Raw genomic sequence first — 72,089 nt, 5'->3', positions numbered from 1 at the left:
GTGACCATGAGAGCAGTTCAAACTTAACCTACGTATGGTAGGAACACAGTCGAAATAAGTCAATATTTATTCATATCGCGAGCTCGAACATCATTTAATATCCCAAAAGAACACATTTTGTCCAAGGTGTTTCAAAGTCAAACGTAGTAATGATCCAGTATATTTATGAAATTCCATCATCGCTAAGATCCTGCACGCATTATAATCGAGTTAGAGATCGTACAAACACTGAAATTGAAAATGTAAGTAGCTATTACATGTTTCGATTAATCCCATGGTGGATATAAAGACACGAGTTTAGTTCAAGTTTAGAAAATATAGTGTACTAAATCCCATTAAAGTCATCAAAATGCAAAAGGTAGACAAAGTTATGTTTTTAAAATGGCTACAAAAACTAATTTTACTCTGTAAACACAGTGTTCCACTCTGATAATCTGCCAGGTTAATGGTTTTGCACTATTTAACGGCCCTCATGTGATAGCGAGTTGCATTTTTATACCAACAAACTTTGAAGTATATCTTTTTTAAATATACACGTACCTGCCCTAGAATACCTTTTTGAAATACACATTGTCTTGTACAGATTCTGAAGAGTTGAAAAAATAATAACTTGTGTATTCATATTGGACTTAAGTTTAAAAAAACATCCGCACTTAGAATGCAAGAGAAATGTGAGAAATTCAAAATAAAGAATGTATCCATTCCTGTTGAGTGATCGTCAACAATACTTTTGTTTTTATATTACAACTATTATACCTATTAGCATTATAACAAAGATGGATGCCGAGTTAAATATTTACAAGTGAAAAGCCTTTTACCTGTGTATACGTGTTGTTCAGTAGTAACAACAGATAACAGATGAACGAACTTTCATATGCTGACTCATGGGTGTTATGAAGTGTACAACGACATTATTTAACTCACAAGAAGAACGGAAATATTATTTGACAACTCTGCATGACTTACTATTAAACTACGTGTCTCAATTTCATATATGATTTATTATAATTAAAATCTATTTTCCAAGTTAATAAAGTATTTCACTATACCAACTAGCTTTATTAAGTACCATACACGGCCATCCTCGATACTCAAGGGGTTTCGATCACTTACGATCTCTACACCCTTGGACTATCTTGTTATAAAACTGAAGGCAGCTCAGACGAAAAACTCTGACGCAATCACAGGCCAGCAAAATTTCTTTTGAGACAGAGAGCGAAGCCCAACTTCAAAACAACAGAGTAAACCAGATTGTACCATCCTACGGTTATTTTTATGTACATAAAAGGACTTGTTTTCCTGTTTTGTTGTCTCCATATGTACTATAAGATAATTCAGAGGTGTAGTATTCGTAAGTGATCGGAACCCCTGGAGTATCGAGGATGATACACGACTAACCGTAATCACTGTCTCACAAAAGTATGCTTAAGGGTTTTTTTTCGGCTACTTTTCTTTTCCATTTGAAAATGCATCAGAAGGAATTCGAACTGAAGGCAAAAGCAAAAATTTACCTTGCGCGAAGTAGAATGTAGTACTGCATTAGTAAAAGACTTGATGCATTATTGAGTACTAGATTCATTTGCGTTAATCCATTACCATTCATCTGACATGACAATTCAGCAAGAATCGAATTCATGCATAGGTGGACATGTATCGCCCTTTCCAAGAAAGGATACTTAATATATTAGAAATAACGTGGCCTTGAATATACCTACAACTTTATGACCGTAAATCACACAAATAAAGTTTCGGCTGTTGATAGGCTGAAAGGTTGGAATTGCTTTTAGATATGCTGTATTCTGTGACATTAACAATCCTCTGCTCTATTTTAGTCAAAGACACACGATTGAGTAAATATAATTTTTCACTAAACATGAGAAGCAAGCATTATACTTCAGATGTTTAGACAGCAAAAAGTCTCCTTTGATATATGAATTAGTGATATATAATGTAGATACCATGTTATACACTAGATATTAATATATTAGGGTCGAGTTGAGTGATGGTCGATTCACTGGGTGGCTTTGATCTAGCTGTATAGAAGTCCTCGACTGGAGTTAAAGGAATTTTCTTATCGTGATACAACAATCCTAAGTCCGAGATAAAACGGAATTTAAAATCACATAGCTTTAATCACACTGTACGGAGGGAAAATATCATAATAACTTCATAAGAAGTCTGATACCGCATTATATCCTTACATTCAGGCATTCCTATATTTACGTCCATTTATGATTATTTTCGCCGGTGAATACACATGAGTAACATAAAACGTATCCATGAATGCAAACATTAAATATGTATAATGCATGAAATGTGTTTTACTATCGAGTGTAAACATGGCCCAGGGATATCACAACAACAACACTCAAGTGGTGACCAATCTGCAAATAATACATAACTGCTTGTATTTCCTATTACACGGGGTACTCTAAGTACACTGATACCTTCAACCAGTCAAATAATCAGCATCAGAAAATGCTAACAGTAACGTTGCGTTTACCTTGTCATGATTAGAAATTTACCAGATAGGGAGTGTTGTCTGGTGTCTTTGGCGGCAGGTATCAATGATATAACACTATACAATGTCTATATCGGGAGATACAACGCGAGTATACCACAGCCTTTCAAAAACAAAAACAAATGCTGACCTTCCCACACCACAATATATTGCATACACTGAAGGCTGTCCTTACATTGTCGTGGCTGTTTATTGGACGTAAAAAACCAACAAAACAACAAGGGGCAGTACCTTCATGTTAAGCGATAATTGTGTTTTAAAATATACTTACAATTGTATACAAACTATCCAGGTACATGAGTGAACAAAATACTGTCTCCTTCTGTTTTTTCATGAGGATTATATCTTTGAGATATCGCGGGGCAATGCTATGATTATGTGGATCTGATCCGTAAGGTAATGAGAAATGGCTGAGTCATATTCAATGTACACTGTATACCTTTAAAACCAGATAGCGAAAATGTAATAACATTAAAAAATATGTTTGTTAAAACCTTTGACCCTCGTTAAAAGCTGGCAATACGTAGTTGTCTCCCTTGAACCACTTCTATACAAATAGTAAAACAAAATGTTACGATACTGTATTTTTGATGAGCATTCGGAAACTTTGGAAGGACATGGCATCAATATGTTATAAATATTTTAGTACCAATGATACCATCTCCAAGATATTATGGTTTTCAAGAGTTTCATTGCAAATGTTGTTTATCTAGACTGATAACTCGCTTTCTTTGATATCTTTTGATCATGCATTTTGCAATGAATAATCATAAGCATGATCCTTGTCGAAATGAATATTTAGCGTGCTTACCTCGTGAGATATGTTTCTGTGTCGTGTGGTAATTATAAAACGCCCACAAGTTTCATCTTTCTGTGTTATGTGTCATAGAATTTTTCATCAACTTTATGATTTTCTATCTCTCGAATAATAACCTTTTAATTCCAGTATTTTTAACGATTATCGCTTGAAGACCAACAGTTCCAATTGATTTTCACACACATTACTTTGTCTACGGTAGCTTAGTGGTGAAGGCATTCGCTCCTATTTCTGGATCAAATGTTAGGGCACAGTGCACGTGGGTACTTTAAATATGCTAGAGGATTGATGGTTTTTTTTTATTTGTTATCTTTGAGATTGAAAACTAACATTCAGTCTGGTTTTAATTGTAACTACTGCTGTGAAATCATGAAACACAAAGAAAATGTTATTCAGAAACTGTATTGGTCAGTCGGATCTCCATGGTCTGGGTGACAATGCAATGCTGGTTCCATTGTTTTATGAACAAGTAACATTGTTCTTCACAATACTTCCAGCTCCGTTGATTGATAGTAACAATCATGTCGTGCTATTAGAAAAACACATATAGATCTGAAGTAAACGCTGTCGGGAGAAAGCGTATGATAGTCTGGTAATGCTGGGCCCCAGGGAAATACATATCGCGACCTAGAAATTGTCATCAAGACAATGAAATTGTAATCGCTGTATGTCGCCTATTTTCTGTCACAACTGAATCTGTGTTAATCAAAGAAACGTAAAAGGAATTTCGGATCAAATACAATCTATCCAATATTCGGTTGATGGTGACAGTTTTCCATGGTCCACGGTAAACTTTCACCGTCAACCGTATATTTCCGAGATATAAAGTGTCAGAGTTATTTAGTTATTATTGCTTTTTGGTTTTACGAAGATGAGAATAAATACCTATTGTAGCATTTTTGATTGTAACGACTCCTTGTCTATAGGTGAATATGCATTTGTCTATATCCAACACAAGAAACCTGACCTCTCACTTATATAATATTGTATAAGAACAATTTGGAGTGAGTCATTTCCACAGGGATATTTCTTCTAGTCATGAATGAGAGCAAAATCTAAATTAATTTTTAAAGAACAACGACAGTTTTCTTTGATTAAAGTCTGTGGCGTTCAGTCAAGATTCTTATCTTTGAAATTGGTAAGATGTAAAAAAAAAACACCATTAGTTCCTGTTGTCGCAGGATTAGTACTTACTAATAGAACATTTAGCTTTGATGGAAAATACTAAAACATGTATTTAGTGGGATTGCTATCAAGTATTATGTTGAAATATGTATGCAGCCTTATTAGTAGCATATTTATTCGTAATTGCAATCCATACTTAAATCACCTCGTCAAAAACATATAAACAGTAGGACTTTAAAACGTGAACAATGCACGAATTTCATATTATCACCTTCATCAACAACTCAAGTCGTAAAGACCAGGGCCATAAATGTGTAAAGTGATATTAGTGTATAGTCGGTTATTTTCAAGCTAACATTTTCACGGTTTCGCGGGACACTAGTATGTTCGCAAAACTTGAATACGCGGGAAATTGAGAAATGAATTTAATCTTCTCGTTCTAGTCCAAATCGCTCAAAAAAAGCGAGACTAATCGGCTATTCTATATCCAATTGTAATGTAACCACACAGCTACCGGAACACGGTAAGATACATTAATCCGTAAAGATTATTTACTACGGAAACATTTTCCAATAGTATTCAGTTATTACGGTGCCTGCATTCCATTGCCCGTGAACATCAATATCAAATGATATTGCTCAGTTATAACTTTCTGGTAGAAGAGTTTTAATAATGGCCCTGCAGGTAGGGCGTTAGAATGGTACCTGTTGCCCTTATTGCATGAAGATAAAAAGCGACTAAATTTAGGATCTTATATTTTCTCTTCTTTCTAACTGACTTTATCGTTCTAAATACTTCCCTTGGCACCTCCTCACGTTTGGCCTTGAGTTGAGCGTTCGCCCCTGTGAGGATGGCTCTGGGTTCTGTCCCCTGGGCGAGACACACCAAAGTCCATAAACGTGGTAGTTTCTGCTCCTGCTTAGCGCTCACCATACAGGGAGTGGGACGACTGGTTTGCACTTTGTCAGTAAAATGTAACCGGGTGAGGTGTGTTGCTTGGTGTCTTCGGCGGCATGTTTCAGTGATATAGCACTATAAAAAGGGCTAAAGTTCTACTATACATGAAGACACAACACGAACATACCGCAGTCTCCCAAAACACGTACCTCGCACTTCACACACGCTACACACTGCATATATGCTTACATGACCATGGGTGGTAATAGGATGTTAAAATAATCAAACAAACATACAAACAAGTAATGGTCTGATATATAATTCGCTTATGATACACTCTAGTTGCCATCATGCAGGACGCATAAGATGATTTTTAGTTCAATTAAAAGTTTAAAATTTCAGAAAATATCCAAAATAAATCCCAATAATAGCTACAATACCACCTCTCTGGAGAAATGTACTACCGTATCACTCTTGAAGCTATTTTAGGTATTTCAAAGATCTCTGATTCAATTAAATAAAAGCTAATATTCAAACCACTCACATTAACCTGTAAAAAACCATGATCTATCGGTGGTAGGTAATCGAAATGATAATAGTTCATTTAAGGTTTAGATATTTGAAAGATGCATTTGCTGTTCCCATCACACACTGGCTTTACAGGTTCGTATAATTTTCTTAATTATATAGTCTACTTCCAATTTCAAGTGCAAAATTTAGAAGCATTATATATCATCTATCGCATATGAATGTAATTAGTATATTAAAAGTACAATGAATCGCGAAATAATTGCATTCTGCTATATTTCTGAGGAAAATATATTTCCACAGCGTTCAATAAAAACTCTTTTAGAATCGCAAATTGTAGATTTCATATATAATTATTTCCTAACGTACTCTGCTGAGAGCTTATTGTTAAAGTTGATATCAGTAAATAAAATCCATACGAGTTTTTGGTAGTATATTTAGTCGCTTATTATGAAATTGCACATATTCACAATCATCTGCAAAATACGATGGTCCACAACAGCCAGCATGACAGTTGCTATCATAATAGTACGATGTGACAATCATTATAGTAGAAGGTTTTTGCCAAAATAAAATAGCATCTTACTTTTCTGGCAACTGATTTACTCCAATAAAGGATTTGTTAACTTTCTCCTCGTCTTGGCAACAAAAAGCGTAAAATAATAAACCGGATATCAGACAAAACAATTGGTAAAATTAAGCCAGATATAGAAATGAAAATACATTCTGTTACGACATTCGAAGACGTCATTTATACCAGATGATGTAGAATCTGATGTGATCAACTTTTTGCACATATTAAAGAGTCGCTATAGAGCAATTATGTTTCCAACACGTTCTCGCTTAGTTTTTCTATCGGAGTCAAACATCATATTATATTTATATCTACACTATACTTTCAATGAGTAATAACGCAATTGAATAGAAATCGTTCACAGTTTGAAATAGAAATTCTTTGGATTCTGTGGCGCATTGTATAGCAAATACCCTTACGTTCGATGCACCATAGACATACGTTCTCACTTATTCATATATGGAAAACAATATACATCTGCTCATGCCGAATGACATGTCAAAAGAATTTTATAACTGTCTGCCATACAACGAAATGTGGATAATTAAATAAAGCCACTTATGCAATACACAACATGTACACATAATAGAAAAGAGTCCGTGTAATTAGATAAATGCTTTCATTATTTAAATTTACCTCACTTGTATTGATGTTTCTATATAAACTGTACAGTTTTGTTATTTACGCCTGTGCCGGATGTTCAACTGCTGTAGTTCCAATCGATCAGTTTCTGATGAGATAGCAATGCTGGCAGTTCGAGTCAATATGTAAATACTTCATGTTTATTGTGTAATTGAAGCGTCCTACTGCGACACTGAATAGACATCCAAATTATCCTTAATTTGAAACAAGACCCTGACTTAAATGGAGGAATACGAAAGGTAGAATAGTTTTACTTTCTTTATTTTTTTAATGTATCACGCTTGCTGTTAGGGTTTTCGCAAACCTTAGAGCGACGACAATGATCTGAAAGCCTACCGGAATCATCCATTATATGTGTGACTAGCTAAATTACTGTCATGCAGAGCCAAGATTTATCAAAGTTTTCATTAATTATACCCCACTCTAAATGACAGACGCATCTTAGTGCAGGCGACAAGCTTTCTCATGAAGCAGATTTAGTCTAAGACGTTGATCTATTAAAATCAGACAAAGCCGGAAGTATTGAGGTGTTGACTTCCGTTTGTGGCAGTCGCTGTTTCATTGGCGACATTTTGTCTGGAAAACCTAGCTTCTGGTCGTGTGAATCAGTTCAATTAAACGCATTGCCGATATATTGTCTAATCCTAGATTGCATTCCAATCCTTTCATGTGGAGATTACAGGCGATGTCTCTTTGTAATACAGAGATAGATGTTGGACCGCTTGACAGCCTGTCTTTGTTTTAAATCAGTTCATTTATATTAGGGAAAAATTAGATATGAAGTAATCTAAAAACAAAACTTGCAATCATATATCAAAAATAACATATGTTCATATATAGGTAACTGAATGAAACCCAGCCAACTATGTCAAACATGTCAGAGCGAAAGTGCAACATATTCTTTCCTTATTGCAATTATTATGAAATAGATATAATTCTACCAAGTTCTGACATTTAGTCTTTATACATGTATATTAGTTCTTGTTCTAATAATGCATGCATTGTATTTCTGTTTAGTTGCCTTAATATTGATTTCATTTCCATAGGTTTTATCAACAGCTAAGAACACTGCATGGCTATCTTCCCGTTAGAAATCCGTATACAACTGATGATTGTGCCTGCGCTTTGCACATCACACATGTGTTATATTGGTGTTGTGTCTTCTGGTGATAGTTGGATCCTTGCCTACTATTACCGCTGCTACCCAACTGGCTGGATCATGCTGCCAGGGGCAGCGTATGAAGTCTTTTGTTTTGTCGGAATTAAATGACGAAATTTTTAGGCATTACAAATATAGCATATCAATGGTAGATCTATGTAAAAAGGTAAATGAGAAATATAATAAGTAGCTCTGTCCCTTGACATATCTTTCGGTAAGGGTAAGATCTTATACATCTCAAAACAGCCTTCACGCATAGAATAAATGTATGCGATGTTGACGACTCGTAAATTCTATTATCACATCATCATTTCCGTATATTCATATATGCAAAGGAACGGGTTAAGAGAAAAATTACCATTCATCCGTTAACCTTGAGAAAAGATGTTTTTTTTATACGTCTGGGGTAAGATTCGTACGGTTAACGTTAAACATTAGACGAGCCTCGTGTTTGTCAACAAGAAACCCTCGGATTACGATTTTCTTGTCTTACCCTCAACAGGATGAAGGATATATTAGTCTCAATGTAAAAAGAGCAAATGAATATGGATACATTTACTAGACCAAATATATATTTACCTCCATTTATGATGTTAACAATGAAATTTATCAATATTCTGGGTCCAGTTATTTAAGCAATGATAAGCCTAAACACAGGTGTAGATAAGTGCAAATCGGTGGTTCAATACCGAAAATGCCATTTTACAAAATTCAGCACTGTACTTGAATGTCCGAAAAGTGCTTAAAATAAAACTACCTCTAAAATAAGATAATGTTTTATTTTAATTTGAAAATTGGATTAAGCTGTGGTTAGCCTATAAACCTTTAGTCTACCAGTATAACTCCCAAAATGACTTTAGCGGGACAAAATTCCGAAAGAGTTCATTTATGGTTTTTCATAATCTATAGGTATGGTAGTATCTCAGAAAAAAAATCCCCAACTCTAGGTGTTGGGGAAAAAAATGCCTGGGGGTTTGAATTAGGGTGGTCAGATTGGTAAAACGATTCATTTTAGTTTACTCCTACTAGCGATTTATATCAAATAATTACAACATTATGTTCAAGACCTCAATATTTAGTTTGAAAACACACCACAGTATCTGAACAATATTTGCTAAGTCCCCCCTGAATTCACACAGCCCCCTCCAGCCTCCCCCTCACCCGGGAACCAGCACCCCCCCCCCTCCCCCCGCTCTTCGATTTTTTTAAAACAAATTTTTGCATGTGCGTGTCATAATTTAAAATATAATTAATAAAATCTACATTGATTAACAGAAACATTGTAATTGCTTAAAATTATGCCCAACTAACTGCACGTGCAGATTTTTCATCGAAATGACCGAAATCTAGGGACTGGGAAGCGATAGGTTTCGGCCTCAATTCAAACCTTACTTTCCAGTGTAATACTAAATATGGAGTATGTTTCTATGTGTGTATATCACAACATTGGTTTTGTTTGTGGTAAAAAGCATTGTTTATAATGAAGAATTGTATTCAATAGCAGGTATAATACTTGGTCGAAATGATCAGAATTAGCAAAATCTGGTCGGGTGAATGTACATTACTCGTGAGTTCTTCGATTTCTCCTACAAAGGGCGGAGCAAACGCACATAAAGTTATAAAGCGATATTTTCTAGCAAAATTTCACTAATTGTTTTGTCTCATTACTTTATTGTCATTCTTGTTTGTTATTGTACAATTGTAATCTCCAGTCAAACGTTTTAGATATTCATAGTATGGAAGGGGGTAATCCGGAAAGTTTGACATGTATTATTTGCCGAGAATCATTGAACAATGATAGGGCAAAATTGTACAGCAAAGGTATCGATAGCTTGATACAGGCATCCCAGATCTGTGGTGACGATACACTATTAGACGATTTGCAGCATGCCGTACCTTGAACCACACATGTCCACCCTGAATGCCGCAAAAAAATACACTGACAAGAGAAAACTTTGTGATTTAAAGAAACAGAGTGCCTCTTGTAGCAGTGCAAAGCGTTTACGTTCGGGCGATGATTTATTCATGTGGAGACAGAATTGCTTCCTATTTTGACATGTTGCTTTTGATGATCGTCATCCAAATTGTACAGAAATGTTTGAGGTTCGAACACTCAAATTTAGAGATAGAATTCTGGCATTATGCGAGGAGAAGGAGCACCCATGGAACGCATCGTCGGAGACCCACGGGTGATCGCACTACACTACGCTACACTTATCAACCCGTGGGCGTACTCGATCCCATAGCTTCGTTTCAATGACGTCATTCTATAAATAGAAACCGATCAACATAACTTTTTCAAAATGAGAACTCTTCAGGCTTGGAGGGAAAATATTCATGGATATCAATGGCTGCGCCCATGAAGACATGCCGCTTCTATGGCAACTTTGTGAAATGTCATTATCTTCCGACGAGTCCTTCCCAATGTAAGTGGCCCGAAAGCCTCGAGATTCTAAAAAGTCGCTCTGTTCTTTCATTATTGAAACAAGTGGTGAAATAACCAACACTGCACAATTTGAATCTCCGTCATTCTTTTCTGTCCATAATTGTTGAAAGGCCTGATAGCACAGACTCTTACCCCCACCTGTCTTCACCGACAGATAAACATCTTTTCCTTCCAATAAAGGCTCAAAACTTTTCTTTTGAAATTCTTTTAGTACCGGAATGGCAAATCGTTCCAATACACTCGAAAACTGAAAGGGCGACGCCATCTTTATTTCTAGACTACCTATTCGGTTTTGTTAAGTCTAATGTGATTGGTCAAATTATGCGATGGGTGTGCGTGACGGAACCAATGAAAATGCCTCATTAATTATTCAGGAGTTCGAGATGAAGGTCGCGATTGCTCCCAGGGGATATTAACGTTAGTGTATATATCGCCTGGGTTACCGAGGATGCCATGGAACGATGCCGTTCGAAACCGGATCCATGGATGCCACGATCTCGTGGCTGTGGAAGCCCAATACCATAGTCGTTGTCTAGTCTCCTTTTCACGTGATTCCCAAGAGTCTTGTTCTGGACCAGCCAGTGCTGGGAGGCCGAAGGACAGCAAGAAGTATGAGCATTTTTTGAGTCTGTGTCATTGGCTAGAGACTGAAGGTGATATAGATTTGTACACAATCGACGATCTTCTAACAACCATGCGTCAATTAGCAGGAGAAAACGATATTTACTCTGCCAAGTCCCTGAGACGAGAATTGGTAAACCATTATGGTGAACACGTTTTCTTCGCACACGTTGGGGGAACACGTCAGGATGTTGTTTGTTTTAGAGACATGGCAGGCTTCATCATAAGTGAGAGATGGTACGACGAACGACTTAAGAATAAAGAACAAGAGTACCAACGTATTGTAACCACTGCTGCAAAGTTGATCCGAGAAGAGATACGGGCACATGACTTTACCGAAGATGAATATCCAAACGCAGAGGATATCCACAGCATTGAGAAAGCACGGTCGTTTTGGACGCCATTTCTCTTGACATTCATAGATACTTTGATGAGCAATGCCCTAAAGCGTGTTGGGATAGGGCATGTCATCGCTCAGGGTGTCAGACCGAAACCAGTAATGTCACCCATTCTTTTTGGACTAGGAGTGGAAATGGATCATGTTTTTGGATCTGAATGGCTCATTGATCAATTGAGCCCACTAGGATTTTCATCGTCCTTCATGGAAATTTCTTTGTTCAAGCATTCTATCATACAGGATAAAACAGCTTCAAGTCTAGAATCTCAATCTGATTTCGTTCATTATGTTGCTGACAATGCAGATGTGAACATTGCCACTATAGATGGGTCAGGTACCTTTCGTGGCATGGGGGTTATTCGGTGGGAAAAGCGCGTATCCAGCCTGCCCCAGAGTCATGTAAAACGGGCAACTAGAATGAATGTTGATGATTTGGTGCATGACAGGGGTATCAGGATTATCCATTATATTCAGTCTACACTGCCAGGATTAGCGTCGCATCGATTCAGTCTAATGCTTACTTCTCTTCGACCATATGTTATTCCCGGGTCTTCATACTACTCCAATGTCTTATGGAAGTCAGCTCTGATGGTACAGAAAAATCTGCAACCAACACCTGATTGGACAAACTGGTCCGGTTTCATGCAAATGGCATTCAGGAATGGCGATGAAGTGAAGGTTGATGTGGTCACAATCTTGCCGCTCATCGATCTAAATCCAAGTGACTACAGCTGTTTGTTTTCAGTGATTGATTTTGTCGATAGCGAGGTGAAACGCATGGGTCTGCAAGAGACAACACTAACCTTCGACCAACCTCTCTTTATAAAAGCCGTTGACATTGTACTGTCGAAAAGAATAAAGTCAGTGGTAATCAGACTTGGTGGCTTCCACACTCTTATGAGTGCAGTCGGGAGCGCATTTCAGTTGATGAAAGGTTCTGGTATCGAAGAAGCATTGGCACAGGTGTACGGCCCAAACGCAATCGTTCATATAATGAGCGGCAAGGCAATAACGCGCGTGGTACGTGCAATTCATTTACTTGATGCTACGCTAACATCTAAACTCTTAGAACGTGTTTTCCCAGTTGAAAATCAAAGTCGCGAGCACGGAACAACAGAAGACCGAATGTCTCCTGAAGAAATTACAGACCTTCAAAGGTTGCTAGAGAACATCACCTCTTCTGAATGTGATGAAAATATCTTAGGATCTGTTGCCGATTCACAGAGTCTTCAAAAGCTTGACATTCTGCTACAAGATGTCATGGCTTCACTATCATCTAAATCCCAAACTGCTAAACTATGGGTGCAGTTCCTGTTCCATATTCATGTCATCAACGATTTTATCTTGGCAGAGCGTACAAAATCATGGGAGGGGCATCTGAATGCCAGTACAAATCTTCTGAACCTGTTTGCGGCCACTGGACATTTACATTACGCCAAAAGTCTCCGGCTCTACGTTCAGATGATGCGTGCTCTCCCTGACGAACATCCGTTGCTATATCAGTTTTTCACCGATAAAGGACGTCATGCTGTACAGCGGAGCCAGCATCCACTAAATGGACTTTGGTCAGATCTAACGATCGCATGAACTTGATCCGCAACCCATTGTCGTAGTGGATGGCGGCTGGCTGCTACACCGGGTACGATGGAGAAAGAGCCTTACTTACGAGGAGATCGTAAACGAATATTCATCATATCTCGAGACAATTTGGTCTTACCACCGTTGTTTTCGATGGGTACGAAGAGTGTAACACCAAAGACCACGAGCACTCGAGACGGACCGTATCCAAACATCAGCTACAGTCTCTCCAAGGCCTGACATGAAATCCCATGATAAGCAAGACGCCTTTCTTAACAATGCTAAAAATAAGACTGAGTTCATTAAAATGCTTGGACAGCTTTTACAGCAGCGTAATCATTCTATACATATCAGTAAAGGTGATGCCGATACAATGATCGTAAACAAGGCAATCTCCTTTGCAAGCAACTCACAAAGTGTGACTGTCGTTGCCGAGGACACAGACATCTTTGTTATGCTGCTTCATCATTGGGGTGATGGTATGGCTCAGGTATATCTGCGGAGAGAAGGACGGAAAGAAAAACAAGAAGCAGCGAAGTTGTATAACATACAGAAAGCTTGTGAGCACATCACACCAGCACAGAAAAAATACATACTGTTTATCCATGCTTGGTCAGGCTGTGACACTACATCTGCGTACTATGGTCAAGGGAAAGTACAGTTTTTTAAGACCCTTTCAAAATCTTTGGAGGTACAAAACCTTGCTCAGATCATTAGCTCACGAACAAGTACAGGGAGTGAAATCGGAGACGCAGGTGTGCGACTGTTCTGCTTTGTGTTTGATGGCGATGTCAACCAGGACTTGAGCTATCTTCGCTACATACGTCTACAAAGAATGCCACAAAAGTTACCACCAACATGCCGCGCTGCACATTTCCTTGCGCTTCGTGTACACCTCGTGCAGATTTCTGCATGGTCTGAGCTGGCAGACGTGCTAAATCCACTGGAGTTTGGCTGGCAAAAAGTCAAAACAGGTCTGCAACCCATCCAAACTGACCTTCCGCCAGCTCCACCTGAGATTCTGCAGTATGTTCGCTGCAAGTGCAAAAGTGCAACGAACAGATGCAGAACTAATCTGTGTTCTTGCAAGAAAAATGGACAACGGTGTGTCGAGGCATGTGGTGGATGTCGTGGCGAGGATTGCGAGAATCGAGAGCCTGTCGACATTGGCGATGATCGCGAGGACGATTCGTTCTGAAGTAGGAAGGTATTTAGAACATGCAACTTAACTGAATATTATAGACGTTTGCTAATTTGTGTTTGTCATAAATAAGCGTATATTGCTGAAAAAATAGATAGTTTGCGGAATTTTATTCATAATTGTTATATTTAGCGACTCGCTCACAGTAGTTCAGAATTTTGTATTTGATTTTTATTTTTGACTAACGATGATTGAATTTCTAAAACAAAATCACCTAAAAACCAGATTATTGTCTTTGAATATTGTTCTAGTATACCTTGCGCACATGTAAACAAAATTTCATCACATTTGAAGCACAGATGGCCACACGGTACTAACATATACTCCCCTACCCCCCTTTTTCTATGAAGAAATTGGTGTCAGAATTTAAAAAGCGCGGGAATTTTTTCCCCACCACCTGGGAATGGGGATTTTTTTTTCTGGGGCTCTTTAGGGTATACTGAATAAGAAAAAATCGGTCCCATCTCTTTCGGAATTTTGTCCCACTAAAACCCTACCGCTGGTAGGCTTCTTCTGAACTCCTGGGCCCTGATGTTATCAAAAACAAAATTAATAGGAAAAGATAAGAAATAAGTGATGTCCGCCATTTGAAGTCCTTTGCATGGTGTGGTTCGGTTATTTAATGTTAAGGTCATTTGAGGGACTGTCTCTGGTATGAGATATAACTCTGCCAATACGCACTGCCGTCAGTAAGCAAACATCAGCTATCAACCAACCACACAACTACTTAGTATCAGACAGAGTGCAAACATCATCTATCAATTAACCACACAACTACTTAGTATTAGACAGTAAGTAAGCAGACATCAGCAATCAACCAACCACACAACTACTTAGTATTAGACAGTAAGTAAGCAGACATCAGCTATCAACCAACCACACAACTACATAGTATCAGACAGAGAGCAAACATCACCTATCAACCAACCACACAACTACTTAGTATCAGACAGAGAGCAAACATCAGCTATCAACCAACCACACAACTACTTAGTATCAGACAGTAAGAAAACATCACCTACATGTATCAACCAACCACACAACTACTTAGTATCAGAAAGTAAGCAAACATCACCTATCAACCAACCACACAACTACTTAGTATTAGACAGAGAGCAAACATCACCTATCAACCAACCACACAACTACTTAGTATCAGACAGTAAGCAAACATCGCCTATCAACTAACCACACAACTACTTAGTATCAGACAGTAAGCAAACATCACCTATCCACCAACCACACAACTACTAAGTATCAGACAGTAAGCAAACATCAGCTATCAACCAACCACATAACTACTTAGTATCAGGAAGTAAGCAAGCATCAGCTATCCATCAGTCACACAACTACTTAGTATCAGACAGTACGAAAACATCAGCTATCAACCAACCACACAACCACTTAGTATAAGACAGTAAGCAAACATCACCTATCAACCAATCACACAACTACTTAGTATCAGACAGTAAGCAAACATCACCTATCAACCAACCACATAACTACTTAGTATCAGACAGTAAGCAAGCATCAGCTATCCATCAATCACACAACTACTTAGTATCAGACAGTACGAAAACATCAGCTATCAACCAACCACACAACCACTTAGTATAAGACAGTAAGCAAACATCAGCTATCAACCAGCCACATAACTACTTAGTATCAGGAAGTAAGCAAGCATCAGCTATCCATCAATCACACAACTACTTAGTATCAGACAGTACGAAAACATCAGCTATCAACCAACTACACAACCACTTAGTATAAGACAGTAAGCAAACATCACCTATCAACCAATCACACAACTACTTAGTATCAGACAGTAAGCAAACATCACCTATCAACCAACCACATAACTACTTAGTATCAGACAGTAAGCAAACATCAGCTATCAACCAACCACACAACTACTTAGTATCAGACAGTAAGCAGATATCACCTATCAACCAATCACACAACTACTTAGTATCAGACAGTAAGCAAACATCACCTATCCACCAACCACACAAATACTTAGTAACAGACAGTAAGCAAACATCAGCTATCCATCAATCACACAACTACTTAGTATCAGACAGTACGAAAACATCAGCTATCAACCAACCACACAACCACTTAGTATAAAACAGTACGAAAATATCAGCTATCAACCAACCACACAACCACTTAGTATAAGACAGTAAGCAAACATCACCTATCCACCAACCACACAACTACTTAGTATCAGACAGTAAGCAGATATCACCCATCCACCAACCACACAACTACTTAGTATCAGACAGTAAGCAGATATCACCTATCCACCAACCACACAACTACTTAGTATCAGACAGTAAGCAGACATCACCTATCCACCAACCACACAACTACTTAGTATCAGACAGTAAGCAGATATCACCTATCAAACAACCACACAACTACTTAGTATCAGACAGTAAGAAAACATCAGCTATCCATCAATCACACAACTACTTAGTATCAGACAGTACGAAAACATCAGCTATCAACCAACCACACAACCACTTAGTATAAGACAGTAAGCAAACATCACCTATCCACCATCCACACAACTACTTAGTATCAGACAGTAAGCAGATATCACCTATCAACCAATCACACAACTACTTAGTATCAGACAGTACGTAAACATCAGCTATCAACCAACCACACAACCACTTAGTATAAGACAGTAAGCAAACATCATCTATCCACCAACTACACAACTACTTAGTATCAGACAGTAAGCAAACATCACCTATTCACCAACCACACAACTACTTAGTATCAGACAGTAAGCAGATATCACCTATCAACCAATCACACAACTACTTAGTATCAGAAGATCATAGTTTAACATAAGCCCAATTTCTTCATACATTTACATAGTGCTTCCTAGAGTTTTACAGATAGGTCTTTATTGGAATTTTGTTTTATGGTGCGATGCAACGCTCTCTGCCTATATGTACTATACTGAACAGAATACAGTTAACTCCTTATACTTTTAAGATATATACCTTACCGGCAACTGGTGATGATAGACCCGGGACCCGCCTTTAGTATCAAAGCGTCATATTAAAGTGTCAGTTCAATTTTCAAGCCCGCAGTAGAAGGTGATAAAACATACAGATTAAAAGAATGCATCTTCTAGAGCAACAAACCCCGATTTACATGCCTCTACTTAGACATCATGGAGCTTACTCTGGCCAATTTATTCCGTAGTCGGATCGATAGAGAGAAACTTTGAACTAATCTTCCTGGTTTTTATGGGACGAAACGATTTTTACGAGACAAAGTTTTCCTTAGATGATCTTAAAACTGGGACTTCAGCCAATTAGAGTCCAAATAGAGAATAAGGATTTCTATGTCCACACGTTTAATAGTTATTTGTATGGAAAAAAGTTTGAAAAATACCCTTGGGGTTTCATTTTATACAAGACGCGGGATAGATTCATAAATATATACGGTTCATGTAATTAAAGACCTTTCGTATCTCTCTAAATGTGTCTAAGGGTGTCACCAGTGGCAACGTCGCAATGTCTCATGGGATTGGTATTTATTGTGTACAGTAAAACTACATCTCAACACCACATTCTCTTTTATATACCAGCCAAGTAGGATTTATTATATTTATTCCTCCCCTCACAAAATATATAAAATGAAATCACCTATATGGAAATGGTTCATATACTAAGTACATTTTCCGTCTTTGCATATTACAGAGTTAGCTCCCTTGTGGTAGGTATCCATTGTTACGTCATTATTTTGTGAGCGCAATTCACGTCGTTTCGTCCGAAAAGTATGACGTTACGCTCGCAAACTCATGACGTCACAATCAATACCTACCCGCAAGGGCAGATAACTCTGTAATATGCAAATACGGAATACGGAAATCCCTAAATCAATAGATGACATCTGTGAGGTCTTGTTATTCTCCATGTCATTGAAAAATCATGTCGAAATATTAAAAAGCATTTAGGATTTTAAAATGTAACATAAAGATCCTAAATGGAATGTTTGTGTTAGCTGGTAGTAAGTGAAATTTTCTCTTATGCTCTCCGGAATTAATGCCAATGCGCAAAATCTCACAAACCTATTGATTATGGTAACGCTAGAAACCTACTAACACAGAAAGATAGGAAAAGTAGCTTTAGGCAAAACGCACAAATTATCTCTGATAAAAGTCCTTTCTGTACAACATGTAATCAGTAGGGGAGGCTAGAACACATTCTATCTTCAGATAATTAGCGACAGAGAAGAATATTCCCTCAAATCTAATGAGTGAAAAGTTTAGTTAAGCAAAAACTTAATAATAGAAAGGAAGTACTCAATAAATAATTAAAACAATTTGTCTGCTAAAACAAGCACTGTTTTTGTGTTCTCTTGGTATATTGGTTCATTCGTACCTTTTCATATAACAGGTTGACTTGTACGTGTGGGCAATGGGACTGTTAAATAGCAAGGTTACTTATACGCGATGGCAAATGGACTGTTAAATTAAGAAGTTTACCTCTACGTGAGGGCAAATGGACTGTTAAATTAAGAAGTTTACCTCTACGTGAGGGCAATGGGACTGTTAAAAAACAAGTTTACTTGTACGTGAGGGCAATGGGACTGTTAAAAAACAAGTTTACTTGTACGTGAGGGCAATGGGACTGTTAAAAAACAAGTTTACTTGTACGTGAGGGCAATGGGACTGTTAAAAAACAAGTTTACTTGTACGTGAGGGCAATGGGACTGTTAAATAACAAGTTTGCTTGTACGTGAGGGCAATTGGACTGTTAAATAACAAGTTTACCTGTACGTGAGGGCAATGGGACTGTTAAATAACAAGTTTACCTGTACGTGAGGGCAATTGGACTGTTAAATAACAAGTTTGCTTGTACGTGAGGGTAATGGGACTATTAAATAACAAGTTTACTTGCATGTGAGGGCAATGGGACTGTTAAATAACAAGTTTATCTGTACGTGAGGGCAATGGGACTGTTAAAAAACAAGTTTACTTGTACGTGAGGGCAATTGAACTGCTAAATAACAAGTTTACCTGTACGTGAGGGCAATGGGACTGTTAAATAACAAGTTTACCTGTACGTGAGGGCAATGGGACTGTTAAATAACAAGTTTACCTGTACGTGAGGGCAATTGGACTGTTAAATAACAAGTTTGCTTGTACGTGAGGGCAATGGGACTTTTATATAACAAGTTTACTTGCACGTGAGGGCAATGGGACTGTTAAATAAAAGGTTTATTTGTACGCGATGGCAATTGGACTGTTAAATAACAAGTTTGCTTGTACGTGAGGGCAATTGTTCTGTTAAATAACAAGTTTACTTGCATGTGAGGGCAATAGGGACTGTTAAATAACAAGTTTATTTGTACGCGAGGGCAATGGGACTGTTAAATAACAAGTTTACTTGTACGCGAGAGCAATGGGACTGTAACGTTTTACTTGAACACGTTTTAAGATGACTTAAGATACAAAGCACCCGAAGCCCAGGCTATCTTCAGTAAAACATACATAAAATAACTAGGTTGTTCACTAACAGAATTGTCAGCGTTGTTACGTCGATAAAGGAGCACTATCATACATTTGTTGAATGTTAAAATGCCTGAAAGAATTATAATGACAACACAGTTGATTGGTCAACATTCTTTAATATTTTTTTAGCTGTATTTCATAAAATTCACAAGCATATCACATTATGACAACACCTTTATTCCGCTGTTAAAATCATGACATACAAGTTGCATAGAAAGTATCACATTTTAAAGGATAAATACGTAAAAGATTAAAAATGATGACCTTTTTTAATAAGACATATCAAAATCGTTTTATCGCTGTTTCAAAAGCATATTTACATGCCTTCAGCTGACACTCAGTGTGGATCATATATTGAATGCAAGGTTAAGGTCGAGAGTGAAAGCACCAATGGTGGAAGGTGGATCCCTGGAAGGTGAAGAAAAATTATCAAAGAATACGTTCAATGTTCCACTTCTACCATTATCTTTTGAACACAGATGATATGCAGTTCTTCTATTCAACTAGAAACGAATACTCTTACCATCTACGTATTAGTTGATCTATATTCTTGTTCTTAAAACATTCTCATAATGATGTAGTATATAGCCGGATATTTACGTGGGTTAAAATTTCTTCACATTAAATGTAATTATCATACGACTTCCGTGTTTTACAGATATTCTATAAAGACAATACACAATCAACCTTTGTTTTATACATTGTGACGTGTTGTGGATCAATGTTTTGCGACTATTGCAATGAAATTGCGAAAATATCATTTCTGCGAAAACAATATACGGTATGTGCAGTATTGACATTACATGTGTGTTGTGACGCTATGCCAAGTTGATAACCCATATTAATTGCTTTTTAGTATATGTATTCTGACACCATACCGAGTTGAAAGGTCACTGACTAAATCGTCGATAAGTTCTAAAATGCAATATAAGATTGTCTTATCCTCGATAAGTTCTCAAATGCAATATAAGATTGTCTTATCTAATCAAAACTAGGTTAAGTCAACATTTTTAAATATATGTTTGCCCTAACATTGAATTGAAAATCGAGATAATTGCTCATTTAACGCCTTCCAAGCCGTTTTTAGTTGACGGTGCGATTGAATCCGACACGTTTCTGACAAGAGTGGCGCCAAGTGTTGTGTGGATTAGTGGAAAAAAACCAATCGATGTCAGCGAAGTTATCAGAAGTGTCTCGGAGATAAAATCTTCAGTTATATCATAAGACAAAATTATACGCCACTTCCATCTCCAGGCTTAGTAATTGGTATTAAAGTTTCAGCATTTTCTCGAAATTGGGTTATAAGCATTTTTCTGGCAATTGTCATGGGTATTGATATTGGCAGGGACGTTTTGGTAGAAGTCATATAACACGTTTCGCCTTCCATTATGTAGAGATATTGTTGGTGAAAGGACGTCATTGAAATTCCCAAGATTTCAAGTTTTTGTAAGTTAGCGTCTTTCAAATAAAGAATGGAGTGCACCGTACTCTGCTATATTCATCGAGGAAATCCCAATGCAATTTCCAATCAACAAATACTTGTTGAAATTCGTAGTTGTAGTTTTTTGCGACTTACTGTTTGTGAGTTATTCTTCACGATGGCATATTTTCGCAAAGTATCCTTGTAGAATTTACAAGCGTCATTCGCGAGATAGAATGCGAATATGTACGACCATATATATATATACACATATATTTGTTTATAAATGTCAGGAGGAAATTAAAGTCTACGAACAGGGAAAATTCGCGAATTGAACCAAATTAAAACGCCAACGAATATAAACAACGATGCAGTACTTTGTCCTAGCGACGATATTGACCACCAGGTTTGGGTGCTAGTCCACTCTATAAATTTTGTGTGTGACATTATGTTTTGTTTTGCTCTGTGAGATCCAGGCTGAGACAATAGCTTGAGTCACCACTAACGCCGAGGTGACAACTCTCTCCCACAGACGGCGGTGTTGATGGTATTGTTAATGAATTAGCGGACATGATCAGCGTTCGGTGTACTTCCGCTGTCTGGGAACATGACACTCCTATTTTCCGCTGTCTGGGAACATGACACTCCTAGTTGGCCAGACCGCACACTGATTAATAAATATTTAACTATCACTTCTTTAGTCAGCCAATTTTATCCAAAATTGTAGGATATATCAAAATACAACAAGTGTTATATTGACTACAATCATGCTATCTTTCTCTATGAAGTTCAGTATAAATATTTTGAGCGTAGCATCAAAACATTTTTTTAAATTGCTTACAATATACATGTATACAGCTGGCCATAACTTAGGAACCACATTTTTACTTGGAATAAAATTACTGAAATTATTTTTTTCATATAAAAAACAAGCATTTAACTATGTAAAAGCCGATATGTATTCTTAAGTTTTATGGATTACCGACAAATTCATGATTACCCAGTAACACACGTACTCTGGATAGGGTAACCCCCTATCTATACATAACATAAGTTTGGGCTGGCTCCGTACAAATGCATTTGCGCGTGTTTGTAACACCTATTGCTGAAAGATGGCAAGCAACAGGCGTGGTACAAGGTGGTAAGTCGTACACGTTCACGAAACATTAGATCTTTGCGAAGAATCTATTGGAGTGACAAAAGCCGGTTTTTACAAGGGTTCGTGTTTGGAGACCAAGAAATACGGCTTACGATCAGAATGACATTCTGGGCAAGACAGCATACGGTGGTGACGGTTAACGGCTTTTCTCTGAACTTTAAACTACGCTTACATGTTCTCGATGGCAATTTGAATTCGCAAAGGTACCCTAATCATATCCTGCAGCCCTTCGTTGTTCCTGATTTCGATGCCCATGCGTTAGCATATTGTTTCATTCTGATAAACGACAATGTTAGACCGCATAGGGCTCGTCTAGTACAGGTTTTACTCCAGACAGAGCTTACAGAGTCTATCCCATGGCATGCAATTTCACCAGACATGAAACCCATTGATCATGTGTGGGTCTTTCTCGGACAAAAAGTCAATTTACGAGTTCCAAAATGCCGAACTATTGCAGAATTACGAACAGCGTTGATTCAGGAATGGCAGAGATTCCCTCAAAATCAACTTCGACATCTGTTTCATGGTATGAGACGAAGGGTCCAGGAATTGTACCTGAAGCGCGGGGGCTCTAAATTGTTGATGATTTTTTGCATTGGGTCTAGTTAAGGAATACAACATGACATGGAATATAGAATCTTGTGGAAAAAAACACCAATGAAATGAAACTTTTTTCAGTGTTTTGAAAATACCTTTTCAGGGCATGTTTTTAAATCCATGTAACACATTTTGGTTTTGTACATGTATGCACTTCCTTTTGATAAAGTAAGATATCTCCATAGATATAAAAACATTATTATTGCTTATCCATGTGAATTTCCGTCCGTTTTTGTGTTTTTAAATAACTAATAAAATCAGGTCCTTCAAAATGTAGGGGTGCTCCCTAACTTATGGCCAAGTATATAGTATGCCTATAACTGTGGATCTTACTGTATAAAACTCTATCTTTGTTTCTAGTAAAAGTCTACTTTGGATTTTGTTTCTGGGATAATAAAGTACATCATATGTACATCATCTTTATACTCTTTTCTTTTATTTTCAATTTCTAAGGTTTAGTTTTACGCTATATTTTTACTTAGTCGGCTATTATATGTGTTACCAGGTATGTTGCCGAAGCAGTAGATGTTCTCAAATACTGGTAACTCGTGGTACTACTGTCAAAATGTTATGTTCAAGGGGATGATAATCCATCCAGGGATACGTCGAACTCGACGTCGCTAACAACGATATATGGGCACATTTCGCTAGCGATTTCACATGTGCAACTGGAATATCCATAGCTATGAATCTCCAGAGAGATAATGACCTTTTAGCACTGAACATTTACAGATAAGGCATTTTACGTTACCTACTTTTATTTTTAAATTAATAATTTGAACAGCATATTTGGTATACAGATATACCATTTACGACATTTCCTGTATAATTAAATATCAGACAGCAGTTCTATTTTAGATCTTTGACGGTCACCTGTTGGCAAGTAAAGATATACCATTTGCTAAATGTCATATGCATTAAGGCTGTCTAGGAATGGCGTCAAGAATATCATCATTAATACCCCTAAAGAGCAATGAAATAATAGTGTCCTCATCTTCGATATTACATTCGCACGACTGGTAGGGAATAAAAAACATTTTTAAACTGTAAGGTAAATTGAAATACGACAGCAGACCATGCCGTGGCAGAAGGCGTGGGCACTTAGAAAAAAAACCCAAAGGACGTCGATGATACCATAGATTGAAATTTTCGATTGCAATGCCATTTTGGTTATTTTTTGTATCTGCAATATTGCCTTTTTGAACATGTTCTGGATTTCAAAGATCCAATTGTATCATATTTCGTGTTTGCATATCACAGAGGTAATCCCCTTGTGAGAAGTATCGATTTTGTGAGCGAAGCTTGTGCCATTTGCACTGAAAATATGAAGTTGTGCTCACAAAAACATGACGTCACTTTCAATAAAAAGGTAATCCTCTCACCACGAGGTTGTAACAATAGCATGCTTCATTTGTCAGTCATGATGTTTGGATGAGCAATATGAGAGTAAATTGGAATTATGGAATTATGGGTATGACAAAAAACGTGTCCATATAATGTATTTGCCTTAGAAACTGTCTAAAATGTCATCTTAAGTTGAAGGTTTAATAGGTGGAATAACTTGGAAAGAAGATTGAACAGACCATTCAGTATTGATGAATACTGGGTAAGAGAACTTTCGCCCTTGTAAGTTTAGTTAAATGTTAAATAAATACCCCAATCTACAGGCATGGTATCTTTATAGAATTTATGGACATCAGCCCCTTTACCCAGCCTAAAACATACCATCAGACATTTGACACATAATCTTGACACACATAGCTTTGCCATAGGTCCATTACAGCTATTACTAGGGCGCAAGACTTTCAAACCAGCGTCTCCTCAGTAAGTAAACGGCTAGCAAAAATACTGACTATAATTATTTCTGTTAAATCAGACTTAAATTTAGAATCAGAATATATCTGTTGCACTTAACTGGTATAATAGCAATGGCATACTTATTTAACGTCTGTGTTGGATTGGGTTGGGATTTATTGTAACTGAAGTAGATAAGGATGTTTCGATCCGACCTAGTGACCAACTGCCCAACCTATAATCACAATAACGTCTACACGAAGGTCACGTGATTATCGTGTTGCATGATGGGACACAGAGCGAAGGTTAATGTGTAAATGGGCAGAAAACATATTTCCCTGACTATTGTTTCCTAGACAGTATTTCATTATGTCGGAGTGTTCTCTACCCATTAACCAGTAAATATCCGCTTCCCATAACGGCACCAGACGTTCTTTCTATGTCTGTAACGAGCGGTGATAATGATCGGTCTATGTCTAACACGAAACACTGTCTTTCTGTGTTAACTTCCTAATATCGCCACATTGAGGTGACAAGAGGGATGATTTTGTTGAAATCGGTGTAGTATTTGATCTAGCCCTCATCAACATATTTTTTGAACTGTCATAAGTGGATAACTTTCGAAGTTATGAACAAGTTTTTAAGGCGATTGCGTTGTGCAATGTATGGAGGTCTGGGCCATATTAATTCCTTACTATAAAGAATAACTCAAAGGGCAGATCTGCTTTGAACGCGCTAACATTTTGCTATCAACTTTAAGGTATTTTTCAATACCGTATTTCTTTATCTTTAACAAATCGTTATATGCTGTCCCATCATTAAGATAACAACAGGCGACTTAATGTGGGATTCCGATTTTCTCCTCTTTTTGGTAAGAACTCCTCCTTGAAAACAGACACCGCTTCACGTTTGGCCCCGAGTCGAGTGATCGCTCCTTGTGAAAATTACCCATAGGAAGGCACTAAAGAAGTTAAGGAAAAAATCTGAAGTTAAGAAGCCTCCCTTAAAATTTGTAATGCCTTGCTATGGAGAATTTTAAGTTAGGGAATTCCTTAAAGTTAAGAAATGTTCATGAAACTGGACCCTGCCCCTGCTTACCAATCATTATGAAGGGAGTGTGACGACTAATTTGACGTTATGACGCGGTCGCATAAGTGTACTGTTTGGTGTATTTGACAATATTCTTAAAGGCCCACTACCTTTCCGAAACGGCTTTTAATTTTTAAAATAGGAATGTAAAACAAGATCGATAATTTTGTAGAGTCGCAAAAATTATTAACTTACCGTTAATACTACATATTCATCACCTTCTGAACGATTTGTTTAAAATAAATAAAATGTTTATTTTCATAACGCGGGTCGTATTATGAGTCCCGCCGTCGTCCTAAATACCGCACGGTAGATGACTATCACTGCGCCAGACGGCAAAACAGCGAATTTACTCTCCACTGTTTTCATATATTACGCAGGAAATCTTGCATATGTTTGGTGTCGTAACCTTATTTTAGGTCATCGGTATGCATTTTCTGATGTTATTAATGTTTTTTAAGAAACCTTTATATTTTGCTCCGGAAAGGTAATGGGCCTTTAAGCATATATAGCACTATCAAATTGGTTTAAAGTTTCCACTATTCTAAGGGTACAAAACACCAACATTATTATACAGACTTCTAAAACACAAACACTTCAAACACTTCAAACACACAGAATAAGACGTACAGGGGAGGCCGTATTTCAATGACCTTAGAGGTTTATGGGTCGTAATGTCTGTTTAGCAAGCTTTAGCCTGTTTAGTCAAAGTGAAACTGATAATTTCTGGCAGTTAAATTAAAATAATTTATATGTAACGATGAAAGCATTAAAAGATATTTAGAATTAAAAGTGTAGATAGGGAAGTCATTGAAGTAATGAATGACAATTATTTCAATGAAATGTGTCGGGCGTTTTAAATAAAATGCTATTCTCACTTAGTTCACATTTCTAGATGGCCCGCAAGTGACAAACAACTACATTAGGTGTTTTTCTTAACGTTAAACAACACATAAGTTGTCATAATTTCTGATAATGAACCACAGGAGAAACCAATACGTGGGAGATGTGCTGACTGGAGCTTTTAGAAAATATTGCTGAAGACGCCATTATCTGGCGTATTATGTTATCAATCGCTTAATGTGATGACTGAATTTAAAGGGTTCCATCTGGAGCCATTCCGTACAAATATCAAAAACATCCATGCATCAAATTGTCATTAACAGTTATTTTTGTCAGAGATTTTATCCATAATGAGCTAAAAACCTTACTGTGTCATTGATTTATTTGCCTGCAATCCTGTTGCAAAGCACGGTCAAACAACTTATGCCATTGACCGGCCAATTTAGAAGTTAACATAAAACTAATTGCAGTATAATTTGTTTTAAGTGTTTTATAAAGGGGCTTGTATGTATTGGTAAAGTGGGAAATAAACATTTCAAATCAGCACTGCACAACGTTATCTGTCGATATTATTGTAACAGTTGCTATTGTTGTATTTAACATTGGGAGAGAGAGGTTCATCCTCGATACTTATTAAGAATGACTTAACAACAGCTGAACGAGAACAAGAAAGAAAAAATAAAAGAAGAAACGAAAAAGGAAGGATTCTTAGAAAACAGAGAGATATGTGCTTCGAGTCATTGGACCACGCTAGGTTAGAAAAATATTTATGCGTCTTCCAAGGCACAAAGGAATACTTCATTAGGCCTATAGACGTGTTATTCTTAAAAGAAACTATCAGTCAATGATCTAATGTCTGCGTCCATTAATGTCTTCATCATCAACCAACGATCATCGTAGATCCAGTGCTGGTGTACCTACAAATGTATGTCTGATCTGCAACAATTCAATATGCTTAAACCTTTTTAATTGTCACTTCAGACGTCTAAAATAGCGACAATTTGTATTTTTATTTCTAAAAAGAATTTATCTCATATTCAAAACACAGCTTTTTATAAAAAGATTAGAGTACATCTCAAAAGAAACAGACACTTCTTGGGCTAGTGTGTAAAATCGAAATTGGTATATAATTATCAACGTACAAATCTCCACGAGGCTCGACATTTCTTAAATATGGGCCTAGTTTCATCAACAGTCCTTACATGTAACTAACACAAATCCCTTAACTTATAGTTCCCAAAACATTACAGAAATGAAGTAAAGTTCACTAAGATATGATATTGTTTTTTGACAATCGTAATGCTTTCCTTTGGATGATTCCTTAGTTTTGGAACATTTATGAAACTGGGCCTTGGTTCCAGACACGAGCTGTATTCAATCATATGTAAACATGGACAAGTATAAAATGATTTTTTTTTTTTTGTGAAATAAAAATCTTTCCTGTATTTTATGTAGCAAGCACATTTATCGACACTAACTAATATCACAATCGTGTTTTAAAATTCAATTGATATTAAATGCTGTATAGAAAATTTCTTGGCAACTCCTTTGAGCCATAAAAAGTTTTGATGTTTTGCAATATAATATAATCACGTTTGATATTCATGAAGTTATGTTTGATTGAAAACAGATTTGAAATTTCAAATACGAGGACAATCTGGCTGGTCTGTAGCGGCTAACTCCGAACGAGGTTCCAATAATTGGGTATTTTATTCTGCTAATGGCGTCTAGATGACGCCTATTTTAACTATACCTTGCCAGCATAACAAATCATAATTAAGTTTGGTATTTCTGCTCAGTACCCAAACGTTATATAAACCAGAACTTCATAACCAATATATAACTACCTATAACGGCATCAACTATTAAAACAATGAGTTAAGCATATAATTATCAAAATAACACTTACTATTTACAAGGGGCTTCAGTTGTGTTTTCGAGAAAGTCGAAATATCTGTACCGTCATCGCTATGAAACTCGGAATTTCTCCATTCTAAGTTTTATTCAGTGACACATTTAGATCAAGCCTTATATGCCAAACCATTTCGTGTACACTTTAAGTGTCGCAGTGGCCGAGTGGTTGAAATAATAGACCTGCAGAGAGTACCTGTGGAGGTTACATAGAGAACGACGTCCAACTTCAAAGCAAAACAGTCAACCACAGTGTATCGTTATACAATTCCTATAATGTACATCAAAGGATCAAAAGATTAAACCACCTGTATCGTTTTGTTGCCTTCAGGTTTGCTATAAGATAGTCTAAGGGTAGATATAACATCAGTGATAGTAACCACTGGAGTATCGATGATGCAATGCACTGGAATACTGTCTACGCAGCAGTCATGGTTATACATTATTTGACATTCTTTATAAAAATAAAAGAGATAAGATATTGAATAAGTACAATGTCTGTTCACTCTCGCTATCCCTGATCATATCATAACCACAACCGTATTGCCCTAGACAGAAATCGTATATTCAAAATACTGTAAAAGATACCGCTACAAAACCGCTGTTGTTCCCTTTTAAAAATCCTTTACTAATATTGGAGAGTCATTTTCCGACTGGAATGAAGTGCGGACACGATCCACATCCTCAAAGACATACAAATGTAGTTACCTCCAAGACAATTTTTTTTTTTAATTTTTATTTCGACAAATTCATTGTTATAGCTAAATGAATGATAGCAGTACGCACGGACCTGCATGAATACGATACAGTTAGTCATCGGGAACCTACGAATAGTCAATCTATACTGAAATTTAATTTCAGTTCGCTTAATTAGTTGACAGTTCCTGCCTCTAACAAATGAGAAAAAAACCCAACTAATTATTTCATTAACAAGTTTATCATTTAATCTGTTACATCCTTGATTCGTAAACGTGTAAAATTCATTGTCAACTCTTCTAAAGACTAATTAACCCGGAAAATGGTCCTGAATAGCATTCTTTGCATTCCATTACTGATACTTCACAGCGAAACTTGCATCCTCGATATTCCAGGGGTTCCGATCACTTACGATCTCTACACCCCTGGACTATCTCATAGTAACTGAGGGCGACAGAATAGAACAGGTAATTTAGTCATTTGATGTACATCAAAAGAGCCTTATAACAGTACACTGTGGTTGACTGTGTGGCTTTGATGTTAGGGGTAGCTCTCCCTGTAGTCTTCAACGGAAATCTTTGCTAGACTGTGATTGATAAACCCAATAAAGGAAAGGGAGCCAATGCGTGTAATCGATTCCTTTTATTTCAAATCTCGGTATTCGGAAAATACAGATACATTTGTATCTCGCGGAACTTATTTGAATAAGAAATTATTTCTTTCACACCGAGTTCTGAACCGTTTGTGGCATTATGATATAGGGCATTGGGCTAATAATAAGAGAAATAAAGATAAACTCAATCAGTTTTCTTAAAAAGCCTCTTACAAATTTATCTACCCTCAGACACCCAGTTTCTAAAATCCGAAATATACCACATAGATCTGAAAATTACTTAAGTCCTAAAAAGTTTGTATACGTGTACGTGTATGGATCCACCAGAGTGCCCTTTGACCATTTTAAGACGTTTTAGAGGTCTAGATAAAAAAATGGTTGAAATCATACTCGACTTAACACAGTGATCTGAGAATTAGTTACTGTACAGTTTATATAATTATGGACCCATCAGAGTGCTCTAAGACCATTTATAAATAGAGAGCTTTGAAAAATGCCCGGTCCAGCCATGTGTTTCAGCAGGTTTGAGACACCTCCTAAATTTGATTTGATTAATGAATTAATAAATGTCTAGACATGATACATTTTTGAATTCATTTAAGGAAATTTAAAACACTTTCTAGTTTATCCGATTCGGTTTTCCGTGTTTTGAAATAGTCTATAGTGTTTTTAGGGTTGTCGCACGACGTCGTTTCCAGATTTTTTTTTAATTTCATTTTTTTTTCAAGTTTAAAAAGAGATAGTAATTAACAGGAAAGAATATAACTTATGAGAAATGTCACAGTTACTTTTATGAACAATCATTTTTATTCAGGAATGTTATCGTTAGTTTTGCTTCTTAATTAATAAATTCTGTACTGTACGTACATGTACTGTACTTTTTTCATTACTGTACTGTACCGTAAAAGTGTACACATTAGATTTCTACTAGTATATGCATGTAGTTGGAATAATATTTTAAATAGTATTAACTAGAAGATGCGTAATTGAAATAAAAGTGATAAACTGTGCTTTTTGAAACAAGGATGTCCCGAAAAAAATAAGACAAGCCCTTGGCAGTCCGTCCACCGATGAAGTCGGTCTAAGGGAGGTAATCCAGAAATAAATAAATGAGAGCTCTCTAATTTTAGAGGTATAAAATAAGATGTTCTAGGATAAAATGGCTCCATGTGAATTTGTTGTTATTCATGTTATTTGAAAAGGACATTGTGGTCATATTGCATCGATTGTCGACATCATATCTGCGTAGCAGAGGATACAGGTTCATATTTTGTGTTTTATTTATAATGAAATGTAATGGACACTGTCATATTTTGATGACCAAGAATCTCCTGCCTGGCGACCGGATCTCCAAAATTTTCATTATGCCATTTTATGGTTGATGCTTGTTATTCCATCGATACTTAAACTACTGTGAAACTTTAAATCAAAAGAGAAATTAATATTACTCCAAGTAATTATGAAAAAAACCGGCTGGACTGTAATTTAAAAAGTTGCCTGTAATTTCAATTCAACTCGTCCCATTTTAAATCCATCGCGCGTCTTTTTTTTTTTTTAAGAATTTTATCACTTCCAAAAACAATGACTACAGTTTAAGTTGTTAATCCTGGTATTAATATTATAAATTTTATGACAAAGCCTCAGACGAACGCAGCTACATGTTAATGTAAAAAGAGCGGGTTGGTGTGGCTTGTACATAGTATTAAATACGGTTTCTCTCACTCAGTTGACAGAGCTACTCCAACAATGTAAGAGGTATAGCACGACGAGACACTTTTGGAACATTACGTCGTGTCTAACCTCTAACTTCCGATAGGCCATTTACCCGATGCTGAGGGTAACATTTTCAAAGTTTGGATTGTGACAATATAAAACGTTTAAATCATATTTAAATCGCCATCAATGTCAAATACCTACCTCTTTTTCATAAATCAACAATTTTTAGCTCACCTGGTCCAAAGGATCGAGGTGAGCTTATGGGATACCGCAGCGTCCGGCGTCCGGCGTCCGTCGTCCGGCGTCCGTCAACAATCGACTTCTTCTCCATAACCGCTGGTCGGATTTCAACGAAATTTGACTGGTAGCATCCTTATGGGCTACTAACTTAAAATTGTACAAATGATGGGGCTGACCCCCCGGGGGCCTGAGGGGCGGGGCCAAAAGGGGTCAATTTGGCTATTTCCATATAAACAACTTCTTCTCTGAAACTAAGCATGGGATAGCACCCATAATGCAATGGTAGCATCCTTATAGGGTGGGGATTCAAAATTGTACAAATGATGGGGCTGACCCCCCGGGGGCCTGAGGGGCGGGGTCAAATGGGGTCAATTTGGCTATTTCCATATAAACGACTTCTTCTCTGAAACTAAGCATGAGATAGCACTCATAATGCAATTGTAGTATCGTTATAGGGTGGGGATTCAAAATTGTACAAATAATGGGGCTGACCCCCAGGGGGCCTGAGGGGCGGGGTCAAAAGGGGTCAATTTGGCTATTTCCATATAAACAACTTCTTCTCTGAAACTAAGCATGGGATAGCACCCATAATGCAATGGTAGCATCCTTATAGGGTGAGGATTCAAAATTGTACAAATGATGGGGCTGACCCCCCGGGGGCCTGAGGGGCGGGGTCAAAAGGGGTCAATTTGGCTATTTCCATATAAACGACTTCTTCTCTGCAACTAAGCATGGTATAGCACCCATAATGCAATGGTAGCATCCTTGTAGGCTGGGGATTCCAAATTGAGCAAATGATAGGGCCGACCCCCCGGGACCTGAGGGGCGGGGTCAAAAGTGGTCAATTTCCATATAAATGACTTTTTCTCTGCAACTTAACACATGGGATTGCGCTCATAATGCAATGGTTACATCGTTATAGGGTTTGGATTCAAAATTTTGCAAATGATGGGGCTGACCCCCGGGGGCCTGAAGGGTGGGGTTAAAAGGGGTCAATTTAGCTATTTCTATATAAACGACTTCTTCTCTGCAACTAAGAATGGAAGAGCACTTATAATGCAATGGTAGCATCCTTATAGGGTTGGGATTTGAAATTGTAAAAATGATAGGGCTTACCCCCTGGCCTTAAACAGCAATATATGCGAGGTCAAAAAGGTCAATTAGGCTACTATTTTCATATAAATTACTTTGTCTCTGAACCTATGTATTGAATAGCATATTTGTATGGTATCAATAGCATCATTGTATGGTTGTGATTCAAAATTAAACTTTGGGAGTCAATTTTGCTTATTTTTCTAATTGTCAGAGTCTTGTGATAATTACTAACAAAAAACCAGGTGAGCGATACAGGCCCTCTGGGCCTCTTGTTTTTGACAAAATCAGCCGTAAAATCCATCTAAAACAAATATTTACATCTCCTAACGTAAACTTTCATGACCCAGACAAAACTTCATGATGAAAGCGATCCGCCCGGTAAATAGAAAAAACGAATTGCAAAGTCCCCAAAACGCTTGATCTGCCTTTACTTTTACTTGCATTCTGCCCGCTTGAATTCACGTTCCGTTTTTTGTAGTAACCAGCCGCCATATTTAAAACTAGGTCAAAATGTTACGGAAGGGATTCATCATATCTAATCCGCTAAAATACTAATTTTATGAGGCCACAAATTATGGGTTTCCTGGATAAATCGGATAATTAATACCTAAACTGTAAGTACACATCAATGTTATCACTGTTAGAGCAAGAAATATTGATATTATTGCACTTTTCCTTCCGCCTTCATCTGACGTCGGAAGCTGCATCAAAGAAATAGGCCTTCGGAAATGAGAGTCGACAGTCAGCAAAATAACGTCCGATAAAAAAACGGCTGACCAGTCGACTCTCATGTTATGGGAGTATTGACAGAGCATGCTTCTTTGGTACTCCCATAACATGAGAGTCGACTGGTCAGCCTTTTTTTTTTTTTGCTGACTGTCGACTCTCATTTCCGAAGGGTTATTTCATAGAGACGCGAGACTTTTCCTGCGGAACACGATTTCAAAGCCCTAGGGGTACTGGCATGGAATGTATTGAAATCTTTATGTTCATACATGTGTTATGGTTAGTAGAGCTTTGCTCTACGTGGCCTTTGGCTCCACAAATAGCTGCGCTGTTATTACTGCAAGAACAATAAAATTGTGCATATCTTATTATCATACTACTGTTTCCAATATACAAACAGATTTAGAGATTGTTGGGGACGGGGTGTGTGTGTTCAAATGGAAATCACATTATCAGCACACTTTTCTTTTGTTGAACCAAAAATATGTTCTTAATTCTCTTTTCAGGATCCATAGAAATGGATACTAACCTCCTAGGTAATTCTGTACAATATCATGGAGCAGATCTGGTACGATATCTCCATGTGGAGGACCAACGAATACCACAGACTGTGGTGGATTACCTGTCTCGATATAGGCCTCGACCCCAGGAAATCCAGTAAGTTAATTAATTAACTCATTTACACCTAAAACTTTGTATAAGAAGAGTTCAAATGTGTCTTGAAACTGTCTTCAGGTGTGGATGAAATAATGAAGCATTCATAAATATTGTATTCTTGGAAATATGCATAGTGTATGAAGCAGGGATAACAAATTAACATGATTGATTTCTTAGTCTTTTATAAGAGTACATGCTTGTTAATATTATTAAAGTAATTTGTGTGTATGTGCCTACAGTATTTTATTCACTTCAACACATTGGCATGTATTAAAGAAATATTGTTTGTGGCATCAGTATGAAAACCTGAGAAAAAAAGACAAGAAAAAAGTGAGTGCAGTTAACCTTTCAGCTTGTGGATACTTTCGGTATCTTTACATGTACAGGATCAAAATAAACTAGCTTGGATCTCCATGTGACTTAATAATCTTGTCTTATTATATTAAGATCAACCTTTGACCTTAAGACATGTGTCTATCGTAGATCTGGACTGCACAGACTGCATCCTCCCTAAAGAAAACCAGTATAAATTTATAATTGTAATTGAACCTTCTTTTAAGATAACATGAAAATGAATTGTTGCAGAGATGACGACTTTCAGCAGAAACTACGACGGTTCATTGCTCGAAAGTCTGATATGCTGTTTACCCCAAATGATCCGAAAGAAGATGAAGCTCGGACAGATAACAGCAAGATAGATGAGGATGGTAATTAGTTATTTTATATGCAACATCAACAACAAAATGTAGACTTTCAATATAAATGATTTCTCTACTGAATTTTGGAGCCAGCTTACGTACATGCAAGATGTTTCTGGTTGGTCAACAGTGCCTTAATGATTGCATGATTAGCCAACAATTAATCGTCATCCGGTTATTTTTTCCGTAATATTTCGGTTGCGAATAGTCTTGTGTGTAAATTTGGTGTTCGGGGCTTTGGTAAAACTTTCAATAGACAACATGGCATAATCATAATGGTGTAATCATACACAGCTTTATCTAAAGATTTCATTTTATATAAAAAAAATGACAATCTAAGATACAGAGTATATATCACAATTGTATCTATTTTCTCCATTGGATTGTACAGGTTATTTTTACAAAATTTCCAATTGTAATGAGCAGAGCAGAAACAAAAATCAAACCTGGTTTTGTGTTAAACTAAATCCTTTAATCCTGCTTTATCCAATCAACCAGTTCTTATGCCTCATAATACAGTGCACATCCGGGATGGGTTCATTGTTAAAAAATTAACAGAAAAGAAAAAGACATGAAGAGAAAACACAGTTGAAAGTATTTGTTAAAATGATGAGATATATGTATACATCTTATTTATCACTGTCGTATTATTTGTGATGAAAATGAGATTGCGAGTCTCATCTTTTCCGTTTTCTGCACGTCTTTTTAATGATGGCATGTTCACAAAGAGTTTGCAGATTCAACTGATTGCAGGTATGTTAAATTTTGAACATTTATGAATTCGAACTTGTGTGCTATTATTAATGAATATAATTTTTAGCTAAATTTCTACCAAAACAATGGACAAAAATGAAATAGATCTTTGAAGAAATATCAGAAAACAAATTTTATGAAAAATATTTATTGCAAGTTTATTATCTGTAATATAGTATAAAAAAGCAACACAAGTAGTGAAGATATGACTTATTTACTGTATAATATTGATTGATATCACATTTTCCTTTTCTGTTTGCAGTGATTTCACTAATTCTTTCTATATCATTGACTCCATTTATCATATCCATTGAAGAATGAAGAGAGTTTGAAGAAAAAGCAATTGTAATTGAAATAGCAAATTGTGCTGAAAAGGACGAAGAACATGCCAAACTGCGGGACTTTTGTAATGCAGATTTGAATAAAAGAGGTTTCAGTTTTAGGATAATTGGAAAAATAAAGCATGGAAAGAAATAAATGAATAAAAATGCTTTTCATGGATACAGTTCTGCCACTTGAGCTATTACCTGCTAAAATTATAGGAGTTGGTACATTGAAGCTGGACATACGAGAAAGAGAAGATGTCACAGAATATCAGGAATAATCTGAAGACTGGCATCTGCTTTGACAAAGATAATTTATCAGAGTGTGGAGATCATCCAATCCTGATGACTTGGATGTAGATGTTTGAAGACGATATCCTTGCATTATTTTAGAAAACAAAATTTCTTCAGCGATATTTGAAGTTAGAAAATGTCACCAGAAAAATAATTCTAATACAAACTGAAGGTAAGTGAATTTTTCATCTAATTAATTTAACATTTATTTAAGCTGAAATAATTAATTGCTATGTACACTGTATGATGTTTGATATGACTAGTAATTCAAAATGTATTGTAGTGCAACATATTTTATGGTGCATAGTTAACCTTGTTCATCCTCTAGAATTAATCATAAAAATAACATAGAATATAGAAAGTTAACATTTAGTCAATAAATGAAAACATAATGTATTCTTAAAATATAGATAATCAACATAAAATTGATATTAGTAAAATATATTATATATATCTAAAAAGAGTTCACTATTGTCCATATGTGCTTTGTGATAATGTACAAACTCTGTTTCTTTTTCAGTTTTGATGAAAGACAAGAAACATGAACAATAGCGTTTATGCTTTTCAATGGCCGCAAAAAAAAGCTTGACTGGCGATATCCATGTTGTTATCAAAAGTCAATTGCTTCAGTATTGGTAATGAAATCTTATCCATACAGCATGCACCAATTTAAAAGAAGGTGCCTTTTCAGAGGCAACAATTCAAGTGCCTACAAATCATGGTTTGACAAATGTAGAATTGGACAAAGGTGTACTCTGTACAAGAATCATTGATTGATGTTGAGGAAATTTTGGGTATAGAGATGTTGGATCTTTATCACAATTCATGAATTACAAGCGGAGGTGTCAGAAGAGTATGGATTAAATTTTCTTATAGAACAACTAGAGACTTTCATTCACTGAAGAATCACCTCAGCATGCAATTTATTCATTAGCATCACAAGCAAATAAAGTCAAGCGTCTTTAGTATCAAGCTTAAGGAAGATGTGATGTTGCTTCAACTTCATTATTCTCATCCATTGTTGTGCGACATTTTCAAATAAACAAATGTCATTCTTATCCAAGTTGAGCCACAAGTTGCGACTTGATGCAGTTTGTAGATTGTATCTTCAAATTATGATTTTAGGTATGTGTGGTGATAGCATTTGTTTTTATTTTCATCTTGATTTTACAGCTGTGGTTTTCACTCAACACTAATAAATGACAAAAATGATCACTTTCTAAATGCTGAAAATTGCATGACTTGAATATTAATGGAACATTTCACTTATTTGAAGAAATTATGTTTTGTAATAGATGTTGCAGGATTCTGAATGTGTATTAATTCAAAATTTGATGTACATACCAGATAACCTTTTTGAGACAATATAATTGAAATTGTGAAAACATTTTTAAAAAAAATAATCAAAAAACGAAAATAGTTACATAGAGAGAGTTTTGTACTGTAAAACATCTGCCTTACTTCAGGGTTCCTAACTTCATTGTGTTTATCTCAATGTAATCGATCAAGTGATCATCGTCTTCAAATCAAACTAGAGAAATCTGAATTTGGGAAGCTAATTTCATTGACCGTCCACAACAATAAAGCAATATTTTTAGGAACAGATATATGATTTATATAATTTGCATAAGATCAGTTTTGATTGATTGCATCACAGTTAAAGTCACTTTTTGAAATTCCTTTTTCTGCTCTAATTTATCAAAATCTTCTTCCATTTCAAAACTCTCTTCCAAAATAATTACCAGCTGTGTATATGGAAATTTCTCAAATCATAGAAAGATTTGATGTATTCCCAGTTTTTGTGATGAGATATTGTAAGGGTAATAAACTTGTCCAATATAAGAGATAATAATTTATAAGCGAATAAATGTGTTGAATCTTTTCTGTTTTAGATAAATTTGCAAAGATGCCACCTATTGAATCTTTCATGGGTATTTCCCCCATCTACTGCCGGGAACATTTCTTCAATGTAAGTACAAAGCATTTGTCTACCTTCATATTCCAAACATGACTGTGTTTGACATTTTCCACTAGCCTTCCATCTTAGGGTTTGGACCTATACAGCTTCATGTGGAATAGTCGGACAAGACTGGACTAAACTTGATAGGAGTTCTGAATCATACTTATATGTACAGTCAAACCTGTGTAATAAGACACTCCAAGGACAGGCAAAAATGTGTCTTATTAGACAGATGTCTTAAAACACAGGTTAGTAAATACCACTTGGCTGTGTTTGGCATTTTCCCACTAGCCTTCTGTCTTTAGGTTTGGACCTCGAGCTGCATGTGGAGCAGTTGGACAAGACTGGGACTTGGTAGATTTCTGGATCTTAGTTACATGTACATTTACTATCTATTGTTACAAAGTCTTACCACAGCCCTGCATCATTGTTCATAGACGTATATTCTGAAAACCAACTAAAATGTGACATAATGTAACTGAACTTATCTTGATTTTCCTTTCTCGAAATTTTTAAGTTCAAGAATAATTATTTCTGTCAGAGATCCTTTTCACCCTATCAATCTATTTTTGGAAGTGTTAAATGCTGTTTCCTGTTTTGACAGAGTCTAGAGAAGCGGGACTTGGTGGTCGGCATTGTATCCTCTGTGATGGAGAGTGGAGTCGTAGTTACACTGTTATGTATGGACGGTGGGAAGGTCAGAGACATTGATGAACTCAAAATGACGGTAAGGAAACAAGAACATTCTCATTTATTTGACCTTCTTTACTTTCATTTATGTTGTATATGAAAGTTACACAAAAATATGAAGTATTATGCTGTATCATTATTTCTCTGGAAAACACATTCAAATATCAATGCTCCAATACGGGGAACAACAGTACCATTGCTTTTCTGTAGATAATTGTATTTTTTCAGAACATGGCTACCAATACTACACAATGTTACCATGAAAGTAATGGTTTAGGTAGGAAGTTACTATGTACTATATGTTTATGGTGCAGTACAATGTAAACCAAATACTGACCAATGTTGTTTCTTCTCTAGGCTTTCTGTCCAGTAAAGGAATTACCAAGACTGTTTGCTAACCAGAGCCCTATAGAAGGGTTTCAGGTCAAAGATAAGGTCAGAGGTAAGAAAATAAGGTCACCACAAGGTCAGAAGTTAGGCATTCTTCAAAATCAAAGGTTCTGGATTTCAAGTTCAAGTTTTCTATGGCTAGCTTATCACCTTTAGACTTTAAAATCTGAAAAGTCAGATTAGAGGTCATCAAAAGTTAAAAGGTCAGGAGAAATTGGAAATTAAGAATTGAGAGAGTTAGAGGTTCAATGTCATAGGTTTAGTTGTAAAATGTTACATTTGGATTATTTTATTCTCTTTTATTAATTGATTTTATGGTGTACTTTTACCCAAACCATAGGTGTCTGAAACTCAGATGACCTGATTTGTTCACTTCAAATGTAAGTGTGATGTTGTTCACAACCTAAATATATTTACACCTGACAGTGTATACGTTTTATTCCTGAACTCACTGCTACTTCATTAACTTTCAAAGGCGTGGTCCTGAACGTGAACCAGGAAACCGAGAAGATAATTGTGTCCATGGTCGAGCGGTCACTTCCAGAGGAAATGTCCCACATTAAATTGGTCGGTATAATGGATGACTGCATAATAATCGGTCTTCTATACTTTATTCTTTTCCACTGATGCAAGAACATGTTAATAGTGGTATTATTGTAGATAGCTATATGGCATTGTGCATACTGATAAAGATAAAGTGATATTGACATACATCTAAAGTGGAACTTTGTTAAATTGGAGTCCTTGGGGAAATCTTTCAAATTATACAGATTTCAATATAACCAAGGTAAAAAGACAGATACATTTACTATATTTGAACAGGAATAATAGTTCATTTTATGCAGTATTTCAATTTATCTGATTTCAAATCAAGTGGGTTCCACTGAAGGTTGAACATTGTAATTGTATGAAGTACATAGATTTTAAAACAAGGGATACCTTCAGTTAGTTGGAATTTTCATAATCAATTTATGCACCTTTGTATTAGATGAAAATAACATTTTCAGTATTCTATCAATACATTTCAGGGTTTAATTAATGAAGACGACTTTCCAGTACATTACAGGTAAGTGCTGAAATTTAGTCGCTATTAAAATAAGTTGGATTACCTTATTGGAGTCTGAATGTTGGTTTGAAACAATTTTTGCCTGTTTTAGCAAAAAACCTATTGTTTTGATGTTATGACTGATATACCACAGAAACACCAGTAAGATCATTTTCCTGGAGTGTGAAACATAGAATATGTATAAGTTAACAGAATCTGACTCCCTGTTGGATGTCAGATCCCCCATATCATGGGGTTAGAAAAATGACTTCTAACCAAATTGTGATATGGACTTACCGGTGGAAAAGCCAAACCAACCAACATATGAAATGAAAATGACATGTATCCTAAAGCTATTGATATACATGGTACAATATTTTTGTTGGACATGAGAAATTTTTTTTGTCTATACTATTATTTTAATTTGATTTAGACGGAAGTTACACATTCGAGGATTAGCTTTTGATGAACTGCTTCACTCCATCCTGGGCTTCAACAATTCCGGAAATGTGTCAAGTTTGTTAGGACAGTTACATCTCTCTGAGACTACTTCTATCATGCGCGGACTTCACAGGTAGGCTTCGATCGTATGTCTTTATATTCCATCAAACTAAAACAGTATCAATATTAGAGAAATTAGTTCTATCAATGGCAGATCATTAATCAGAATATGATTTCTTATTTTAAAAGGAAAGTGGTTCCAGAAAAAGAATATGCTGAGAGTCTGAGAAAGTACCAGTCTCAGAAATGGGCACATCAAAGGTAAGTTATAATTTGAAGAACATTTTTCTTTGATTAATTAAATGTCTTAGAAACTTTTGATTTTTGTCTATACATATTATATACTTGTGTATATAAGACATGACATTTCGTGCTGGGATGTGTTGTTTTGGTTGACTAAGATTATCATGTCATGTATATTGATTATGGTGTCATAATTAGTATGTTCTTGTAGCGACACGGTAGTATTAGTACATGTCTTGCGATTGTTTTGACGTGGTCGTATTACATGACAGAATATTTGTTTCATGAAGCCTCATAACCTCATGAAATTGATTTGCAGTGTCGCGAACGGTGTAGCCATGTTCAAGGCAGGCAAGCAAGTGGAAGCAATGCAGTACCTGAACAAAGCCTTACAGATCGACAATAAAAATGTGGAGGCTCTGGTTGCCCGAGGGGCGCTGTAAGTTGAACAAAAGAATTCAACTGGATGTTGTAATTTTTTTTTCAGAAAATGAATCTTTATACAAATGATCAAATGGTTGAGGTAAGTACGTCAACAATTTAATTAAAGAAAGTGTTTTAATCTTCTAATATTTTTTTTATTAAATATAAATGTATGTTATAATTCTTACTAAGAGATTTATGTTTTAAGGGCAAAATATTAAAAGGAAGTAGATGAAGGATTTCAGTAACTGTCTCATTATGATGTTGAATTTACTTTCTTGGAATTTATATGTTATAGCAATGTTGGATATAAAAAAATAACACTTATTTTTCCCTTCTAGGATGTGTTATAATCAAATTCCAAAAAGTACCATTTTACTTGTCTAGTTTCTAATTCCTTTACCACAAAACCCAATTTTTAAACTCTCAAAAACTATGCAGTATAAATGAACATTCATTTGGAGTGTAAGTTACTTTCCTAAAAATACCTTCTTTTCAAGTCTTGGTGATCTCATAAAGATATATTTTATATGATAGTTTTCTTTTCTTATTATCTTATGCTAAATTGACTTTGTGAGGTTTGTAGATTAAATCTTCATAGAAATACTACACAATAAAACTTACATGTGACAAACAAATCTTACAACCAGAGCAAATTATAATTCTATGTATTTTCCTACAGAGATATAAATGCTAGTAATTGAGAGACAATTTTGGCTAACGTGATTTAATGTGAATAATTTATCATTAGGTTTTCATTTCTTACACGTCGTCAACTTACCCCCAGATATGTAATGGAAAGATACCCAGAAATATTAACTGGTATTCTAATCTGAAGCTTTTGAATAATCTCGAGATCTGATTTTCATTTCTACAAGGTATGCCAACAACGAAAGTTACAATCTTGCCATTGAGGACTTTGAGCAAGCTTTGGAAGTCAACAGCAGTCATCAGAATGCAAGAAAATACCTTTATGAAACACTTCTAGCATTGGCCAAGGTGTAAGTATGCTACATATACTATTTAGTATTCTCTGTGATTATTTGCCCTTAAAAATTAATTGTTAACAGTTAAAGAGTAGTATTATTTGGGAATTACTTCCCCTCCCTTGTTCATCAACTTCATTATAGTATATTTACCACCTGCTCTATAGGGAAATTAGAGACCAATGCTTTCAGGGGCCTGTACGTTTTTAATTGGGAAAACACTACATTTCATCTTAAAGCAAGTAAATTGGGAAATTTGGCACCAAAGTACCTAAAAATCACTGAGGACAGGAACATTTCTTTGAATCATTTGTTTATAAGAATTATTTTTTTAGAAAATTCGTTCTTTCAGTCTGACACTTAACGCTTGTTGATATTGATGCTGTCTCAAAATAAACAGAATCCTTCATTTGAGCATTAAATTACATGCTCGTCTTTTGTAAAAATAATGACAGAATTCTGTCTTCATTATTTTGTTTAAAGTTTAGAGGACCGGAGTGATTTTGAGGGAGCAGAGAAACAGTACAGAAAAGCCATGTTATTACAACCTGAGTCTGTGGAGGTCCGGGAACTGATTCGTTTTATGATGGTCAGAAAGGTACACTGAGTTACCCTAAGATACGAAAGAGGTTTCTTCGAGTATGCTGCTTATGCATTGATAAATTTGATCAAATATCAACTTTGTTGTGTACCATAGTGAATCAGTAAACATTTTCGCCGTCTCCAATAATCTTGTTTTCTGGAACTAACACATTTTATTAGTTGGTCCCATTAAGAAAATTCCTTTCTTGGTAATACAACTTTTTATCTTATCCATATTAGAAAAAAATATGGAGAATGGGATTTTCGAAGTTTCCTGCTCCGACAGCTGTAGAGAGTTTTACGAAAGACTTTAACCTCATTCTTGAACCAACAATATTTAAGTCTGTTTTTGTGTATTTTGTTCGTCCCAACTAAACTTGAAACTATCTATGTAAGTACATGACATTTGTGTATGTGACTAGAATGGTTGAATGTCATTGAATAGAAGTTTAATAAAGGCTCAACAAATTTCAGTTATTCAACAAACAAACATTTTAGTCAATTAGTAGTAAGTGTGAATTCAAAGTACATGTTTTTGTTGATTTAAGGATCGGAAGGAGCGTGAGAGAGCACTGAGGGGTCGATCTCCGTCACCGGTCATACCCCCTGATAGGAGTCTGGATAAATTCTCAGACAGGCACCAGAACAAGGAGACATCAAGGACTCTGAAGAAGTTAATTCAGGAGGACAGATCAAGGCATGGGTATGTAATTAATACTGACATGTAACCAGCATACTCCAGTGTTCATTTCATCTGTCTGTACTTCTATGTAGCCTATTTACTCAATCGTCATGTCTTACATCACGACTGACATCTTGTTTACCCAGTACAGTTGAACCTGTCTATAAAGAACATCCAAAGGACAAAGAAAAAATGTCTGTATAGAAAAGTGGTCGGTATACACAGGTTTGAATTGCATTAAAATATTGGCGATTTGAGAACCCAAGAAAGTAGTCTTATTGAGGAAATGGTCTCTTAATGGAGGTAGTTCCTACTCGGATTTTCCTGTAGTTAGACAAATATGAATGGTAATAAGTCTTAAAGATGTCATAATTGAAAGATAGCAATTAATATGATTGAAAAGAGATATAATTGTTTAAACATGGAAATGGTTGTGACAAACAGTTTTCTGTATTGTAGAGAGTACAGTAAAAGGAGAAGAAGTGAGGACTACTATGAAGACAGAAGCCAGTCTCGTCGGCGTCGTTCACAAGAGTCGAGCAGTAGCAGCAGCAGCAGTGGAAGCAGCAGTAGTAGTGGGAGTTCAAGTGACAGTAGTTCATCGTCTGACAGTGAGGATTCATCAGCCCAAAAGGGTCAAAAGTCACAGCGAAGAGAAAAAGACCGCCGTCACTCAGAACAAATGGAAAAAGAAGCAGGAAAATACATGAATCCAGTCTCATCAAAAGAGGACTACCAAGCAGGGGTTGATCGCAGGTCAGCAGACAAATTCAAAATTGAATCGCCTAGTCAAGCATTTAATGTTGACCATACATCCTCCTTTCTATTTGGTGCTGATGGCAATTGGCGAACCACTCCTCCACCTGAGGAGAGAAGTAAATCGGACGTTAAAGGGGATCATCAAGAGGAAAGACAAGGGAAAGATTCGAGTGCAAAGGCAAAACATCCATCCAAACATAAAGTGAAAGAAAAAGGACATTCCAAAAATAGGTACAAAGAATCAAGCAAGAAAAAGTCGGGAGAGTATGAAGAAAGTAGGAGTAAAAAGGAGCATAGAAAATCTCATAGTAGAGAGCGATCGTCATCGAGGTCACAGCATAAACAAAAAAGTAAGGATTATTACGAGGATATCAGTGATAGAGACAGCAAATTTGATAGTTCATTTGAAGCTAAGAATGATCAGTTTAGTGACCGAGATAGCAGGCTAGATAGTTCATTTGAAAGGAAACCTGGTCAATACAGTGAGAGTGGGAGTGCACGTGATCGACGAGAGAAAAAAAACCAAGATTATAAAAAGGGGTACGAGAAAGAACAGGGTAAAAAAGGGTATGAGAAAGAACAGGACATCGTTGATGACAGAGATGATGTTGATAGAAAAGATCATAGGAAATATGGTTCAAAGGAGAAGAGCAGAAAATATACTAGTGAAGACGATTTTTTAACAGATTCAAAATCTCAAGATGTTGGCAGATCTAGTGAAAAGGAATTACCATCAAAGAAGCGAGGACGATCAAAGTCAAGTTCTCCACATTCCATGAATGACGAGTCTTTGTCTCCTGGGGAACACAAAAGAAGATACCTACAGATGAAATACGAAAGATGGAAACAAGCTACTCAGACGGAACTAAATAGAAAGCGTAAGCAGGCACAATACAATAAGACACATTATGTTAAAAATCCACGCGGTGGAAAGTTCGGAAAAACCTTTGACCGAAGGAATGATCAGGGTGAAGGGTGGAATCGGTCAAAAGGTCAAACAGATGGCCCAGGATCTTCAAAGGATGAAGAGTCTTTACTGGTCGTACCGAATGAAGAAATGACTAAGTCTAGATGGGATAGTCCAGGGGAGGGAGACAGAAATGTCGAGAGGAGGAGGAAGTCTCGATTTGACACTGTGCCCCAAAAGGAAAGCATGGATGAAAAGGGATTTGAAAAGAAAGTCTTGGTTGAAGGAAATAGAAATGATGGAAATGAACCAAGTAAAAGTATGGATGCCAAGAAAGATTTAGAGAAACCAAAGATGACGGAAAAAGAGCGGGCTCAAGCAAATCGTGATTTGGAAGGATTACGGATTCACATCAAGAATGACCATTTCAATGACACCAAATTGTCTGATGAAAATCCCAAAGGTCACTCTAGCAGAGAAAGTCGGGAGGGATCTATTGCTAGTAGTCGAGGAACACATTCAAGTTCTCGACAACGTAAAGCATCACCTGACAAAGAAAAGGCTGAACACAGACTGAAACAAAAAGACTCTCGCAGTGACTCAAAATACAGGAAAGACTCTAAGCAAAAGGATGACCCAAAACGATCTAAGCGTTATAGCTCCGAATCCTCATCTGAATCTGAGAGTTCCTATGACAGTTATAATGAAGACGATCTACCTGATGTTAGTTCTGGTCGTTACAGGAAGATGAAGGAAACTCTATCAAAGAAGAAGGGATTTCGTGATTCAAGAGGAGGACAATATTCGGGAAATGATAAATACAAAAACCTACCGGATGATCATCAGAAAAACAAGTTTTTTGGTGGAAACTCTGGACGTGGAGGATCAGACAGAGGCAGAGGTGGATATAGAGGTAGACATTTCCGACAGCGTGGTCAGGGAGGAAACAGAAGCAGAGGGAAATTTAGGGGTTCGTTCAAAGAAAGAGGCAACTATGACCACAAGAAAGGTTACAAAAATTATCACAAGAATAAAAGATCAAGGAGCCGCAGCTTTTCAGACTCCAGATCATCTCGCAGTCGGTCATCGTCCTTCTCTTCGTCATCTTCCCGTAGTTCAAGTAGGAAGAAACAATCTAGGTATTCACCATCTAGGAAAGGCCATAGCTATAGGAAGTCTTGGTCGAACCGATCACCACACACTTATGTTGATCCATATGACAAAGGCACTCCTAAGTTTACACGTGCCAGGTTCCCTAAAGTCAAACAGCCACTCCTTGGTGAGATGACAACGTCTCAGCAAGAGACTAAAGATCCAAGGGGACCTCCCCAACCACCACCTCTAACTCTCGCAGAGGAATATAAAAAGAAACAAGTGCTGAATCAACTCGAAAGCTTCTTAAGTCAGCTAAAAGAGAAGAAAAAGGAGCAAGCAACTGCTCATGAAGCAACTACACCAGAAAAAGTGTGAGATTGTTATCAGACTGGTCACAGAGAACTGATTTATTGTGGCAGAATAATTGCCATAGTTTATATGTTAATCATATGCTGGAAATGTAAGACTGAATCTAGAAACTGGTCACAGATGAAACTTGCTGGTAATGACATCAATTTTTTTTTTTTTTTTTTTTTTTTTTTTTGCAAAGTTCTCTTCTTCATTTCTTCTTCGGTTGTTATTTAATTTAAACAATTAATTCATATAAGAGTTTGGTGAAGCTTTGCATGCTTTCTGCATGGTACATGTTTTATGAGATATTTTGGAAATTTCAAAGCTGGTTTGGTTTTAGTTTGTAAATGACTTTAATGAAATTCTGTTGTAGCAAAAGGCATTGTGTACTAGTAGCAAAGTGTTAAGATTGATTAATACAAGTAAGGAAAACTTGTTTGCCGTGACGAAATGTAATTAGTACCATAAATTATTATTGGTAAAGTTTCTTTCTGCTGGTACAGTAAGTATAGATAAGCATTTTTTTCACATCATAAAGTTATCGTTGATTCTTTCTGTGAACTTGTATCAACATCTTAACACGACAGAAATAAGAATGCTTCCAATTGAACCTTTTCATTTAGCGATTTACAGATGACATTGGAATATTAAGATACATGTACATGTTCAAAATGTTACTTATCTGATTTTCGGAGATTTTACAAAGAAAAGTGGTTTCATGCACCAATACATGGTAATTAACTTAATCGGGGACTGGAACATTCTGCATGTCATAATCGCATACCTGATGTAACTAAGCTCAACCCACCTTTATTAGCTGTCACCGGAAGGCATTTCATTTGTAAAGGGCTCGTTTATCTCGGATCATATTGCTGTTTTTGTCATTATTTGATATGCAAGAAATGTCGATTTGCAAGAGTTCAAAATGTGCATTTTGTTTAAGTTTGTTTGTATGGTTGTGATACCAATGCATTTTAGGAATAATACATGAGGCACATCAAATAATGTTATCACTACATGGCGTTTTTGCATGATAATGATTCAACATGTTATTCCTGTGAGGAGCCTTGCATCTGTTAATATATTGTATATGTTATGTCATCAACACCAGTGTTTAACTTCCAGAACAACCGATATCCTTTTTTCAAATATACGCCATGTAATACATCATCTCTTATCAAAGATAATGCTGTCTCAGTTTGGGTTGCATTAAGAGGGACAAGTATTTTTTGTGATGGTACATCATTTTTTAAAGTCAGGATTTTGGTTTTAACATTATTGTTGGGCGTCTTATTTTTTAACCTACGAAGTAAAAAGTCCCGGTTTTGTACTTTTACTATTTAACGACTTTGGATTCAATAATTGCTTGTGATTTGCTGCCATTTAATAAGTGTAATGCAGAGGCGATGTGTAAGATATGCATACATTAGCTAACTAACAGTGTGTTTTCCTCATTGTAGAAACCTTGCAATTAAAATACTGTGAAACATTACAGTAGTTAAACTAACTTATACTGTTGGGCGATGCTGTGGTGATTCTGGCTATACCTTACAGGTAAAGGGTTTGCTTAAAGGGAATTGAAAAAAAAAATATGGCTGTAAACCAATTTATTTTCACGACGGTTCAACTTAGCTATTTACAGGTACAATGCTTTATTGTACTTGTGGTTGAAAAGTTTTCCCGGCAGTTTATATTCACGAATTTTAATATCGCGCGAAAATAAGTTTGTGTACAGCATACAAATAATTTGTGCACCCTAGGTCACTTTGATGAGGTTGCTAAAACCGCAGTGATTGTTCATAACCATCTGCCCCACCGGTGATTTTGTGCAGTTCACTAGGTTTATATAGATCTTTTTTCTTTTTTTAAGGTTTTAAAATTGATTTTTTCCCCCAGCAAATTAGAGGGATGCCAGGGTTGGGACCCTGGGTTCATCCCTCTTACAACATATAGCCTCTCACAGGAGGTCTCTTTCACTCCTTTTACTCGATCGCTTTCATTCATCACATTTGATTTGCTTCATTCATTCTCCAAACTCATTCATACAAGTACAAATATAGATACTAGTATATAACTTTAAATTAAGTTTCTCTTGTATTCATACATGTAATCATTTATATTATTGATGTTATGTCACCTATTTGTTGATTATGACATCATATTTTTTTAAATTCTTGTGGCATAAAGTTGAGCACAAATATATATCTACAAATTTAAAATAAATGAGAGGGTTTCTCTGTTATTCATACATGTAATCATTTATATATATGCTATATCACATATTCCTTGATTTTGATATCACAATTTTTTAAAATTTTAGTGACATAGAACTGAGCACTGAAAAAGAATCAGACAAGTCTGTAACATTTGTAGATAGGATCAAAATGATAAAGTATAACTACCTACATGTATGTGTACAAGAGACGCTAGGTACAGTATCAATCATCAATTGGGAACCTCAAAAATACATATATGTATGGCACACTTACATTATGAACTACATGACTTTAGACATTACGGAAAAAAAAACCACTACATATATATCCGTAGCATTCGACATATGTGCAACTAAAACAATTGTTCCATTTCTCATTTTCCTATACCAACAAACATATATTACATGTATTTATACATATACTTGTTCGCACTGTTGTGCCCTAATACAGACTCAACACATACATGTATACATTTTTCACAATAGCTGTAACACATTATTTATCTTCAGCAGCAAGATGACCAATAAAAATCCTTAACGATCTGCCCCACCGGTGATTTTGTGCTGTTCACTAGGTTTATATAGATTTAGCAAATATGAATACACACCGAAAACTGTACCATTTATTTCTATATCCCATCTCTGACGAAATACCAATAGCAATTTTAATCGTGTTCAAAGTTCGATTATCCAGCAGTAAAACTTAACGTATTGCAGATTACTGTATAGGTAGTAGCGACTGCATCAGCATTATCTAACACGGTATCTGTTCATGGGGCAGTTACAAAATAATATCTGAGATCAGTCCTTAAATGGCAAATGTTGTTGCTATGGTAGAGATCTATCTATCCAGAAATATGAATTAATTTGTTCCCTCGTAGTTAAATCCATGCTTACATTTGGATGTGCTGTTAAATTCATATATGTGTGAATAGTTACATGTGTTTTTGTAACTGTAAATATTGTATTTCACGAGTGAAATTCGAATTATCATGATTAAAAATAACAAACAAGATTTGTTGTCTCGTCTTTAATTTGTCTTATCATATCATATCACCTCTGTCTGGATAGAGTGATCATGATATAACAAGTATTTTCCACTTCGGTGATGAATAATACCTAATCACGGGGGAATCTAGTATTCCTGCTATAATAGAAAGATATCTGTTGTAAATTTAATATCTCGGATTTGGATTTCAGTATTACAACGGCTTTTCCGCCCCAATAGTGAAACTGTTCAGCGTCGTCTCCCGCATAGAAGATTGTTACTCGTTGTGAACGTACAAGAGATGATGTAAGATGTGTCAGTCGCTATTAAATTCAGATTGTGGTTAGCGTTGTGTTGAAGTACAATTGACAAATCCTAAAAAGGCATCATGTGACGTGTTATGTCACTTAGCCTACCTTAGGCGTGTATATATATATATATATATATATAATGTGAGTGTAAAGCAGGTATTGCATATTACATTAAAGTCAATGAGAGGAAAATAGAAAAGGCGGGCATTTCCTCACATATTGTTTCGTTAAATCTCGATCAAAAGCTCCAAACAGTTTGTACACATTCTAACACAGCGAACGCCAACATGCAATATATTCAGTATGTATGAAACCAATTTAATTCAATCTAATACACATTATTTTCCTAATTTCATCCTAATTTCATAATTATTTTCTTCATTATAATAAAAAAGCAGCATTTCTAACATATCTGTAATCATTTACAATAAAAGTCAGCTTATTTAGAATGATATGAACTACAATATATTAAGTGTTTTTTCAAACCTTGCTGTTTTGTGAATAAATCTATTTAACACCCACGATCACAAAGCCCTATATCCGCTGGAGAACAAGTGTTATTCTTTAAATGGTGATAAGTATGATTGTCCATTGTGTGAGGTGTATTAGCAAGAGAGGATCAGATCTCACGCGGTTATTCCAGATTTGCTGCAAGCTCTTTGTTTACTTAATCAGTTGGAAAATGTAATCTATGCCTAGCTCCTCTTCTATACCCGCTTAACAATGGGGATACCACTGACGGATTTACTACCGAGTATATCTCAAAACACTCCGAACAATATAGCGACATAGTTTACAGGTGTATTACAGTAAGACCAAAGCTCCCATTTTTCATTGAATCGTCAAAAAGGGCAATAAATAGTAAAAATACCGGTAAAATAAGTTGTCAGTTTGCTGGTGTATATTTGGACACGTTTCTTAGGTTTCGTAATTCTTTATTACTAGCACAGAAAGCCATACATATACACTATCACGAAAATTAGAAATTCATTTCCTTAATTGCATATAATTTAGTAGTGTATTAATATTTTTGGAAATGGAAAGAAAAAACGTTCCCATTTTAAAATAGCGAACGTGCAGTAATAATCCAAAATTAAAAGAATAAAAAACTAAGAAGGATCCGAGGCATATTAGATGTAATCAAACCTGTGGTTTCAGAAGAGTAGGCCGTTTCAGCTTATGAGCGACTATCGTACATATCAAGGTAAAATGAATAATGTTATAACTAATTTTATACAGAACATAATATGTCAGACTATGGGATCAGCTTTTGTGACAGTTCCTCTGTATTCACTTTGATAGACTACATATAGATTTATTAATAATCTCATTAAACAGAGAGTCTGATCGTTCTACCGGTTATTGATAAGCGACATGTTTTATAGACAAATATTGAACAAACATGTGTAATGCGGATGGAATATGTTCTGAAGTGTCTATCATTCGTATCAATCCTATGATGTCCCTATACAGACATTTGATAATATTCTTAATCAATCGCTATAACTTGCAAATGTGATTTTACTATGTGCATCCTGTGTCTCGCTGTTTTTGTGTGTCTTTGCTCCTTTGATCATTTCTCTATGAATCCCGAAAGCAAATAGTAAAAGAAAAATATCCAAGTGTCGGACTTTGCAATCAAATATTTAGTTACACAAACATTACAAACACGCCTTAGTAAAATATTTCCGTCCATATTTGGCTTATACGACACTAATAAACTATGGACAACGTTATTTATACTGTAAGATGGTGGACGAAGTGCAAGGGTGACTGTTAATTCCCTATCTACAGGATACACAACTCCAACATTCTAACTAATAATTCTATAACGTTGATCACGGAATGGGTCATTGTATAAGGTCAGTCATCTGTTTATACCAATGTCAGCGTGAACAGATCAGCCGTCCTATAGTGTAAATCCGGGTTGATTAGTGGGCACTTATTCGATAACTGTTTGGTTTGGGTACAGCGAACACGTTTGGGTAGTTTAGTATTACGTAGAGGGATTTAAATGTTAATATGGACGGGTGGTGAGAGGCGGGGCAGCCTAAACCACTAGTGTGTGTACAGTAAACGCTCTAAAACACACTTATAAACTTAACCAGGATGAAGTTCTCTGACCCATACCACCTGTTAATAGTCTGTCGTCAGATACCTCGGATCTGTATGTGAAACAGCAGACCATATACATGAAGATTCTCCAAATTTCGATTTGTGAGTACACATAAGCTAATAACTCGTAGTAATGGTCATTTTTTATTTATTAATGTAATGTTATTGTTTATTTACCTATAAGAACGTACACACTTACCTGTTAATTGATGTTTTTGTGTTGATGGCGTCATCTTTGGCTTTGAACAGGATATATTGTAAGTTATTTAAATATTTCCTCGCGTTTATATTTATTTTCTATACGCTATTTACAAATGCCCTGTTTGCACAATCGTCGTTATTGTCCATAGTTTGGGATAGAGAAATGTTAAGGAGACACGATCAGACTATGGGACGCTTTACTTCTTATAAGCTTCAACATTAGAATTATTCACGGCAATTATATACTAAAAACCCCCGATAAACAATGCGTCAACAACTATCATCTTCCATTTTTATTCTATATCCCTTCATTTGTTTTACATATAAACTGTTATCAATATGATTACAATGTTTTCTGTCTTCTACATTTTACTCTTTTGTTGACGGCAAAATTAAGTATATGAACTTTCCGTCCATTATTCTACAACCTAATATCATCATACTTTACCACCATTCAGGTTCTGTATCACCATCTTTCCTTTTAATTAACCCACTTAACCACAAACAAACGTAGTTATAAAAACGTCCATATACACTACTCAACGTTTTCTTGTTATACGACCTACAATTATACATTATTAATGATGGTACGTTTTGTACTTTGTTTGCTTTTAAATACACAGAAATAGAGTCATTGATAAAAGTTATACTGGTTTTATTAACCCCGTCGACACCCATAAAATCTTCCATTCTCGTTATTATCTTCAGAATACCACAGGTCTATAGTCGATCTGATAAAAAATACGGTCATCATGCATGATATGTCATTGAGTTTATGCAAAACGATTATCTTTTGTTAACCAAAATAGCGTTGAAGATCATTGATTTTATGCGTATTTTATAGTCTTTTTGCTATGAAAAAATCTATGTTCAGGTTAGCGATCTATGGAGTATTGTGGCACAAGGGCCATCTTTATCAGAGGCAAGAATGAATATCAATAGTCACCTCTTTATACGTTTAAATATTTCTGATACAATCATGGATCATATTTATCATTCGGCGCCACTCTATTTTTAACATAGTCTTAGTTAAGAAAAGATCCTTGGAGAGGAATCATATTTTCACAATATATATCCAGCAGAGATATCAGACAAAATATATTAGTAATGCAGTTTATTTTCATTCGATTGCACATTGAGTCAAACACTCTTCTCACATATGGTCGAACAGTACAATACATTATTTACAGCATAGTTAATACTTGTGGTATAAGTGACACTCTTTACTTCTACTTAGCACTCAGTATTAAAGGAGTTGGATGACTGGATTGCCCGTTGTCAGTTTAATGTGATCGGATGTGTCTTTGTGGGCGTGCTTTAGTGATATAAAAAGCTCCTATTAATACAACCACGAATATACCGCAGCCTCCCAAAGCATACAGACATGTACATAGGCAACACATGGTATACGGAGACGCTGCCCCTATATAATCATTGCTGTTAATAGGATGTTAAATCTAGTAAAATAAATCTCCACCGTGTATCTTTCACTACAGAAAACTAGACTATCACAATTTTCACGAAACATTTATATTAACTAAAGCCACTTTTTATTGTCAGTAAGAGACTGATACCCATGCCATTTTGATACTATCTTTCAAAAACTGTCTTTCGACTTATCAATTGCAATATAAACTTAACCAACTTCTTTCCGCATGCAATTTAATTTCGCCGTGAATGAAATCTGCGTAAACGATCCCACTCAAAGTACAATCCAGCTTTTATGTGTAATTGCAAATCGCGAAATTGAATCGGTGTGGATAAGCCGTTGAACACGAATCGCGAAAATGAGTCGCAACGAAAATCATTAAGCTAACAGTAAGTCTGTGATGCTCTTTCATTACCGAAATACGGCCGTAGATGGTTATATACTAGTCCGCTAAACTTGCCTGTATTATTGGGCTTTAAAAAAAAGCTTGCCTATAAAAAAAAAACTAATAATATAGGCAGGTTTAGCGGACTAGTTTTGTACTAGTTAGCTCTGAAGACATGCCGGGTTTATACAAACACTTAACAAAACATCACAGAGTGTATATATATATTATCACTGAAAGTAGGGCATGAGATATAGTTAGCGGGGTACCTGCCGTCGGACGTGTGTAATTTAGATTCAGCCGATCATTGATAATGTTAAACCTTTTTATTGGAATGTGTTGCGGTACGTTAGCTGGGAGTGATTGGAATTCGTAATAATAGTTACTACACAAGTTCTGATCCTCGCTGTATTTTTCACTGAGATTCCCTAGTAACCTTTCAGTAGTTAAGATTCCGATCCCCCCTCTTCAATATCATAGAAGTATGAAGCAATCAGTCGGGCGTAATGTAAAGGGGATTTATTTGTGAGAAAATTGGCGTACCAAAACGTGCAGGTAGCTGTAATATCTTGTTTCAAATATGTGTACCTGTGTAAAAGTGTGTCTAATATATCAGTGGGTTTGGCTACTACAAGGAAGTGAAAATTCAAGTATGTGGTAATTTATCTTTAGGTAAATTTTGAGGTTTAACATTAAGATGCATGTACAGTACGTGTCACACGCCCATTATACGCGCACCGCACGGTGTGAGGTTAAACTGTCTAGGGATATTGATATTCTATTACTGATCTATAGTACAGCCACATAATTTCGGGAGGAAATATGTTTATTCAGCAAGTAATGTTTAAATGACACTGGTTGTTCATAGGATATTAAACTAAAACCACAAAAGGTAAGCGTAATTTATACCTATGAAATTCATTTTTATCCAGATTAAGACATTGTATTTCATCCAGATTTGATCGCCCGTAGGATGCCGTTCATGATCATTTTCTCTCATTTTCTCTAAGGTTACCACTTTAGGTCTGATGACAAGCAATAATAAACCATATTCCTTTTACATTTATCGGCTATATGCATGTTTGATTTTAGTAACTTTACAGCCTTAATTGTTCTTTTCTTTTATGCGAATTATGAACAATTTCATCATCTCTCTCGGCTAATATAAAACATATATATACTTCATTCCTTAGTGTATAAACTTATCTAGGACCTAGACTATTGTTATGATATCTACATTGTATATTGATATGAAGGTTACAGGAAATACAATGACATACAGATATAGGTAAATGTATGTGTCAAAATGAGATATACCTATCTAAGTATTAAATGAAATATTTTCCATAGTGAATATCCGTCCAAACTTTGTTTAATCATGTTAAGCAGAACAAACACCAGTTAAATTCTTTCTGTCGTGATAGACTTGTATGGTAATATTGTGTATTTCTGACATGCGAGACATACACAATCCTACCTTCAGGTGTTGTTATTCACATGCTTTGACATAATTCATTAACAGGATTTGACGTTGGGAATTTTCGTTTTAACGTTATGTGATTTCAAACCTCATTAAAAGGCTTGCTACGTTGAAAATTTCTTCTCAGAAGAAAATAATGGTATAAGTAAACCCTTTTCATTGGTGATCTTTAAGAGTGCAGACATGTCAATGTTTGATGTACACGGTATCCATTCTTACCTGTGCAATACGTCCCGTCTCATTAATCTATTATATTTTTTTTACCTGTAGAGAACATTAATCACCATTGGAAATTAAAAACAAAGGACGTAATGACCCCATATCAGACAATTAGAAATTGGTGTACATGTATACCGCAGGTATTAGGATGTACGATTTATCATTATGACATGTGTATATTTGAACAGACGACATTAAGCCAGAGCCTTAATTGAAACCTAGACAGTACACATTACATAAATGGTTCCTGTCATCCTTAAACATAATTCATTTGCCTTTGTCAGTATTTTCCTGGGACGTTTATGTTACGAACGTTTTGTCAATACTTAATTGGATAAGTTAGCTTCTGCTTTTGTTGTCATCGATTCTCTTCATTGAACATTTAGCCGTCATATTCCTGCTGATTCAATTGATCCTACATTTTAATTTGTTGCTTCAATTGCTAAATTTAGATATTGTAATTACTAGGATATTCTAACATTTTGTATGCTACCGACTTCTCTCCACATCTCCGTCCCATGGAAGGTATCACTAGGATTATTTTATACATTGTTTTCTCACCGGCGTGGCCGAACAATTTGTTTGTTTGTTTGTTTGATTAATTAACGTCCTATTAACAGCTATGGTCATGTAAGGACGGCCTCCCATGTATGCGGTGTGTTGCATATATATTGTGCGAGGTGCGTGTTTTGGGAGACTGCGGTATGTTCATGTTGTGTCTTCTTGTATAGTGGAACTGTTGCCCTTTTTATAGTGCTATATCACTGAAGCATGCCGCCGAAGACACCAAGCAACACACCCCACCCGGTCACATTATACTGACAACGGACGAACCAGTCGTCCCACTCCCTGTTTGATGAGCGCTAAGCAGGAGCAGAAACTACCACTTTTACAGACTTTGGTCTGTTTCGGCCAGGGGACAGAACCCAGAGCCTTCCTCACAGGGGCGAACGCTCAACTCATGGTCAAAAGTGAGGCGGTGCCAAGGGAGGCATTAGGAAAGATAAAGTCAGTTAGGAAGAAGAGAAAAGATAACATCCTAAATTTAGTCGCCTTTTACGATCATGCAATAGGGGCAGCAGGTACAATTCTAAGGCCCTACTGCATATATATTGATATTATATTGAACGCAAAATCATTCAATTTGAACAATTTTCTCTAACTTTCAGTTATACTTATTGCAAACAAATAAATCTTATTTATACTATAGCATTTATACCTGATACAACTATGCTTAAAACTATATCCTAATTCATTGTACTACTACCTTTAGCTATGACACGGAAAATTTGTTCATCTTAGTCTTCTGTATAATACCGGAACACATCTGATATTGATATTGTTGAATTCGTAATTTGACACATCAAGGCATGATATATATGACTGCTATATATAGTAAAGAGGACCACACCTCGCGCTGAGGTCTGTGGTTTATATTGGCATGTAATGCCAGTGATCGCCTGTTTCAATCAATGTATGATCCCAACCAGTCGTCATTTTCACTCACTGCATTTACTATATTAACGGTAATCGACTCGTGAGAGTGGAACACCACGAATAAATCCTTTTCAATAGATGTCAATGGGATCGATGTCTGAGTGAATGCAAATACCTTACATTAATCGGTTTGATCTTTTAAACCATACTCACAGAATCGTACATGAACGATTATTTGAATTCGGAAATCAATGACTACGTATCTGAACTTGATATTATTATTAAGGTGTTATTAACCAGATATAACGTAGCGGTTGTCGGAGGCCATCGTTGTGGTTGACCATCACTCCATTGTAATGCACCTGTCTACATTATGTCATGCTAGTCCATTGATATCTTATCGGTCAGTGGTAACGGATTTACCTTTCAACAAGATGGTCTAGGTTCAAGTCTTCCACCGGTTTAAATCGCCGTAATTGACGCGCTGGTTTGCGAAGGATGCTTCAGTTTTCTCCGACATTGGAACTCCCATGGCGACTTCAGCGGAAAAAAACGCCCTTGGTTCCTGCAGTGAAGCAAAATTCAAAAGATTTTACGAAACATTATGTGATGCATTTGTATAAAAACATTTGTTTCCTACACTAACCTACCTAACCGACATGAATATTGTCCTACTTTTTATCAGAAATACACTCCTACTCGGCATATAATAAGGTTATTAGCGTGTTTAAAACGTTAAAAACATAACGAGTTCAGATACAAATAAAAGTACTTTCTTATAGATACACCAATACCACAGGATCATGAAACAGTCTTAAACTTAATGCTTAGCTAATCAAAAATGTAACTTCATCAGTGATTGGTCAAGCCTAAACTTAAACAGTTTAAGACTTAATTGCTTTTCATGATCTTGGGACCGGGTATAATTTCTAACATGTTTTCAGCGATATTGTCCGTATATAATCGCGTTTGTAATTGAAAGAAATAGAGCACGTCCATTACGACATTACTTTGTAAGCTGATATCACCTTCTCTCTTCCTCTTTCTTTTCTTTGTGTGTTACAACGACAAGTGTAGTATGTTTATTTTAATATTACACAACGTGTTTGTCTCATGAAAATACCTTCACTATTGGTGTACTTTCTCCACAGTTTTCCTTTCTTTTTCCTGTTAAATGTTATTAAGACTTATAAAAGTGCATTTTTATTACCCTTGACCTGTTTTGCCTTTATAGGCTAGGTAAGTGTCGATAATAAAATGTTTGAATGCAACACGCGATCTCAATTTTTCAAATAAATTGATGTGCTTGATATTGTTTATTCAGAAGATAGAATAGCGTTTTAACGGAAACACATTGCCTCGGTCAAAGTTTGCACAGATACGCCACGCGGTCTTTCAATTACAGGATGTCTTATATATCGATATTTACATTTTCTTTTAAAGTTACTGGCATCATACAAATCGGATATAATGGAATCATTATTGTTGAAATTACCACTCTCCGATATAGAATTCTGGTCGTGAAGTGAATACTATCTATCAAGGTTCTATATATGTATAAATACAATTGTAGGTCACTAATGTTGAGCTCTATTCATAGCCAGTCCTAATCTATTTATCTCAGCAAAAAAATAAGGAAGAAAAACACGAGAGCATGTACAATATACTAGATCGAATTATACATTTTTGCATAATCATGGATCGTTTTTCAAATGTAAAATAGATTAGTTTTTTACAGGTATTTGAGCTTTAATTATATGTTTCACATAAAATTGTATATACTATTCTAATGATTCCATAAATTGGTCAGGAAATTATTTTATTTGCATACGTTTACATAAAGTTTTACGTTCTTTGTTTATTCTAGAAATGGTCTTAGTGGAGGCTCGTCGCTAAGGAGGTGAGAATGTTGCTAGGAAGAAGGAGGACCGCCCGTGTTTGTACTTACGGGGGTGTGCTGATGCTAGTCTTCGTCCTGTTTATTATGCTACAAGCTCTAGTAACACGGGACGATGTGTTGAACGACTTCGCGTCAGTGGGTAGCTCTAGAGTGTTTTCGTCTGACACAGGCCTATCCATCTTTGACTACCCCGCAGATGACCAGAGACTGGTCAACTATGTCCGTGATGTCCTCATCAAACAATACCATCGGTCATCGACAGAGCCTCCATACAATCTCACACTCGACAGGCTGAATTCGGACTATTCACGAGGACAGAGCAAGATCATCGATGAACATCTAAATAAAAAGGTAACAAGGAATATGTGCAATAATTTGGTATCTATATATACTGTCAATGAACATATTCTAGCGGTAATGTTAGTTTAGCACTTTCCATGCCAGTTACTTTAAACCTACTTTGTTTCGTCGCTACTAAATTTCGCGATTCCCTCGTAAAAAATCTTCGCGGAGATTACATTTCGCGGATTAAAATTGAACGGAGATTCCTTTCAATTTAATTCTGAAAGATATTGATATCGCGGAGATTGAAAATCGCGAATATTAATCGCACGCGAAAGAAAGTTTGTTTAGAGTATGCTGCGCTAAAATACGGTTGAGTCAATTGTATTATCTGTTTATCTTTTATACAAGTATAACGATGGCTACGTGAATTCATTATTTCCCAAACTCTTTCAGGACTGTGCTAATATATGATTGTGCCAGACTAAGTACGTGTACGGTTTATGTTTATATCGATATAGAAATCGTATTCTCTAATATGAAAAAGAGTTACGTTAGAAATGACCGCTATTTACATTAATGAAGAAATTATTATTTCTCAATCCCTATGTTGTTTTGATATTTACATCTATGTTCAATATTTGAGTAAAAGCCTTTTTTTGTTTTTTTATTAGCTACCGAAATGTGACATATACCGTTTTAACTTACATATTATGTTGTTACCTTTGCTTGAGTTATTAATAATAAAAAAATGATTCGTCTAAATTCCACTACTCCAAAATTGCCGTAATAAACAACACATATACGTTAAGGTCTTAAAATTATAATAGTTTGAAAAATGAAAACGCCTTTAAAGCCTTTCACATTTCAATGAACACATTAACTTAATGGCATCACGCGGTACAGGTTCGTTAGGCTGTTTGTAAAAATAGAAAAAAATACGTATATTGATATATCACTTTAAAGCGTCTGAAAGCATATGTATCATTAATTTTCATATAGTCATCTTTGATATGTGTCTACTTAAAAATCTAAATACTATAATACACAGCTATCGAATTCCTAATCTAGCCTACAAGATTCTCGTCCCTTCGCATACACTCTGCCATGGAGTGTAAACAAAGGGACGTAACTCTGATAGAGCAGAAACTAACAACGTCATTATCATTTATTCGGTTTCAAAGGAATCGGAACTACTGTTTTATGGCGTCATTAGAATTTTAACTACTGGGTTTAATGGTTTCATTATAATTTTAATGCATAAACGAAAATGTTAATAAATTTATTTCTCATCACTTTAAATAAGTGGAAATTCCGTTCTACCTCATGCGGTTGTTGATTTAAACTAAAGCGAGTACGAATGTGAAATAATCTGCGATTAAATCTCGATAGACTTCCTTATATCATGCCGAGAGCAGACGACAAGAGCAAAAACAATTCTAAAATAAAAATATTGAATGATGTCTCTCGGTCAGAAGTCAAACAAAACTGAAGCGACAGTCACGAGAAAGTTTCGCCTCACTGAAGCTGTGCAATATCATTTTCCGCTATTAGGTAAACGTGATATATGTTAATTGAAGTAGATATCCAAAGTGCTGTAGATAGATCAGATTGAATGCATTTCATAAGATGATTAGTTCAATCAGTCATCCATGAACCGGACAAAACTTACAATTTCATGTATTAATAAAATGTAATGATCATGTTCTGAAATATATAAAATCTTTGTGGTAACAAGGCACAGTAACTTTTAATGAATAATAGTGTAAAAAAATCAACGACCTGTCTTCACAAATATTGTTTACTTAATAAGTAGATATAAATTCAACGTGCCTTGCGCAGATCAGTAGAATTAATTTCATAAGATGATTTAATTCATTCACGCATCCATGAACAGGATAGCATATTACATTCTAGCCGTTTATTGAATATATCGTTTACATGATAATAGATAACGATAATGAACATCGTTTTTGTGAAATAAATCTTTACAGTAAACGGAGTAACTTTTTAATGAATTAAAATATAACAAAAATGGCGGTATTTTTTACCTGAATACACATTTGTTTGGTTGATTAAAAAGGGTATTTCTGCGGCTGGTAAGTAAAGTCTGTGTAAACTGTTAAACCATCACACCTTTCCGGAGCAAAATTTAAAGGTTTCTTAAAAACATTAATAACAAAAGAAAATATATATCGATGGCTTAAGATGAGGTTACAGCACCAAACATATGCAAGATTTCCTGTCTAATGTACGATAACTGTGGAGATTCATTTCGCTGTTTTGCCGTCTAGCGCAGTGATAGTCAACTACCGCGCGGCATTTAGGACGACGGCGGGAAACATAAAACGACCCGCGTTATGAAAATTAACATTTTATTTATTCTAATTAAACAGTTCTGAAGGTGATGATAAGTGTGCTAGTAAACGTATAGTTGTATAGTTAATAAATCCTGCGACTCTACAAAATTATTGATCTCGTTTTACATTCCTATTTCAAAAAATAAAAAGCCGTTTCGGAAAGGTAGTGGCCCTTTAAACATCACATACTTCACAAACAGAGGTTGACAATACCAGTTTACAGTCTCGGTAAGGATCCAGAGTAAGCTAAAACAGTCTAGTTATGACAGTATACTATGTCATCTAAGATTTGTCGTCATATTTGGTGACAATGCTCTTAGAACACCAAGGCTATCTGTCTTGACAACTCCTAAAAATATCATTTGTATAAATATTTTGTGGATGGTTTATCATTACACAACTATTTGTGTAAATATATCACAAAGCGTAATATGGTACCTTTAAATAGAATAATAATAATATAGGACATAAACTGCATTTTGAAACAGGATGATAATGTTAGGAATGAATGTTTTTGCCCAATTTGTAACTCTGGTGAAGTTGAAGCTACCAGTTACTTTTGTTTATAAATCCAGTTTTATAAGATATTCTATCAAAACGATTTACATCACATTATTGGAAACAACCATTAAAGATGCTCCACCGCCGACAGAGCATAAATGATATTCATCATTTGAACAATAATTGGCGTTTAATCGTGTATATATATGCCTAATTAGCACAAAAAATAACATAAAATAATTTAGTCCGCCTTTGGTGCATGCGCAATCATTACTTCATTCCATATAGGATACAGTGCCACGGATTTTTTTCGGGATGCAATTAATTATTTTTTCATATTTTTAACTTGAAGTAAAATAAGAAGCTCAAACTTTTCATTGGTGGTAATGGCGTAAAGTAAGTAACTTTTGTAACTGAAGAAAAATAATAAATCGTCTGTTCCTGTTTTTGATAGTGAAAAAATACCATTTGTCAGCGATGAAGCATCTTTAAGGTCCACAAATTTAAAAGAAGTAAACACATTTATGATGCTACTCAATACGGCTGTTTCGAGATCCTGAAAGCGACGTGAGTAAAGTACAATTTACTGGTTTTGATCCCACTATCCGATGATTATGACGACACCGTCTGACGTGATTTTTGTAACGTCATAACCACCGGAATGTATGACTAATCGACGGTAAATCGAACCCCTCATATTAAAGATGCTCCACCGCCGACAGAGCCTAAATGATATTCTTCATTTGATCAATAATTGGTGTTTAATCGTGTATATATATGCCTAATTAAAACAAAAAATAATATAAAATAATTTATTTCGCCTTTGGTGCATGCGCAATCAGTTCTTTATTCCATATAGGATATAGTGCCACGGAATTTTTTTCGGGATGCAATTAATTTTTTTTCATATTTTTAACTTGAATCAAGATTAGAAGCTCAAACTTTTTAACGGTGGTAATGGTGTAAAGTAAGTAACTTTTGTAACTGAAGAAAAATACTAAATCGTCTGCTCCAGTTTTTGATAGTGAATAATACCATTTGTCAGCGGTGGAGCATCTTTAAGGGAAAATATATTAATATAAAATGCTATCAGTCCATTCTCTTATTGTATAATTATTTTGTCTACTTTACAATGCTTTACTGCAGTGCCTGCCTGGTATAATATACTGTATTTGTCTATGCTAATGGGCTGTAAAACACTTACGTCAATAAATGATTTCAACTGTTCGTCAAGTCGTTCGAGTTATTCCCCTTCGAACTTCATATTTACCATGTTCCATAAACTAGCTAAAAAGAAATTATATTTACCCGTTATTGCTTTGTTTGCTTGATTTCAGAACGTGGGATTTTTTGTTGATGTGGGTGCAGGAGACGGGGAAAGTAACTCTGTAACTCTATTCTTTGAGAGGGAGAGGACTTATAATGGCCTTTTAATAGAACCCTACCCAGGTCGGTATAAGACTCTACTGACCAAACACAGGAAGGCACACACACTGCAAGCATGTCTGAGGGTAAGGTTTACAACTCTGCTGGAATATTATGTTTTAATTGCAATTTCTTCTGTATTCTAACTACATCTTTTGTGGAAAAAGACTTGAAAACAGCGCTTTGTTGTAAACACAAATATCCATGTATTTAAACAAAATTATACATAAACCTGCATTTGGGTATATATTCATTCCCATCAGGTCCTTGTTATTCTTGTTATCATTGCGAGTGGTTGATCAATAACAACCACTCACTTAACCATATAAGGGTGTTCGAGATGCCATATCATGTCTAAGATATGTATCTGAATCATTTACATGGAATTAAAACATGTCGCTATATCACAAATATGTCATCATCAAATGTTTGAAATTGAAAAAAAATCACACTCTATCTGACTTTATGTTTTACATAAAGAAAATTGTGTGTTGTCTTTGCTTGCTGTATATAAATAAAATATCACCGACCTTTAAGTATATAAATTAAATATCTTTTACCTTTAAGTAATCTGCTGAAAATGTTAGTAACGCACATGTTGTCAAGGTAACCAATTATAACGCACATGACCCTTTTTTTAACCCTTTCAACCCCTTGTCAATGGTGCTCATCATCATTAGAGGTTGTCAATACTGTTCTTACTATTGCAGACCAATAGAACAGGTAACGTGAAGGAGTATATGGCCGTCAAAGAGAGAGTGTCTACCGTAGTACCGTGTCTATGGCTGGAGACCATCCTCGCCGCCACAGGGCAGAAGGTCATAGACATCCTTAGTATCAACGTCCGAGACGAGGAGGAAGATATTGTCCGTATCATTCCATTTCATAAATTAGACATTAGAGTGGTATCTATAGAGTTCTCACACGATACTAACTCCTATATAGAAATCGTTAAATATATGGCAAAAATTGATTATGTTGCCATTCATCAAATTGTGTATCATCCGTTACATAAAGTAGACTTTGTCTTCGCGAAAAAAACAAAAGTGAAAAAATAATCAAGGAATATCCTATATCTGCGGATTGTGTAATTAATGCAATTGTAATGTAAGTTTGCTACTGTGTATATGTTGTCCTTAAAAATGTTCTTATATAAGATTGATGAAGATACATTTGTTGTTAGTTGCTTAGATAAATTTTTTGTTACTTGCTTAGAAACATTTGTTGTTAGTTGCTGAGATACATTTCTTGTTTAGTTTAGAATATTTTTCTGTGACTCTGTCCACCAGCTTGTTTTAGTGTCTATTGAATTTCGCGTTTTCATGGTGAACGACTGTTTCGTTGATAATTTACGCGATTCAAAGCCGTATGATTCTGCTGCACATTTTTTTCGAAACAGTTTTGCGGCTTTAAATTTCAAATTGACTGCGAAATTCAGTTTAACGCAAACAAAAGTTGATTTACAGTAAAATTGTGTTGATAAAGTATATTTATATTGGTGCTCACACAAACAAAATTATCCCGCCTCAGACAAGAATCTTGTATTCGTTTTGGTTAAAATGACGTCACGTGGTATCCAAGACATAGTCGTATCAGGTTAGTAGAAATCGTATCAGGTTTGGACGATAGAGCTATCGTTCTTTGCCCCTAACGTCATTAGCAACAAGATGGCGGTCAAGTAACGCTTCGCGACGACGGCACTCAAAAAAGATGGAAATAAAGTGTTTGAATGATGTCGCTGATGACCGCTTTCAAAGTATAAAAGGAGAAGGTCGGTGTGGTATGTACATAGCGTTAAATACGGTCTCTCTCAGCCGACGAAGCATGCTTCTTTGGCTCAGTCGGTAGAGCCGTAGATTTCCACGCCGGAGACCCGGGTTCGATTCCTGGTTGGGACACTCGACAGGAATGTGTATTTTCCCTGTTTTTCTACATTGGCGCCCAACTAAATAACCCAGCGAAGGTGGTTAAAGAGTCTCGGGTTGAAATTTATGAAATCTGAAGAAAAACAGGGTGAGTAGTGTAAAAGGAGCGGATCGGTGTGTATGTACATAGCGTTAAATACGGTCTCTGTCACTCAGCTGACGGAGCATGCTTCTTTGGCTCAGTCGGTAGAGCCGTAGATTTCCACGCCGGAGACCCGGGTTCGATTCCTGGTCGGGGCACTCGACAGGAATGTGTATTTTTCCCTGTTCTTCTACAAAAGCAAACCGAAATCGGCAACACTTATTTAGGATTATTTAACAGAAATTGACCATGTCAACGCATTTGAGTCTTCAATGAGGTGAAAATTGTTTTAAGTTATGAGTCTTTTGGTTTCCATACTCGGTACATAATGCATTTTGCAGTTAATTTATTGAAAGGGTCTTCGACGGGATCAATTCGTTACACAGTTTGTTAGTGATCTAATACGGAAAAATATTGGATGTAACCAGTTTTGATACGAAAAAGACAATATAGAGTTCACTTGCTCATGAGTAGTGAAAAACAAAATTTGTGTTTATTAATTTTCTTGAATAGTGTCTTTGTAAGGTTTCTTTGTTTTTTCTCTTCGTCCAAATCATGATATATTTTGAAAGAAATTATAAATATGATTTTTTAAGAAACAAACATTTTGTACTTGCCCATAAGCAATCATTCCGGCTATTTGTGATACAAACTTTTCGTTCTTTTTGAGTAACTATCGATCATCACGCCGTTTGTTTATCAAACGACATATAATAAGAAAACATCGTTATAATGTGACTTAGCGATAAGTAACTGCTAAGAAAGTTGTCTAAAAATTAAATTCCAGTCGTGTACAGAATCACGTATCTGGGCGATCTGTTAAGATTTAGACTACCGAAAGCGTCACAGAATAGGCATCACAAGATGTAACGATGTTAAAACGTGATGGAAGAACTAACTTCAATGTATGACATAACAATTAATTGTTAGTATAGTTGCAAGTATATATTGTTTGTGTGAATTACATATATTATGCACTTATAAACATTGTATCTTTATCGTGTCATAAGCCTAAATAGTTAATGTATTCTACCATAACACCTCTAACTTTTAACGACTTGATTTACCTGTTTTCTGGTATAAGTCGTTTGTCGATGTTTTTTCATCAGCATATGATCAACGGAGAGTTGATCTCGATGAAGTTGTTACATGTTTCTTAAAGAAACGGTGCTAAAGAAGTGTCTTTTCTCACTTTTACCATACCCATATACTCTTGTGCATGTACCTACGCATCTCGATTGGGGCTATTGATGTAGTCGAAATAACTTCCGGGATCGAAATATATTTACAAAAGCAATCCCTATATGGCCATCAATATCTATAGAACACCAGACACGTTCGATAAGATAATTATCTTGAAATAAAATCAATATTTATGTTATTGGTGAAACTGAAATTACGTCGTTGAATCGCTATCCTCTGGTTACATTTATTATAGCGATCCCTTAACTCGCCTAATGGTAGGTTGTAGATTATGATGAGTTCGCGTTTCATGTTACGTCTAGGACATGTCTTGTATCTCGAGTGATTAACTTTTCTTTACTTAGAGCAGCAGAGAATCACTTCTCACCAGGCGATTTTTAACCCACCCACACACACACACGTGTATATATGTATATACATATCAGAATAATATCGAACAATACGTAGACGTAAGCATTTGGCGCTTTCATTTTAAAAGCTTTAAGATGCTTATAATGCCTAGATACACTGTTACAAGTCAGTAATCTATGACGTTATAACAAGGCGTTTTATGACGTCATAATTGAATAGGAGATAAATAATTCAATAACATCTTCAGAATATAGTTTATTAAAAGGAAATATGTTAAAATTCCTTCACTCCGCAAATGTCCAAATGTTCGCACAATTTAATTTTTGTACTCTGGAGATTGAATGTGCTGTTTGTGCATTCTAACCCGAGCTTTTAATGTTGTACCAGTTTCTCAGATATATTATAGTACTAAAGTACTCGTTGAAACCTGGACACGATATACAGTATATTAATTTTTTTATTCACAAGTCATATTCGCGTTCATAATAACACTGGTCACAACCAATAATCCACGAAATAAAAAATATTTCTTCTATAGTGTACCAAATGCTTAAAGATGCTCCACCGCCGACAGAGCATAAATGATATTAATCTCTTGAACAAAAATTGGTGTTTAATTGTGTATATATATGTTCAATTAACACAAAAAATAATATAAAATTAATTATTTTGCCCTTAGTGCATGCGCAATCAGTACTTAATTTCATATAGGATATAGTGCTACGGAATTTTTTCGGGATGCAATTAATTATTTTTTGTAACTTTAACTTGAAGTAAAATTAGAAGCTCAAACTTTTCAATGGTGGTAATGGTGTAAAGTAAGTAACTTTTGTAACTGAAGAAAAATACTAAATCGTCTGCTCGTGTTTTTGATAGTGAAAAAATATCATTTGTCAGCGGTGGAGCATCTTTAACATACTAAAACATTATGAAACCATGAGAGAAATTTTAGAGAAAACAAAAGATAACCTAAAAACTTGAAGAGGCCTATTATGCAGATCAAACTTTGAAAAACATACTCAGCATAAGGTAAAAAATGTGGACATCCATGATGTGGAACCTGTCAGTATCTAGTTGAAGGAGGATCACAATTATTTACAGGCACCATATTCACTGTGAATGCGAATATGAGTAGTGAATCAATTAATTTGATATATACTGTATATCATGCCCAGGTTACAACGAGTACTACATTGGAGAAACTAAACGAACATTTGGAAATTTGCGGACGGTAGGGTATATTTATTTTATTATCTATATTCTTTTAAAAACAAAGTTTGAATAGCCCAGTATAATTTGTAATTTTTATAGTGGTTATCGGAATCCATCATTGTTCAAGATCGCTTTGCGCTAAAAATTGAATGCGCCAAAAATGTATTTTCAGTTGATATGCTCTTTGTTGAGTCAAATAAATATCTTGAAGCTGTTTCCGTTGAAATGTATTAAACTGTATTAGATATTAACAATTTTGAAGTTGTGTATTATTTTTTGGTCATTTTGTTATGTATTTTGTTTTGCTCATTTTCTGTTGATCCAGTATTTATGGATTAACTTGAATAGATTTTTTATGTTATGGCAATAGAACACAAAGAATTTTTCATACATGTTTTCTGACACAATATCAGAATATGATGAAACACTTAAAACTATTACGTCAATTCTCGCAGAGTAATTTAGATAAGGATATAGAGGCGCCATTTACTTAAAATACAAGCGTACTCTAAATAACTCTCGAAGCGCTTTATGGAACAACCAACTAAACATGGAACAACCAACTAAACGAAATAAACACCTTCAAAATGGCCCCGTGTGTATAAGAATGAGCCCAGGATAAAATTTAACTGATAAACTGCTGATTAGCTGACTAATTATGAAATTCAAAAGTAATTTTTTTTTACAAGTAATTATTCTAGATAACCATGATATGAATTTGGAAATTCAGATAGAGATTTAGGTTCATAATATCAATTCAGATAATGAATAGGTAAAAATGCGCATGATTCCAACATAATGAATAGGTAAAAATGCGCATGATTCCAACATGGCTACCTTGGTTGGAGTTTGAGCTGAAGGACGCAAACTTCTTTTTTTTCTATCTAGTGTTATATGAGAACTAAGACTTTAATTATAGAACACAATTGCTTACTAATATTCCTTAATTTTAATAATACATTACAAAACTTTAACAAATTTTAACACCGTGGTTTATGTAAAATTATTGGTTGTTCTTTTTATGATGAGAGTACACTCAGATATTTGTATTCTGTCTCCATAACATAGAATATGTTGAAACCAATCCATCCTTATAATTCCATTTACTAAAGAAAATCTCGTCAGAATTCCAAATTCATTTTGGGACTCTGTTTCTATGAAATCACTACGCCGTTGTCACTCAGAAGCGACGTTACAAATAGTAAAAGCTAAATTGAATTATATCGCCATGTGATGAAAATTTATAAAAACTAGCCGACTACGAAAAATATCACTAGCACTTATATTATAAACAAACAAAAAAATATGCATTTCCAGGGTTGAAGTTACAACCGCAAACATTCAAATTTATGTTAACAATACAGGTTAATTTCGCTGTTTTGTGGCTTGGTGATAAATAGCTACTGCGGGGCAATTAAGACGACACACGTAATGGGAATTTATGTTTTATGTTTAAAATTGTTTTGATAAGTGAAATATTAATGGTAAGTTGATATCTGTTTGGACAAATTTATCAAACTCGTTTTACAGATACATTTTAAAATTCAAATCTGTTTTGGTTAAGGAATGTAACGTAAAAATTTTGGTCATACCCTTGAAACAGAATTCTGTACTTTTAGCAATAGCCCTGTATAATTAACACCATTGATGAGCTTGCCACATCCTACAAAGACAAGACAAGCTCCATGAAGTCTCATAGATTTCAATTTCTCTCAAATATGTTATAATATGGAATATGAAGACATACAAGCTTAAGTCTTGTTGTGCGAAATAATAAAGTATCTTTTTATTCTGCCAAAGCACTGTCGTCATAACGACGTTCCACATTCAAGACATTGATTCGTCAACAGAACGTCACTACGATTTCGAATTATCCATCCTGTTTAGATACACTGATTATCAATCTCAAATAGGGTTCAATGTAGTCCAAAGACTCAGGAAATATCAATAAGCTATGGGATATATCGATGTCTAGTTAATATGATCCTTAGCTAATACGGTTACAGTTCTCGGCAGATAGAATCCTTTCGGTGTTAGTATTGCCAGAGCGATAATATAATTCATTGCATAACGCGCACCATTGGATATGCTAGAACACCATTGCATCTCAAACATGAGAACCGACACTCGATATCTGTATTGACCTATCGGTAAGGTTGAAACAACAGCTATAAACTTTTACGACAAAAAGGGAAAAGTCACGCAATATAAAACAGTCATAACATTCAGCATGAAAACATTTTATCACTTCTTAAAATGTCTGTTTCTATTGAAAGTGTCTATTGTAATGATGATTATAGAATGATAGAAAATACTTTTTCATAAACAAGAACCATAGTGTTTTAGCTCGCCTAGCTCGACGTTTTAACATGGAATGTAACCTAACACTGCCACCAAGAAATATTCGTGCGTAGGGGACAGGAACAGTGTTTGAATTTTTCTTAGCTATATCCGCCTGGTGAAGGAGAGGGGCCGTTTAATCACTTATTTTAATACAGCTCTGAATGGAGTAACTAAATATGTGTAAAAACATTCCAGGGGGACCGAGTCTCTAAATAAGGAAGTTTGAGGTACTTATAAGTAACCTCCCGAGTAACGATAGAACGCCGCATAAGATATCTTTAGACACCCACGTTTACGTGTTCTGATTTCATGTAGTTTTAATTATGCATTTCGTCTGTGAAGATATGAACAAAATCAAGTGAAGAATATGTTACTTAGGTACATTTATATCGGTGTTTAGTTTTCAAAAGTTCCACTTTTGCTTCTAAAAACATAAAGGGAC

The 72,089-nt window shown here is 35.7% G+C and overlaps 2 protein-coding genes across 4 annotated transcripts; both read left to right on the top strand.

Moving 5' to 3' along the window:
• The first annotated feature begins 31,313 nt into the window (after positions 1–31,313).
• Positions 31,314–50,511, top strand: LOC138307683 (tetratricopeptide repeat protein 14-like). 2 transcript variants are annotated; one of them, XM_069248515.1, is made up of 15 exons: positions 31,314–31,428; positions 34,451–34,601; positions 35,187–35,308; positions 38,562–38,638; positions 39,234–39,356; positions 39,677–39,761; positions 40,185–40,276; positions 40,738–40,775; positions 41,188–41,328; positions 41,445–41,516; positions 41,818–41,937; positions 42,800–42,922; positions 43,391–43,505; positions 44,038–44,192; positions 44,631–50,511. In XM_069248515.1, exons 2-15 carry the CDS (start codon positions 34,462–34,464, stop codon positions 47,305–47,307), a joined length of 4,080 nt encoding a protein of 1,359 aa, XP_069104616.1. In that variant the 5' UTR covers positions 31,314–31,428; positions 34,451–34,461; the 3' UTR covers positions 47,308–50,511. The 2 variants fall into 2 exon arrangements, with proteins under 2 accessions (XP_069104616.1, XP_069104617.1); XM_069248516.1 differs by lacking the exons at positions 31,314–31,428; positions 34,451–34,601; positions 35,187–35,308 and adding exons at positions 35,366–36,841; positions 37,190–37,794.
• A 2,317-nt stretch (positions 50,512–52,828) lies between these two features.
• On the top strand, positions 52,829–69,558 carry LOC138307684 (uncharacterized). 2 transcript variants are annotated; one of them, XM_069248518.1, is made up of 4 exons: positions 52,829–53,014; positions 59,931–60,314; positions 64,444–64,617; positions 65,242–69,558. In XM_069248518.1, exons 2-4 carry the CDS (start codon positions 59,970–59,972, stop codon positions 65,587–65,589), a joined length of 867 nt encoding a protein of 288 aa, XP_069104619.1. In that variant the 5' UTR covers positions 52,829–53,014; positions 59,931–59,969; the 3' UTR covers positions 65,590–69,558. The 2 variants fall into 2 exon arrangements, with proteins under 2 accessions (XP_069104619.1, XP_069104620.1); XM_069248519.1 differs by lacking the exon at positions 52,829–53,014 and adding an exon at positions 55,588–55,819.
• The last annotated feature ends 2,531 nt before the right edge of the window (positions 69,559–72,089 follow it).

The sequence above is a fragment of the Argopecten irradians genome, chromosome 14 (assembly GCF_041381155.1).
Source record: "Argopecten irradians isolate NY chromosome 14, Ai_NY, whole genome shotgun sequence".
Lineage (NCBI taxonomy): Eukaryota > Metazoa > Mollusca > Bivalvia > Pectinida > Pectinidae > Argopecten > Argopecten irradians.
This window is presented reverse-complemented; position numbering and strand designations above follow the sequence as displayed.

Bases quoted from the DNA above. Each gene is read 5' to 3' on its own strand.
- LOC138307683 (XM_069248515.1), top strand. From the start codon at position 34,462: ATGGATACTAACCTCCTAGGTAATTCTGTACAATATCATGGAGCAGAT. The intron at 39,762-40,184 runs GTAAGAAAATAA...TAACTTTCAAAG, and splicing joins GGTCAAAGATAAGGTCAGAG to GCGTGGTCCTGAACGTGAAC. The intron at 40,776-41,187 runs GTAAGTGCTGAA...AATTTGATTTAG, and splicing joins GACTTTCCAGTACATTACAG to ACGGAAGTTACACATTCGAG.
- LOC138307684 (XM_069248518.1), top strand. From the start codon at position 59,970: ATGTTGCTAGGAAGAAGGAGGACCGCCCGTGTTTGTACTTACGGGGGT. The intron at 60,315-64,443 runs GTAACAAGGAAT...GCTTGATTTCAG, and splicing joins ATGAACATCTAAATAAAAAG to AACGTGGGATTTTTTGTTGA. The intron at 64,618-65,241 runs GTAAGGTTTACA...TTACTATTGCAG, and splicing joins CACTGCAAGCATGTCTGAGG to ACCAATAGAACAGGTAACGT.